The 72,089-nt window shown below is 38.7% G+C and overlaps 1 protein-coding gene across 1 annotated transcript; it reads right to left on the reverse strand.

Annotated features, from left to right (window-relative positions):
- Window positions 1–51,604: 51,604 nt before the first annotated feature.
- LOC120860682 (transmembrane protein 74) lies at window positions 51,605–53,812 on the reverse strand. Its single transcript, XM_040236434.1, has one exon. It carries the CDS (start codon window positions 53,775–53,777, stop codon window positions 52,860–52,862), a length of 918 nt encoding a protein of 305 aa, XP_040092368.1. The 5' UTR covers window positions 53,778–53,812; the 3' UTR covers window positions 51,605–52,859.
- Window positions 53,813–72,089: the final 18,277 nt, after the last annotated feature.

Below are 72,089 nucleotides of genomic sequence, written 5' to 3' on the forward strand. Positions count from 1 at the left end.
AGAAGGGGACGACCGAGGATGAGATGGCTGGATAGTATCACGGACTCAATGGATGTGAGTCTGAGTGAACTCTGGGAGTCGGTGATGGACAGGGAGGCCTGGCGTGGTGCGATTCATGGGGTCGCAAAGAGTTGGACACGACTGAGTGACTGAACTGAACTGAACTGAACTGGAGGCTTTAGGTATCAGAGAAGAGGATATACTACTAATCAGTAGGAAAATATTTAGATATTTTAACACTTAGTATAGCTATACTGGTCGTGAGAGCTAAATATCAATCCTGAGTAAGAGTATTTACATGAATTAGCAGATGAGTTTGCTGTGGGCAATATCTTTCTGTTGTTTCTTTATTTTGACCTATTCACTCCTTTAAAACTGCCTATAAGAGCAATGTTTCCCAGATCTCCCTTTCCTTAAGAGTTACGGTGAGCTTTGTTTTAAATTTTGTTAGCTTTTTAAAAAATTAATTAATTAATTTTAATTGGAGGCTAATTACTTTACAATATTGTATTGGTTTTTGCCATTCATTGACATGAATCAGCCATGGGTGTACATGTGTCCCCCATCCTGAACCCCCCTCCCTCTTCCCTCCCCATCCCACCCCTCAGGGTTGTTAAAAAGGTAAATCACTTGTCCTACATTTCTACTTTGTGGAAACATATCCCAGAAGAATTCACTTTTACTATTCTAGTATTTAATTCTTCTAATGATTGCTTCCATAATTAAACACAGTAGCTTTATATCTATGATTCTTAACAATGTTAAGCAGTATTCAGTTAATTAAAGGGCCTTTAAATATATATATATACAGATTACCAGCATCCTCCTTACTGTGGTCTGATTCAGGAAATCTATCCTGGATTTGGGAATATGAATTTTTTAAAAGTTCTGATGTGACATCTTTGTTCAGCCAGACTCAGAACTAATTTGCTAGAGAATTATTATCATGTATTACTGTAAAGATCTTTGTTGAACCAGCATGGCCATGGTTGGCAGAATTTTGCAACTTGGAAATTTCTCTTCATTTGGAAAACATCTTACCTTGCTTTCTTCTTCCTTTTCTGTTTTCACATTTTTTCATCCTTTCTCTAAATGTATTTGCCTTTTTTTGGTGTATCCTAGCTTATCTGATAATAATAAGCTTATCTGATAATAATATAGGGTTATAGCTTAACCCTCTATTCCTTGTTTTTATACCCAAATTTAGGGAGTTGACAAAATTGCTGTCATACATTATTGTCCAAAGAAAATTGACACAGTGAAAGGTCATTAAAATTGTAGACAGCTGAGCTCTCAAAAAAGATGATCAGAATTTTCTGGGAAAATGTATAATCTCATGATCAATTTAAAGGATACATGTTCTCAATAGTTGGAAACAACATATTGATTTAATGTAGCAACTTATATTTAGCAAAAATTACTTACACACTCAGGAGCATAAAATCTCTATACTCCTTCTGCTTGCCAAAGCATTTAATGCAGCCCTACTTGTTTATATAATAAGGATGGTGCTGAGTTTTCAAATAAAAATTTCTTCTGTAGGACACATTAAATCACTGGGAGTATTAGGTAGTAGAGAGCACAAATGCACTCAAAATAGGACATGGCATCTGTTAGACTTGGCTTGATAATGTTTCTAACCTCATGTTAAATCTCTGAGCATTATTAATATGCTTAACACAGGTAGTCAGCCTTACATTCTGGGTAAATGAAGCAACCAGGTCAGTTTCATCTGTTATATAAAAATTATTCTTAATAGAATCATGTCTGAATATTTTCTCAATATTGGAGTGTTGTTTTGTAGAAGATTTTTAGTTTAATCATATTTCCTACAGAAGGAGTTGCTCCTCTCAATTTTTACAAAGGAATCTATAATTATTTCTGGGAATCTACACCACACAAAAACAGATGAAGGTAAATTTTTTTTTTTAATACCATTTTTTTTCTTCTCAACCAGCTTCTTTATTTCACAGTTTAACAGCAGATTTTTCTGGTTGGACTCAGTATTTGATCCCCTCATCTCAGTTGCTTCCTATTCCCAATTCCAGCACTTCTAAAATCTGATTCTCCCTTTCAAATATTTTAGACAATGAAAAACTGGAAAGTAAAAATTTCAAAATACCATTTATAATAGTGTTAAAACCATAAAATACTTAAGGGATTATTTTTTTCTTAAGGTACATAAAATTGCCTCACTGGAAAACTACAACATGGTGCTGAAAGAAGTGTTAAAAGACTTATGTAAATAGGAAGAACTAATATATTTACTGGTTTGGAAGATGCTACTGTTAAGATGTCCATTCTCCCCACAATTTTATGTGTATGTGTGTATTCAACATAATTACAAATTGTCTAAATTCCCTGTGGGTTTTTAAAAAATCATCTAAATTCCCTGTGATTTTTAAAGTATATTTGGAAATGCAAAGGACCTAGAGTAGCAAAAAAAAAAAAAAAAAAAACAACAGTCCTCTAACAAAGCTAGCAATACCTGACCTCAGGATGTGTTTGTTACAAGGCTACAGTAGGAAAGATAGTAGACAAATATACTAAAATAATAATAGATAAATAAATTAAAATATAGTATCTCAAAAGAGACTCATACATACATATATGGTTAAGTAATTTTCAACAAAGGCATCAAAGTGATTCATTGAGGAGAGCAAAATCTTTTCACAAATAGTGCTAGAAAAACTAGGTATTTAAACAGAAAAAGCACTTCAACTTCTACCTCACTCCATACTCAGAAATTATCTGAAATGGACATAGACCTATAGATAAGTGCTGAAATTATAAAGCTTCTAGAACAATAAATTGGAAAATATCTTCATGAACTTGGAGCAGGCTAATATTTCTTAGGACAAAGAAATCACAAACTAGACTTCATTTCAGTTCAGTTCAGTCACTCAGTTGTGTCCAACTCTTTGCGACCCCATGAATCGCAGCACGCCAGGCCTCCCTGTCCATCACCATCTCCCAGAATTCACTCAGACTCACGTCCATCGAGTCCATGATGCCATCCAGCCATCTCATCCTCTGTCGTCCCCTTCTCCTCCTGCCCCCAATCCCTCCCAGCATCAGAGTCTTTTCCAATGAGTCAACTCTTCGCATGAGGTGGCCAAAGTACTGGAGTTTCAGCTTTAGCATCATTCCTTCCAAAGAAATCCCAGGGCTGATCTCCTTCAGAATGGATTGGTTGGATCTCCTTGCAGTCTTAGTTATAATCAAAAACTTCTGTTCATCGAAAGACAGTGTTAAGAAAACAAATATATAAAATAGCAGACTTTAAGAAAATAATCATAACAAATACATTTGACACAGGGCTTATAATATATAGAGACTATACATAGAATTCCTACAACTCAGTAATAGTGTCATAATTGTATGAAATATGGACAAAATATTTAAGTAAATACTTCACAAAAATCACATATGTATTACTGATGAGCACATTAAAAAGTATTCAACATCACTGATTCTCAAGGAAATGCAAATTAAAACACAAATTGATAAAAGATTGACAATACCAAAAGCTCTAGAGAACGTAGAACATCTGGAAATCTCATACGTGGCTATAAATATATAGAATGGTACAACACCTTTGGAAAGTAGCTGGGCAGTTCCTTTAAAAGTTAAACATACATATGTGCATCCTATGATTCAGGAGTTACACTCCTAGGTGTTTGTCTAAGAACTAGAAATATCTATCCACAAAAGCCTTGTTATATAATGTTTAAAACTACTTTATTTGTAGTAGCCTGAAACTGGGAAAAAAAAACCAGTGTCCATCAATAGGAGAACAATGATTAAATAAATTATTATATATTTATACAATGGAACAACAATAAGTGAAAAACTTCTTAGCACTTATCTCCATCTGGCTTATTATTTGTTTCTTTATTGTCTGCCTTCCCCTGCGAGGATGTACGTTCCATGAGATCAAGGCATTCATCTTCTTATGGTCACTCATGTATTTTAGCACTGAGAATCACTTAGATATAAGAAGGACTCAATAAATTTTGTGGAATTGATGAAAGTAATATTTATACCACTTCCTTCTTCTCTCAGAAGGTTACTATCTTCCTCTACTCTCATATCCACTCAATCTTTTTCACAAGCACCTATCCTTTCTTACCTATCTCAGTGAATAAATGTCCTATTCCTTCAAAGAGGATTCTTCTATGTTCTTCATCTCACCTTTGACTTTTAACCTGGAAATTTTCACAATTTATTCCCCATTTTCCCTATATCCTTAATTTCTCCTCTACACAGAGGTAAACTGCCCCTTTTCCTGGAGCCAATAAGCACACTTGAGTTTGTGCTACCTAAAAACAAAACAAAAAAGTTCTCTAGAATCCACATTCCCCAGTTGTGCTACTTTTTCTATATATCTATATCTATCTATACTTCCATTTGCAGCCAAGTTTCATGAGAAAGAATTCTATTTATATTATTTCCACTTTCTCATTGCTCATGTCATTCCTCAACCTACAGTATCCTGAATTCTTCTCTACCTACTCCACAAAGATTATTTTCATCTTAAAATTTACCATGATATTTGTAATGTCAAAGTCACAGTTGATGGACAGTGTGTTTCCGTATCCTAAGGGCCCTTCTAGGGCAGTGACCTGTTGAACATATCTATCTTCTTGACACTAGCATGATCCTTTTTTCTTGCTATCTTTCTGATTTTTTATGTTCTTTATTCTCTAACACAGACTCAGCTTCCTCAGCTTATTATTTAAATGTTGATGTCTCCCAGAATTTCAGATGCATCCTTTCACTCTATTCAGCTATGCCAGCCTTCTTCCTATTGCAAAAAAAAAAAAGCGTAAGCTTAACTCTTTCCTGCAGACTTATATTTGCTATCATTTCTGCCTGGAACACTTCTTTTTTGTCCTTCTTGTTCTAAGTCACCTTCTGTGTAACTATATCTCTCAGGATCCTCATAGCAAATATGTCATAGCAGAAAGGGAATAATTAAAGAATTTTAATAAAAATAGCATTTATGGGTAGGTATGGGTAGGATGTAGGGAAATTTACAAGGAACAGTAAAACACTCTGTTGCCTCTTGGCAACAGCAAAAAGTTGTGCATCAAAGAAAGACTAGCAGTAATGGTAATAGTTATAGCCACATAAGGGGGCTGCCTGGCAGAAGCTGTGTCCTTCAGATATACAGCCACTGACAAAGCATGGCCAAGCAAAAAGTGAGAAGGAAGACAGAATACTTTGACCTCTGCTTTCTCCCACTCTCTGACTGAGTGACCCTGTGGGAAGCCAGAGGACAAGGGGGCCTTTTTGATGTTGCCTATATGAGTCATTCCTGGAGGTTGAGAAGGACACAAAGTAGAATTGGAGGGGCCAACAGTGAATACCCAGTTTACCTCTTTTCTCTGTCAGCATCCATCAATGTTGTTTGTCAAGATGAACACCTTGTTCCAACACAGGAGAATAGCAAGTCTTATCAGTTAGCATGTCTTTTTGGAGTGATATCAATTCAGTCAGTCTTACCTGAAAGTTAAAATAGTAGCACCAGTGTATTTCATTTAAGGTAGCTATAGCATAAACCCTGACAGCTGGCTTTTCTTTCTATAACACAAGTACCTGACTTAAGCTTTGATTGCTCAGGCACCCACTTCAAAGAGTCGTCTACTTCAAAGATGGCATCCACTTCAAAGATGGCATCCACTTCAAAGATGGCTAAATTAAATATCTTGACTAAGCACATTGCCGGCCACATGACTAGATAAAGAGCCAATTCCACTTCCCTCCACCAAGGCTCCTTTGTTTTAGAAGTCTTGGTTGATTTTGAAAACTGACCATTTGGGCTGCTTGTTTTTTTTCTCTTTCCACGCTTTAAATTACCACTTTTATGTTTTAAATTCATCATTTAAAAGTGAGACTTGGCAACCTAGACCCCTATCCTGGACCTCAATAAAGCAGAGTCCTGGGCCTTCCCCCCCTCCTTCCTCCCCTGTTTCTGTCTCTCTTTCTCCCTCTTTCTCCCTACCTGTGACCTTGCTGTGTGGCTCTAGGTGTGCCCTTGCTTTTCAGGACCTGCGAATAATAAAACATTTCTTTTAAGTTTCCTGATGTTTATTGCCGAGATCATCTTGAAATTGTAATAAAAACAAGAAGTCCTGGTCCATCCACAGCATTGGTTATCAATAGGCTGATCAGCATGAAACAGTAGTGGTCCAAAAAGATGGAGAGAATTAATTAAAATAAAATTAGCCCTACAGTCCCTGATTCTGTTACTAGTCACAGGGACTACATATTCATATATTTCTTTCTCCATCAATCTTTCTGCGTTACCCTGTCTAATGGCATCTTGGCTGTTTTTATTTCCTCCTTTGTGATGACCCTTCTTCACCATAGAGTAAAAGTTCTCATTGATTGGTACGGTTTTCCCTTGATCGGAGCTATTGGGCTAATGATCACGGAGAAAGAATCCAGTAGATCCCTGCATACTAGTCTTCTTTGCCCTCACTGTATAGCTAAGTTTTCCCAGATAATAAGGATCAACTACCAATGTTCTCCTTCTTTGTTAGTTCAGAGTATGAAAAATACAAAATGATCTGATGGCAGTCTCAAATCACAAGTTAGTAGAATAATGACTATTCCTTAGTGGAAGCACTCCTCCATGAGGCACTAAGACCTCCAACTCTAGATCTCAAGGTCACTGAGACGAACCTTTCCTACCTCTGTTCTTTTGCCAGACCCTGAATTCTGGCTTTTGGTAAGATTTTACCATATATTGATCATTGCTGCTGCTGCTGCTAAGTTGCTTCAGTCGTGTCCGACTCTTAGCAACCCTATGGACTACAGCCTACCAGGCTCCTCCGTCCATAGGGTTTTCCAGGCAAGAGTACTGGAATGGGTTGCATTGCCTTCTGAGATATTGATCACTGGTATATAACAAATCTTGTAGAATGTCAGCTCAGCCTTTCAGGATGCTGACTCCAAGCTATCCCCATAAATAAATTTTCCTCAGGTATTCTAACTGACCTGTCAAGTCAGCCTCTTCTAGGTTACAAGGACTGTAAAACTAGTGAATTCTATGGCTGTGAGCTGACTGCAGCATTTCTTTTACTAGCAAATGAGTTCTTTGATCTGAGATGGTATCCTAATCTCAATTAGGATATAGTGATGAATAAGACTTTTTATTAAGATCAACAGGTTCACAGGTGATGGTGTTGACAGAGGCACTACAATCAGAAAAGAATCACCTTCACCCAAATTTTCACCAATTACTAGGAGGGCAATAACTTACCCTTGCTCACCACTTCATGATAGAATGGCTTTCCAAAATAATCCACATGGTACTAGGTGCCTGGACGGTACCTCAGAGGATGGGACAATCAGAACTCTATATTGTCCTTTGGTGTTGTCTGATCCAGTACTCACCTAAAGCTCTGAAAAGCCACCACACTTACCATCATGGCATCTTTGCATATGAGCCAATTGAGTTAGCACTGAGGTGGAGGATAAACAGGCAAGCATGCCATGCAGACCCATTCATAACCAGGTCCACAATTTTTGTTTCTTTGTTATTTGGTCAGAGGGAACTCTCTATGACACCACCTTACCATGACACCATGGGAGCCTCAGTCATCTACTCGTGAAGTTGACTCGCACCTTCCACATACTACTGTGTGTGTTCAACTTTATGTTTCAACAAATTAGATAACATTCTTGATGAACAATGTGGGTCACATAGTCACTTGGTGTCTCATTATTAGGTGTTCAGTCTTCTAGAGCTCAGGAGCAAATCTAGGGTTACTTTTCAAATGAAAAATGGTGCTTAGAGGCAGGTTTGATCTTAACCCCAGGTTGTAGAGATTTGTGTTGTGATTATTCTACTGAGTATTGCTAGAGGTTCCACTCAAGGTTTCTTCTACCATAGATAATTATGATACCATTGGGTCAACTGCTCATAAGATCTAAATGGTAGAGCTATTTATTCTAACACAGCTAGAACCCTCTGGAAAGCCTTTCTTTTCTTTTCTTTTTTTTTTTGGTCCAAGTCTCACCCATAGGGGAAGTTTTGTGTCATCTAATAGATGGTTTTGGAAAGCCCACCCAAATACATTAAATGTGGCCTCCTAAAACCAAAGAGTCCAAGCAATATGCCTCTTTCTTGATGGCAAGATATATGAGAGCAACTTACAACTTGTCACTCACATTATAGGATATATCTGTATGTGCCCATAGGCCACTAGACCTAGATATTTTTCTAATGAGCATTTCCCTGAACTCTTGCACTTATTTCCCATATTCTGATGGGCATATGTTTTAGCAGACATGTAGAGATGCTTTCTAATTTCTGCTCAACAGGTCCAAGTAGTGCCATGTTATATAATGGACCAGCATGATATTCTGGGTGGTATTAAGATGATGAAGGGACATCTAGATGATATATAACATAGAGCAGGAATAATGCCCTAACCCTGATGTCAAGATGATGAAGTCTACTGTAGCTCCTGCCACATGAAGAAATACTGTCATTGTCATAGATCTCTATGTTCAAAACAATCTGATTGCTACTCTAACCCTGAGGTTTATTATTTCACTTTCACCCACTTCATCTGATTATTACGTGATCACCAGTTCAAGATCCCAATATTCCTATTAAACCTGAGGATTCCAATTTCCTTGAGACAGACTCAATACTATCTCTGGCTTACAATTAACACATAGTTTTTCAAAGATAGTAGTATTACAACTTCTTATTGTGTAGATGAGGGAAATATCCTCTGAGTCCATACCATAGGGGATATGGTTAGGGGTGGCTATGCAGTTGGCATAAAAGAAGTTTACTTATATCCTTTTGATCCTTTTAGACTCCCTTTATCTAAAATGTGCCAGGAAAATTGCAGCACTGCCACCATTTTCCCATCACTTGCTGCAGGCCACCACTGAGTCCAGGCTTCAATTAATCAATCTAGTTCAAGAAGGTACCTGAAACTTCCACATGCATGAGTTAACACATTAAATTCTGAATCCTGAATGTACTCCCATATTAATAAATAAAACTGATGTCATCCTGTGAGTTGACTACCTTGGTCTAAACTATTAAGGTTAGTAAAAAACTAATTGCAGTTTTGGACCATGAATTTTAAATCATTATAACTAGCTCAAACACATCTTTATGAATAAAAATAGAAACCATTACAATCAACACATTTTTGCCAACTAGGAAAAATAAACAACTAAGTTTGTTTATTCCTATAGTGTGAAAATCCATGCTTCAGGATTTGATGAACTCTTAAACAGTATTTTCTGCATCTCTCTAGTTGTGGAAGCATTATTCCTGAAAAAAGTTGTTGAGATGCTTGAAGAAGTGGTAGCTGGTTGGCAAGAGGTCAGGTGCATATGGCAGATGAGGCAAAACTTTGTAGCCTAATTTGTTCAACTTTTGAAGCATTGGTTGTGCAACATGTGGTTGGGTGTTATTGTGGAGAAGAATTGGGCCCAATCTATTGACCAATGCTGGCTGCAGGCATTGCAGTTGTTGGTGCATCAATCTGCTGTGCATATTTCTCAGATGTAACGGTTGTGCTGGAATTCAGAAAGCTGTAGTGGATCAGACCGGCAACAGACCACCAGTGACCATGACCTCCTTTTGTGCAAGTTTGGCTTTGGAAAGGACTTTGGAGCTTCTTTTCAGTCTAACCACTGAGCTGGTTGTTGCTAGTTGTATAAATCTGCTTTTCGCCACATATCACAATCCTATCAAGAAATGATTCATTCTTATTGCATAGAATAAGAATCAAAGTGATATATATATATTTTGTGATCTGCAGTCAGCTCATGAAGCATCCATTTATCAGACTTTTTCACCTTTCCAATTCTCTTCACATGCCAAACAACCATAGAATGGTCGACACTGAGTTCTTCGGCAAGTTCTTGTGTAGTTGTACAAGGATTGGCTTTGTTGATCCTCTCAGTTGGTTGTTGTCAACTTCTGATGGCTGGTCATTGCACTCCTCATCTTCAGGGCTCTTATCTCATTTGCAAAATTTCTTGAACCACCACTACACTGTATGTTCGTCAGCATTTTCTGGGCCAAATTTATTGTTGATGTTGTGAGTTGTCTCCACTGCTTTATGACCCATTTTGAACTTGAATAAGAAAATTGCTCAAATTTCCTTTTTGCCTAACACCATTTCCCTAGTCTAAAATAAATGTAAAATAGACAGCTAGTAATGTCATTAGCAAAAAACATAAAGCAAGAATGTGCATTAAAATGATGTATAACATAACCACATTTATTTAAGAATGTATTCCAATGTACTTCAATAATTTGGCCACCTGATGCAAAGAACTGACTCATTAGAAAAGACCCTGATGCTGGGCAAGATGGAAGGCAGAAAAATAAGGGGATGACAGAGGGTAATATGTTTGGATGGCATCACCGATTCAATGGACATTAGTTTGAGCAAGCTCCAGGAGTTGGTGATGGACAGGGAAGCCTGGCATGCTCCAGTATATGGGGTCCTAAAAAGTCAGACACAACTGAGCAACTGAACTGAAATGATTCCAATATCAAACAGCAAAATTCAACAGTGGAACACTACAATTACTTTTGCACCAACGTAGATACTTAGAAGCTAATCCCATACATGCTCTCCAGAATTCTGCTTACATGAATCTGCCACTCCTTTTAGGCTTTGAATTTTTCCAACTGTTCAATGTTGGACTTGGCAGCAGTGAAGGGAAGTAAGTGCATATCTGAAAAAGAATCAGCATGTCCTTGTAAGCCACTTGCAGGGCTGGCCAATTAAACTATGTATGAGCCTCCATGAGTTTGCCTTTAGCCAACTGGATATTGACAGCTAGAGTGGCCTTGGAACCATGTATTCCAGCAGACTGGGTCTCCACAGGACTGCGTGGAAAGAACCCCACGTCACCCTACTCTACCAGCAAGCTGGCACCACCAGCGGACTGTCACATATGAAACTAACATCTATTGTGTTTGAGCTATTTTGTATTTCAGATCTACTGGTTATATCATTTTGCTTACTTTCAGTAAAACAGGGCCTTTTGCTTTCTTTTCTTTTTACTTGAAATGTGGTTTGTAAATTATTTTGAAAATGGGAAATTAATGATTCATAGAATTAATGTCATAGATGTCCTTTTCTCCCTGTACTCCTACATAAATTTGTAGATGTGACAACTCTAATGATAATTAGATATTATTAGTCTGCATGCCACTCTTAGAATGTTATTTATTCTTTCCCATTAGTATCACAGAGGCTACAATTTTCAATGCCAGGGGGATGCAAAACATACATAGAAAACCTTTAAGGAAAATATCATGTTGATGAGCAAAATGACCTGAGTGACTATCAAAAAAGATCTTTATGCAGGACAAATGTTTCATTGTGCCTTTTTTTCCCCAGAGAAAAAGATATCCCTTTATACAAACATTATCAACATGTATTGCACCCAAACAGCTATGTATCATAAGTACTTCTTTTATTCCTTAATTCGGAACAAGATCACAAGGTAAGAAAAAACATTGAAATACCTACAGGTCCCCAATAACCCTATCAAGGTCTCTTTTCAGGCAGATTAAATAACCTTGAAATTTGAGACCTTGGAAAATTTTTACCAGAACTCTCTTTACCACATTTAAGTTTGTTATGCAGGTAGGTAACCCTACTGAGCTATGTGAGTAGAACCTTGAGTTACTTTTTCTAAGTAATGATAGCTTATTCTAAGTTATCTTATTATCTTATTATCTAAGTTATCTTATTCTAAGATAACAATTTCAAAGAAATGACAACTCTACCTTGATATTACACTCACTATAAACAAGGGCACCCTCACTTAGCATCAGCCAATTTCCTTTTATAGAATTCAATGTTTGACTTTGTTATACGTGCCCTTTGGTCAGGTTATTTCAGCGTATTCCTCTAAAACACTTAATTTTTAAAAAGTAAAACAGTTTTATCAGTCATTTATTAAAAACCTCCTTGTCTTTCTTTTTATTTTCTTTAAAGTGTCCATTGTAGAAGGCAGAGGGTCGAGTAGAAAATGATCTGAATATCAGGAAGCTGTGAGTTCTTATCCTGTCCCTGCTCCTTGCTATGGAATCCTGAGTAAGCTACTGACCCCACTAAGTCTTGTTTTCTCAGTCTCAAAATGAAAGCCTCTTAGGGTACTGATGAGGAGCTAGTATGTATAAAGCGCCTGATATACAGTTTCTTCTCATTCCTTTATTCTCTTTGGCTCTAGCCTGATTCTTCTTGATTGAACTAACATGATTTCTCAATGACTTGCATATCAAATCAACTGGGCAGAGTTGTCATGTGCTCCAGGCACAGTTATCACTCAGAACACTTGTCCTTTGGATCTGGTTCATGCACTATTTAAAAAGAAGCATAATTTGTTGATTAAATTAAATGTGTAGACTTTAAATATTAAAATATATTTAAATTCACCATTTAATATTAAAGGCAGTCTGATGTTGAAATCATCTTCTCACATTGGCAGAGAGACATACTCACCTTTTTGGGATCAGTAGAGGCAGGCATCACCTGTCTAGGCCAAGGATATCCTTGGATCTCTGTAGCTACAAATCAATAAAACTTCAATGCAATCCAGCACAAAACAATACAATGCAAATTCAATAAAGGATGAATTTTCTGAATACTTTACTCAAAGCAATATTCTTATTTTCCATTACCCTTTCTTGTCATCCAAGTACTTAAAACCTTTCTTCTTTATAAGAAGATATGGATATGTATAAAGCCAAGCTTGAGTAGAGAAGGCTCCCATAATGTAGTCTACTCTGTATCTCCACTTTCTTATTGTCCTTTCAGTCCTCAGTTCCCTGCAAACTGGTTTTGATGTTGTCTATTTTAGTGAAACTATCCTTGAAAGTAGCACATAGTCTCCAAATTAATAGGAACACTTTTCAGCCCTTAGTGTATTGTACCCACTAGCTGCATTTCAAACTGTACATAAAATGTGAATACTTCCATCGTAACTCTCATAAACTTCTCTCTCTGGTTTTTACTATCACTTTAACCCTCTTGATGTGTTTCAAAGTCTCTCCCCTACTCAGCTTATTTCCATTAATTTTCCCTCATGATTTCATTTTCAGCTCGCTATTCTAAATGTATGTGCTCTTTCTTGACATGACTCTAGTTTGAACTGTGATCTGTGGGACCACCCTGTTGATGTATCCAGTCCTACCCTCCCTACTGACATTTAATAACTGTAAATGTCTTAACTGTACATCTCCACTTAAGACGTGTTGTTGCTGAGGCTGCTGCTAAGTCGTTTCAGTCGTGTCCGACTGTGCAACCCCATAGACGGCAGCCCACCAGTGTTAGGGGCCTATATTAAACACCTGTTGGCATTTCTGTCTAGTTTGGAACATTATTTCTGAGCACTACTCCTGACATACTATTGTAGTAGACTCTGCTTGTGGTCTCCTTAAGTTCTTGTTCTATCTTACTAATAGAACTTTCATTTTATTTGGGTGTCAATGTGCCCAGCTACTAAATTAAACATCAAAACAAGGCCAATGTGACATGGGTGAAGTCTTCTAAAGATTTTAGAAGTCTTTGAATCACCTCTTCCTTCTTGTTGCTTCCTTCTTTTTCTTTCTACCTGGAATGTAATTGAAAGCTGAATGAGGAATTGTTATTTAGCTGCAATGAGGTGGCTATAAGGATGGGAGCAAGAGTGGTAGGTCAGAAAGAGAGAAACAGACTGGAACATTGCAGAACTTTACATCTTCTGCACCAGCCCAGACTGTATTAGAATAATTTCAGTTGCGAGTATAATAAAGTCTCAAAATAGTAGTGGTATAACAGTATATAAGTTCATTTCTCTTCGGTGTGAATGAAGTTGTGGTTTGACAGGGGCTGATATAGTGATTCATTAATCACTGGGCACTGAGACTCCTTACATTTTCTTGCTTATAACTTTGGGAATAAGAAGGGCACTTAGTCAAATAATCTAGTTATTATATCCACATGTAATTCATGAACAAGAAAGAGAACAAAAGAAGGACACATGTCTCCTTTTTAAAATACAGAAGTCACGTAATCTCTTCTATTCAGATCCATCAGCCAGAAATTAATCATGCAGTAACCACAAAGTAGCCATGCATTCAGGCTTCCCTGGTGACTCAGCAGTAAAGACTCCACCCGCAATGCAGGAGTCACAGGAGATGCAGGTTTGATCCCTGGGTCAAGAAGATCCTCTGGAGGATTGCATGGCAATTCACTCCAGTATCCCTGTCTGGAGAATCCCATGGACAGAGGAGTCTGGTGGGCTTCAACCCATAGGGTCACAAAGAGTTGGACACAACTGAAGCAACTTAAAATGCACACGCACACACCCCAAGCCATGTATTCAGCTAAAAGTCATGAATGCTGTGGCAACCCCAGTTGCTCATCTTTGACTTTTTGATATGTCAAAAAAATTCCCCATTTGATTAAACATAAAATTGTGATTCAATTACATGAAGCCAAATGCAGTCCTTAATTAATTCAGAATTTAGATCTTACATGAGACCACGAAGAATAACAGAAGATAAAATATGGAATTGACTAAAGGAAGAAAGTGGTGCTTTGGACAATAAGGACTCATATACTGAATGCCCCAAAACTGGTGGTGATCATTCTGTGGAATTAGGTCAAACTGTTGTCTGTTGCATTTTAGGAGGTAGGCCACATCAATCCCCAGGCTATTAGGAAAAATGGAAGGGCAATTCAGACTACTGCAACACCAAATGGTTCAAAACAGTAATTAATACTGCTATGGTTCTTATGGGATGACTGGGCTCAGCCAGGTGATTTTCCTATAGGGTCTTGCATGCAATTTCACGTCAGATAGTAAATGGGAATGGAGATACCTGATGTACTGACTGATCTGGACATCCAAGAAGGCTTTTCTCCTTATATATCTGATGCTTTAGCTAGGTAGCTGGGGTCTGTGGATCTCTCTCTCCATGCAGCCTCTTCTCACAGCTAAATTGGACTTCCTCACAGCATGACTATTGTGCTCCTTACAGAGTTGTTGGCTATCCCCAGACTGAGTGTATGAGAGACCTAGCTCAAAGTTACTAGACTTCTTATAATCTACCCTTGGAAAGAATATAGCTTTGCTTCTGTCACATTCTACAATCACTGTGAATTATAGGGCCAACCCTGATCCAAAAAGTGGGGACTACATAAGTTTGCGAATCCCAGGAAGCATGCTTCGTAAGAGTTGGGGTTCTTTCTTTGGAAAGAGAATAAAAACCTGCTGAAAGAGTTGCTTTAGGCCTGTGTCTGGAAATCTAAATTTCATGCTGAATTTAGATACTGGAAGATTGTTTTAAAAATTGTCCTTACATTCTAAACAAATTCCATGGCAGTGGCAACCTTGGCAAGAGCAAAGACTGACCCAAGCAACTTTCCTTAAGTGTCCTCTATCAAACACAGGTTTTGGCTTTGAAGCAAAAGATGGGATTAACAAGGTTGTCATCTAGAAAGAGGCTGTTTTAAATGTAAATTGCATAATCACGAAGACTCACCATGTGTGCTGGTAGGGAATGATGTCTAACATAGACTCACAAGTCAGGTAGCTATATCCTGGTTTACAGGGGACAGTCATGGTTCACCCCTGGGGTCCTAGTACAATTACTAATTATATCATTTTCACCCTTAAATTGGCCAATTGAAATGATAAATTATGTTTATCTTATTGTTAAATTACAAAACATAAGATAGAGAATAGTGTTTATGTCAGTATGTATAATACGACCTATTCAAAACCACATAAATTTTAATTTAAAGAAAAGTTATGGCTAACATTTTAGCAAAAAGGAGAACTTGTGGAAACATAATACTTGTGGAATAGGATACTTTACATATGATAACAGTGGATGCCTGTGGAGCAGGATCAGGAAACTTCCAGTCCTGTGGCTAGAAGACAAGGGTCAGAGACTCACTTTTCTTTGTAAACCCATGCGCCCTACTAGACTTCTGCGCCTTATCCATGTATTGCCTGTTTGGAAGAGCAATTTAAAACAACGGAATTCATTTTCAATACAATGTGAGTCATGCCATCGGAGCTATTACCATATTAGTTTCCGTTCATTGGGTTCTTACTCTGCCAGCACAGGTCCAACCACTGTACATACATTAGATTAATTGATTTTCACATCAAACCTGAGGTAAGTAGCACTACTATTAGCTGTGTGATTAAGAAAAGTTGCCTGATTTTTTCTGTAAAACTCATTATTTTATCCTATTTATACTGTTTTTATTCCTGCTGATTCCATGATACCACATGATAATGCTGAATGTTTGCTAAGTTAGTGGCTATAGTAGGAAGGGTTCTTTCTGTATTTGAAGTCCTGAACCCTTTCTCTTGGGCTTCCCAGGTGGCTCAGTGTAAAGAATCCTTCTGCCAATGCAGGAGATACAGGAAACGAGGGTTCTATCCCTGGGTCTGGAAGATCCCCTAGAGGAGGTAATGGCAACCCACTCCAGTATTCTTGCCTGGAAAATTCCATGGACAGAGGAGCCTGACAGGCTGCAGTCCATAGGGGTGCAAAACAGTCGGACATAACTGAGCATGCCCTTTTTCTTGCTCAGCTACTTACTACCTATGCAAATCTCAGCGAACCACTTTCTGAGAAAGGCTGGGTTTTCAAGATAGAATGAAAACAAGGTGCCTTTTTGTTTTACTTCCTGGTAGCTCAGATGGTAAAGCGTCTGCCTGCAGTGCGGGAGACCCGGGTTCAATCCCTAGGTTGGGAAGATCCCCTGGAGAAGGAAATGGCAACCCACTCCAGTACACTTGCCTGGAAAATTCCATGGACTGAGGAGCCTGGTGGGCTGCAGTCCATGGGGTCACAAAGAGTCGGACACGACTGAGCAACTTCACTTTCACTTTCACATTTTACTGGGTTACTGTGAGGATCAAATAAAGGCATTCATATCAAAGTAGGTTAAGAATGTAGCATAGGAATTTGAGTTACTATTATTATTAATGACCTAGTGTGACACTTCTGTCAGAAAGCCATAAATCAATAGAGATGTAACTGAAAACAATTTGAAGACCATTTTCATTTTCAGCACAAGTGGCATTTCCTCATTGCTTGTTGCTTTATATAGTCAATAGTTTTATGCAAAGCAACAGCCTTGGATCAGCAAGTACGTAATGAACATACTTTAACCAGGAAATGTTAAATGATCCATGTCTGTTGTTATGAGCTAAGCCTCGATTAATTCAGGAGGTGGTTTTCTCAGTTGAAAAGAAAGCAAATGACCTCATGTCATTTATTGTACATAAATAAATTCAACTGATGATACAATGGCAAGATAAGTTTGTGGCGTTTTCTCTTAAGAAAGCCTTGGAAATATTGTACAGTATTTATTTAGCTTCACTCCCTTTTCTTTTGCCTAATTTGGGAGCAGACTTTATTCCTCCTTCTCTTCCACCTCCCTCGCCTCCTCCTCCTTCTTGGTCTTCTTTTCAGGAACAAAACAAGTATGTAAAATACTGCAAAATAATGACAAAAAGTCTTACTAGAAATCAAACAGAAAAAAAAATAAAGTAATTTGCTTTAATAAATAACATCTTTGAAGATATATGCAGAGTTTTCTAGAGGGTTTATCAAATTAAAAACCTTTCAAACTGTCATATATAAAAACGGAATTGTTAGAGAAATGAAAAGAAAGGTAAAATATATAACTTAGTTGTTTTTGCAGCTTTGGAAAGTTACCTGGCAGACTCGCCTATGGTTTGGTTTATTTTAGCTTTTCTTGGCTCTTATAATAGTTGAAATCCAGAAAAATCTCATAGAGACCTTTATCTCACTGGCGATTTAAAAATTCATAACACCAGTAGGCCTCAACAGCTTAGTTTATTTTTGCATAGAAGTTTTATTTTTCTTTCAACAGTGTCCTGTCTCCCTCTCCCCTCCACCTCCCTCATGGAACCCCTCATCCCTCTGCAGTGGCCCTCTGGGAAGCAGCTTTCTAAGGGGAGAAGGGATGTTTGAAATGTTGGGGAAGATGTGAACTACAACCCACAGGATAATCTTTATTTAGATAATTTTTATCTGGAGATTTAAAAAATGCCGACCAAGGTACTCAGTCCTATTTTCTTAATGGAAGAATAAAGCAAGAATGTGGAAAATGCTTAGTATACCTGCACCTTGGTTGGAATTCAACATTTCCTCTTATTTAGGGATTTATTTCTTAACTATTATCTTCTATCCAGAACTCACAGAATCAGTAGACAAAAGCTTTCTGGGAGGCAATTTCTGAGTGTGGGTTTTGGAGTCAACCTGACCTCACTTCAGATGTCTTGAGTATTTTTAGGCCAGAGAGTTTAGCCACCTCAGCAGAAGGAACCAGAATTTTTACCCTATCCAAAAGAAACAAAACTAACTAAGACAAAATTTCAAACAAAAATAGTAACAACAACTGAAGTAAAATGGTCAAAATGTATGTTTACTGTAATGAAAAGAGATTGCATGTGAGGTCAAGAATCTGCCTGTAATTGCCTAGAATACGTACTCACAGGAGATGTGATCTTAGACTCCTTGGCCTCTTTCTTCATTTGTTTGGCTGGAGAATTCCATGGACAGAGGAGCCTGGTGGGCTACAGTCCATGGGGTCACAAAGAGTCAGACATGATTGAATGACTAACACACACACACAGTGACTACTTGCCTAACTTCTTGTGCAGATTGAACAATGGTATATCTCGGAGGTCAGCAAGTTTCTTGGTAAAGAACCGGAGGGTAAATATTTTAGATTTGTGGGGCATTATTGTTTATACTGCAACTGCTCAACTGAACTGTTACAGCGTAAAAGTAGCCAGGGATGATACGTTAAGGGATGTGTCTGTGTTCCCCAAAATATATATATGAACACTAAAACTTGTATTTTGTAGAAGTTTGCCCTGATATGCAGACAGATGTAGACCGTGACTGGTCTCCAGATGTTATTAAGGGAAAAAGTGGTCACAATATTGTGGAACTGGTGCTGGATTAGTAATTGTATATTTATACTCTCTACCTTTGAAAGACTGAGTTCTGAAGTGAGAATTAGGCAAAATTTTGAAAACCAGGCAAAGTTTATCTTGCCTTAAAAGGGAAGGCAGGGGGCTTCCCTGGTGGCTCCAGTGATAAAGAATCCATCTGCCAGTGCAGTATACATGGGTTCGATTCCTGGTCCGGGAAGATCCCACATGCCTCGGAGCAACTAAGCCCATGAGCCACAGCTACTGAGCTCTAGAGCCTGTGAGCCCAACTACTGAGCCCACACACCTAGAGCCCATGCTCCAAAACAAGAGAAGCCACTTCAATGGGAAGCCTACACACTGCAACTAGGGATAAGTGTTTAGGGTTGAAACATTTTAGGCTTCACGACAGGCAGTGTAGAGGAGAAGATATTTTTAGGGAGGGGCCCAGGATCAATGTTTCCTAGACCATACCATGTACATGCAAGCTAGTACATATACTCTCAAACACCATTTGCAGCACTGTAAAAATGGCATAGAACTTGCAATCAGGAGATATAGATTTCAATCCTGGCTCTGTCACACATTCTTTCTGTCCTGAAGCAAAACAATGGCATGATTATATATTTAGAAAACACAAAAGTATACTCAAAACTACTAGAAACTAGAGAAGAAGTCAGCAGATCATTGGTTACAAAATTTATATGTAGAAATCAATAGTTTTACTATATACTGAGAGTAACTGGTTAGGAAATTTAGTGGAGAAAAAGTTTTCCTTTATAACAGCAGCAAAAACAATAAATATAATACAAAATGTTCAGAACCAAAATTTAAAAATGAAAAATGAAAATCTTTCTATGAGGTATAGTAAAACAACAACAAAAGCAGCTAAACTGAATGAAATACTTTGCTGGGAAATAAAAACTGTAAATATGTTTGTTTTCCCTAAATTCATGTCTATACATGATATACTGTGACTCAAAGTCCTAACAGGATTTTGGAGAACATACAAAGCGATTCTAAAATTAATTAGGATGAAGAAACATGTGAAAACAGCCAGGAAATTTTTGAAAAGTAAGAGGAAAGAGGAAAAATCTTGCCTTATCAGATGCTATTAGAAAACTTCATGTATTAGCTCCATGGCTGCAGAACAGTGCTTGAGCAGTCAATGGATGAAAGAATGACTAAGCTTCTTTAGATGCAAATGTAGGTAACCCTTCATTTTCCAGTGATGCAGAGGATGGGACAATACAAAACAAAGTATCACTGCTGAAGAAGCACTGATTCTGAAGTTGAAGTTTCTGGGTTTGAATCCTGATTCCATTCCTTGCCAGCTGAAAGGCCTTGCTTAAATTCCTTAACTTCTTGTTGCCTCAGTTTCTTTATCTCTAAACTAAGGATGACAGCGGTACTTACCTCATACAGTTGAGAGTAATTCTATTATCCAACTAAAGCCTGTGAAGGACACCTAGCACAGAATAGTTCTCAGGCAATTGGTAGAATAAAGAAATGAAGGATGAAAATTTTGGGTTTCCCAGGTGGCACTAGTTGTAAAGAACTGGCCTGCCAGTGCAAGAGATGTAAGAGATGTGAGTTTGATCCCTAGGTTGGGAAGATCCTCTGGAGGAGGGCATGGCAACCCACTCCAGTATTCTTGCCTGGATAATCCCATGAACAGAGGAACCTGACAGGCTAGAGTCCATAGGGTCTCAAAGAGTCAGACATGACTGAAGCAACTTAGCACACTCACACAGCCTTTCTCAAAGGTCAGTGATACAGCATCTTAAATCTAAACATCTGCTTTCATGTGAATGACCTAATATACTAGTCTCAAAGTTCTTTTACTGCCTTTTATTCCAACTATGCACCCATAAACCACTTTACCAACCTACTTACATGGTCTCAACCAAACTTATTGTCACTTCAATTTAATTCTTTCTGGAACCTTATGTAACAATCTCTGTCCACTCAGATGTATTAATTTCTGCCTGTAACCTTATAGTCTTTCACCATGTGCACTCTTTTATACCCACTCCAACTGCTCCTTCACTTTTCCTAGCATCTTAAACCTCTCCCTTTCTTTCAGCCCCTCACTACCTCATGGATTTTCTTCTTCCTTATCGGACTTAGATACAACATCTTGTCAGTGTGGGCGTTTGTACTCAGTCGCTCAGTCACGTCCGATTCTTTGGGACCCCATGCATTGCAGCCAACCAGGCTCCCCTGTCCATGGGATTTCCCAGGCAAGAAAACTGGAGTAAGTTGCCATTTCTGCCTCCAAACGATCTTCCTGACCCAGGGATCAAACCCTCATCTCCTGGGTGTCCTGCTTTGGCAGGCAGATTCTTTATCACTGAGCCACCTGGGAAAGTCTCTTGTCAGTAAAACAGTTTTATTTTCCTCTGTATTTCTCTTGCACTTGTCATGAAAATACTATAACTGGACAGCTGAAGGGCAGAATTCCTAATGTCAGCACAGATTTACTGGGTCTCCAACCTCAATTTGCCTTTTGGTAGCACATAGTGATACCTTTAACACATCCTTCTTCAATCCCTGGCATGCTGCAGTTTCTGTTAAGTAGTTTCAGTTTGTGTTAAGTATCCTAAGCTTCTTCGTTTCTCAAATTTTCTTAAACATTTTGATTCATTTCTTAATTTTCTAGAGTTTTTAGTCAAGTATTTTTTTCAAGAAGGACTTAAAGGCATTATATTTTCTGAATTATTTCATACTTGAGAATGTCTGCTTCTACTTGAAAAATATCTTGACTGTATATAATATTCTTAGGTTCTTGCCTTCAGAACTTCATTGTTTCTAGCATTGAATATTTGTTGACAGAAATTGATGCCAGCCTAATTTTTCTCTCTTGGACATTTTTGTTATTGTGTGTGGATGCTTAAAATTACATAACTTCATGATATGCCTTGATGCTGAAAATTTGCCTTCAACTTTTCCTGCTATCCTTAGTGCTAAATGTTTGGAATCAAAATTTCCTAGAACCAATGTGCCCTGTGAATGGCAATTTCAGGTGTTGCTTCATTTGGGGGGATTTTCTTATATTTTTTTCTTTCATTTGTAGTGTTCCATGTTTCAGGGGCACCAGTTACGCTTACTGGAAAGATTGCTTATTACAGCTATCAGCTTTATTCTGACTGTTCTAATCTCTTTGTCTCTTCCATCTACATTTTCAGAAGTGAGGTTACTCCAAAGCTTTATTTATACCAGCACTTCAATTTTCAGACATATCTATTCTGTTTTATATTGCTTTTAATTTATATATGAGCTTTTCATCATGGAATGTGTTCCCTCTGTTCTTTGTTCCTCCCTTTCTCTTTTACTGCATTCAATTATGCTTATCAAGCATATTTTGGTATTCTACCTTATCTCCTCTACTGAGCTATGTTTGTAGCTATACCTCATTGCATTATTTGTGTGTGTGTGTGTATTCTCTAAGTTTAGAATCATGAAATTTGTCTGGAGACCTTATTAAAACACATATTGCTGGTACCAATTTCAGGGTTTTTATTTAAAAAGTAGGAGATAAGAGCTGAGAATTTATATTTCCAACAAGTTCCAGGATAATATATCAAGAACCAGTTTTCTAGAGAGTATATTATGCATCTTTAACTTATCACAATTTACTATCAAATGATTGACCTCATGAGCACTATAAAAAAACTGAAAAGTGCAAAATCCATTTTATCCTTTACTCCTCTTTTGCTGTTGTTGACATGTGTTTTACTTCTATGAATGCTAAAATTCCATTATATAGTGATTATTTTTGTTTTAATCTGTGAGCAGTTTTTAAAATTAATTTTAAAATATATTACAGGTAATAAAAACATTTTTTATATTTACCTATGTGATAGACAGGCCCTGGGGTGCCCACCACCATGATTCCTGTGTTTGGGTCTATATGCCCTTTTATAATCTGCTCTACTTTAGAGTGGGCAGGAAGTCTGACCTGCTTCTAACCAATAGAAGATGGCAAATATAATAGGATGTCACACCCGTGATTACATTGTATGAGATGCTGTCTTGTTAGCAGACTGATTCTAGAGACCCCCTTGGTGGTTATGAAGTTACTGGCCATGTAGCAATTAACTGCAAGCTGCCTCTAAAACTTCTGGTAGCCTCTCAGAACTGTGACCAATAGCCAGCAGGAAACCAGGGTTCTCAGTCTTACAACCTCAAGGAAATGAATTCTGCTAGCAACCTGAGTGATCCTGGAAGCATATTCCTCCCCAGTCAAATTTGTTGTTGTTCAGTTGCAGGGTCATGTCAGACTCTTTGCAACCTCATGGATTGCAGCACTCCAGACTTCCTTGTCCTTCAATATCTCCTGGAATTTGCTCAAACTCATGACCATTGAGTTGATGATGCCATCCAACCATCTCATTCTCTGTTTCCTACTTCTTCTGCTTTTAATCTTTTTTAGCATCAGGATCTTTTCCAACGGTTGACTCTTCCCATCAGGGGGCCAAACTGTTGTAGCTTCAACTTTAGCATTAGTCCTCCCAATGAATATTCAGGGTTGATTTCCCTTAGGATTGACTGGTTTGATCTCCTTGCTTTCCAAGGGACTCTCAAGAGTCTTCTCCAACACCACAGTTCAAAAGCATCAATTCTTCGGTTCTCAGCCTTCTTTATGGTCCAACTCTTACATCTGTACATGACTACTGGAAAAACTATAGCTTTGACTATACGCACCCTTGTCAGCAAAGTGATATCTTTGCTTTTTAATACACTGTCTACATTAGCCATAGCTTTTCTAAGTTACCAAAAGAGAAAGCAGCTTGGCTCACACCTTGATTGCTGCCTTGTGAGACCCTGAGCAGACAATGCAGTTAAACTGTATGTGGATGCCTAACTCACAGAAACTGTGAAATAACAAATGTGCACTGTTTTGAGCTGCAAACATCTGTGATGTTACATAGAATAGAAAATGAATACAACCTATATACTTTTCCTTTATTATGCTTTTCTTTTCTCATGAGGCTTCCTCTGATATCATTTTCCTTCTGCCAGAACTTCCTTCAACATTTCTTGTAGTGCAGGATGGTTGGAGATTAAAACTTCTGTTTTTGTCTGTTTGAAAATGTTTTTATTGAGTTTTATTTCTGGAGCATATTTCCATTGGCTATAGACTTACAGGTTAACAATACATTTTTCCTTCAGCATATTAAAGATATTCATTGCCTTTTGGGAGCCATTGTTTCTAATGAGAAATCAGCTATCAGTCAAAGAGTAGGCATACTGTAAAATATATGCTACTATAGATAAAATAGATAACTAACACAGTCCAACTGTAGTATAGTACAGGGAACTCTATTCAATACTCTGCAATGGCCTATACAGGAAAAGAATCTAAAAAACAGTGGATATATGTGTGTGTGTGTATATATATATATACACATACATACCTGAAACTAACACATCATTGTAAATTGACTGTACTTTGATAAGAATTATTATTAAAAGTAATAATTTAAAAAATATGGCTGAAGAAAATAAGGTTGTAAGTCCCACTTAAAAATATATCTTTCAAAATTAATTCTAAAGAGGACATTTTATACTATAATAAAATAGTTAGCTGGCATCACTAATTTTATTTCTCAAGGGTCCAAGCCTAACTAAGATTTCTGTATTAAACTTCAATTTAAAAAAGAATCTCACTTTTGCATTCTATACCCTTGCTTTTTAACAGAAATTTAAGAATCATTTTGAATTATGTTACTGATTTGCTTCATTAGCAAATAAACAACAAATAAATTTATTTAAGACAGGAGATACACACAAAAAATAGGTACTATATTTTTATAAAACTCACATATGAATTAAGGTCAGAGTGGAAGTTATTGATTGAATATCAATAGCAACATAAATTTATTATCAAATTAAAGTGAACTTAAGGTTTAGAGAAGAGTATGAACAGATAAAAAGAGAAAAAAATACAGGAAAATGTATATTATTAGGAACTGAAGAATATAGGAATGAAAGGGAATAAAAAGTGTTTTGTTTTGTTTGTTTTTTTTTTGGTGTTTGTCATTCAGTCAGTACTTAAAGGGGTCCTATGAGCATATTCTATTCACTTGAAATCAACAACAAAATACTGTGTGATAAGAAAGTAAGGTATAATTAAAAGAGTTTGAATTTGTTTCTGAACTTTTAAAGTTATTTACTTTATCATTTTATTAAATTTTTAAAACACTTGGATTTATCCACCTTCAACAAAATGAAAGACAACATTCCAGAACTTGGGAATGTAAATGTACTGGATGATATAGAAGTTAAATTTTACCATGTTCAGAAATTGGGGAGCTCTTTTAATATATGATAAAAAAAAAAGTGTTTGCATTTACAGAATTCTTGGGTCTTCCTCACCTGTGCTGCTGCTGCTAAGTCGCTTCAGCTGTGTCCGACTCTGTACGACCCCATAGATGGCAGCCCACCAGGCTCCCCCGTCCCTGAGATTCTCCAGGCAAGAACACTGGGGTGGGTTGCCATTTCCTTCTCCAATGACTGAAAGTGAAAATTGAAAGTGAAGTCGCTCAGTCGTGTCCGACTCTTCGAGACCCCCTGGACTGCAGCCTACCAGGCTCCTCCATCCATGGGATTTTCCAGGCAAGAGTACTGGAGTGGGGTGCCATTGCCTTCTCCTCCTCCTCACCTGTATCTTTTAGTAAATAGCACATGGGAAATCACTTCATCTCTTGGTTTCCCTTTCTGACTTAAAAATAGATGGAAGTGACTGAATCTGTTACAGTATATTCTTGAGATATTTAACATCAGTGTTTTTGTTTGAACAAGGACCTGAAACTTATCAAATCAACATGTTCATTCCTTACAATCTAAGATACATATCTGCAAATTTAGAGGAACAGAGTGAGACCACTGCTTGAAATAAAATCATTTTTTCTTCATAAGGCTACACCTAACATCTCCTTGTAATTATGTTCAAAATGACTGGGTTGGGACATGTTACAGGAACTCTGAAAATGATACTAAATTGGGGAAATGTTTCTTTTACCTGGTAAAGCAGAAGTTCCAAGCTTATAGCACCAACACTGCTCATTATTCCCAGCAGACCTCTGCTTTGACCACAGACCTCAGTAATTCCATAAATCATTTTTTTTCCTTAAGAGTTGGTGATTATACCCAAAGGAGCATTCCTAGAAGAGGATAAGATTATAGGCTGTTCTTTCATTTCTTAATTTGGAGTCTACAAACTCAGCATTTAAGAAGCTGGGTAGTTCTTACTGCTGGCAGTAAGAGACAGTGATGCCTGATTAGGATTACTCAGGCTAAATGGTGAGGATCATCCTTGATGTCGATAATTTAAAGATAAGAAATATGTAGCCTTAATTTAGTGAAATCCCTTTAAAAGAAGTATATAATATTCTCTTTGTATTACTATTATAGTGTTCCACAGATTTATACATCAATATTTACCTCAACACACAAAAAATAATATGGTGATTGATTTTCAAATATTATAATATTCTGAAGATATGTTATTTTGCTGTCTTTTTAAGGGTATTCATATGCTTACATATGGGGTGAATTAATTAATTACTTTTATCAGAGAAAAGACCTTAACAAAGTTGATTTAAGTGCTTGCTGCTATAAATTGCTTCTCTTTTATTTTTTTTTAAACCAATAAATTGCTTTTATTGCCTTCAAGAAGCAGCCATGTATGTACTTTTAAATTTTATGTGGTTGTTACAGAGAAAATGAGCCTAACAGTGCCAGAATTAACAATATATTAATGTGGTCAATTTTCCTATGACTTCCTTGGTCAGGTCTTTTATTTTACCCTGTTTATTTTATTTTTTTTTTAATTTTTTTTTTTACTTTATTTTACTTTAGAATACTGTATTGGTTTTGCCATACATTGACATGAATCTGCCACGGGTGTACATGAGTTCCCAATCCTGAACCCCCTTCCCACCTCCCACCTCATATCATCTCTCTGGATCATCGCTATGCACCAGCCCTAAGCATCCTGTATCCTGTATCGAACATAGACTGGCAATTCATTTCTTACATGATAGTATACATGTTTCAGTGCCATTCTCCCAAATCATCCCACCTTCTCTCTCTCCCTCAGAGTCCAAAAGTCCGTTCTATACATCTGTGTCTCTTTTGCTGTCTTGCATACAGTAGTTTACCCTGTTTAAATTAGGAGCAATTTCACCTTAGTAAATGCTTTGAAATTTACTCTGGAGTCTATACCATTACTGGCTTAGTTAGTACTGAATCATTTATGTATTGAACTCTGCGTATTTCACTTGTCTATTGAATTGTGCTTTTTTCTCGTGTTATCAAGAAAGAAAGTGAAGGTGTTAGTCACTCAGTCACATCCAGCTCTTCGTGAACCCATGGACTATAGCCCACCAGGCTCCTCCATCCATGGGATTTCCCAGGCAAGAATACTAGAGTGGGTTGCCATTTCCTTCTCCAGGAGATCTTCCTGACCCAGGGATCTAACCTGAGTCTCCTTCATTGCAGGCAGATTCTTTACTATCTGAGCCACCAGAAATTAAATTCTTTTTTTTCCCCCCCTCTGAGCATTTAAAAATGACAGTTTTATTTTTTAAATTTAAATTTATTTATTTTAATTGCAGGCTAATTACTTTACAATATTGTATTGGTTTTGCCATACATCAACATGAATCTGCCACGGGTATACACGTGTTCCCCATCCTGAATCCCCCTCCCACCTCCCTCCCCATACCATCCCTCTGGGTCATCCCAGTGCACCAGCCCCAAGCATCCTGTATCCTGCATTGAACCTGGACTGGCGATTATATGATATTATATGATATTATACATGTTTCAATGCCATTCTCCCAAATCATCCCACCCTCTCCCTCTCCCACAGACTCCAAAAGATACATCTATGTCTCTTTTTGCTGTCTTGCATACAGGGTTATCATTACCATCTTTCTCAATTCCATATATATGCATTAGTATACTGTATTGGTGTTTTTCTTTCTGGCTTACTTCACTCTGTATAATAGGCTCCCGTTTCATCCACCTCATTAAAACTGATTTAAATGTATTCTTTTTAATGGCTGAGTAATACTTCATTGTGTATATATATGTACCACAGCTTTCTTATCCATTCGTCTGCTGATGGACATCTAGATTGCTTCCATGTCCTGGCTATTATAAACAGTGCTGTGATGAACATTGGGATACACGTGTTTCTTTCAGTTCTGGTTTCCTCCATGTGTATGCCCAACAGTGGGATTGCTGGGTCATAAGGCAGTTCTATTTCCAGTTTTTTAAGGAATCTCCACACTGTTCTCCATAGTGGCTGTATTAGTTTGCTTTCCCACCAAGAGTGTAAGAGGGTTCCCTTTTCTCCACACCCTCTCCAGCATTTATTGCTTGTAGACTTTTGGATCGCAGCCATTCTGACTGGCATGAAATGGTACCTCATTGTGGTTTTGATTTGCATTTCTCTGATAATGAGTGATGTTGAGCATCTTTTCATGTGTTTGTTAGCCATCTGTATGTCTTCTTTGGAGAAATGTCTATTTAGTTCATTGGCCCATTTTTTGATTGGGTCATTTATTTTTCTGAAATTGAGCTGCAGGTGTTGCTTGTATATTTTTGAGATTAGTTGTTTGTCAGTTGCTTCATTTGCTATTATTTTCTCCCATTCCAAAGGCTGTCTTTTCACCTTGCTTATAGTTTCCTTTGTTGTGCAGAAGCTTTTAATTTTAGTTAGGTCCCATTTCTTTATTTTTGTTTTTATTTCCAGTATTCTGGAAGGTGGGTCATAGACGATCCTGCTGTGATTTATGTCGGAGAGTGTTTTGCCTATGTTCTCCTCTAGGGGTTTTATAGTTTCTGGTCTTACGTTTAGATCTTTAATCCATTTTGAGTTTATTTTTGTGAATGGTGTTAGAAAGTGTTCTAGTTTCATTCTTTTACAAGTTGTTGACCAGTTTTCCCAGCACCACTTGTTAAAGAGGTTGTCTTTAATCCGTTGTATATTCTTGCCTCCTTCGTCAAAGATAAGGTGTCCATAGGTGCATTTTGAGCTATATTTCTGTCTTTGTGCCAGTACCATACTGTCTTGATGACTGTGGCTTTGTAGTAGAGCCTGAAGTCAGGCAGGTTGATTCCTCCAGTTCCATTCTTCTTTCTCAAGATTTCTTTGGCTATTCGAGGTTTTTTGTATTTCCATACAAATTGTGAAATTATTTGTTCTAGCTCTGTGAAAAATACCGTTGGTAGCTTGATAGGGATTGCATTGAATCTATAAATTGCTTTGGGTAATATACTCATTTTCACTATATTGATTCTTCCAATCCATGAACATGGTATATTTCTCCATCTATTAGTGTCCTCTTTGATTTCTTTCACCAGTGTTTTATAGTTTTCAATATATAGATCTTTAGTTTCTTTAGGTAGATATATTCCTAAGTATTTTATTCTTTTCGTTGCAACAGAAATCCCTTGCATTCCTATACACTACTAATGAGAAAATAGAAAGATAAATTAAGGAAAATGACATTTTTAAAAGCAGAATATCTTTCAAACAGTTATACAGCTACAATCTTAGAGATATCAGTAGCTATAATATATCATTTGGTGAATTCTATAAGAATTTTCTAATAACTCAAAAGTAAATTTAACAGAAAATTTCCAGTTCCAGGAATAGTTTGGAAATTACCATAATAATCCCTTTATTAAAAGAAAAACCACCACAAAGTAAAAACAGAGCAAGTATACTTTTAAATGCATAGCAGAAACAAAGGTGATACTGAAAACCAGTAAGTGAACAAGCAAACTGAGCTCTCTGCCTACATGCAGGATCCATCGTATTTACATCCTCCATGAAGGCAAGTATTAGGAAAACTCCACCCACCAGGCATAACTCTCTTGACTTGCATTAGGGGAAGGACTGACACATGTAAAGACAGTTCACAAAACAGGAAATGCAAATGGCCAATAAGCTTATGAAAAGATATGTAATCACCTTGGTAATGGAGGAAAACCAAATTAAGAGAGTAAGATATACAAATACCCTTTTCCCATCTTACATTTACTTTGAGCTATGCACTCAGAGGGTGGAATTGTGAACAGAGTCATGGATACTATTCCAAACATATACATATTGGTGCTAGTGGTAAAGAACCCACCTGCCAATGCAGGAGACACAAGAGATGAGGGTTTGATCCTGGGTCGGGAAGATCCCCTGGAGCAGGGCGTGGCAACCCACTCCAGTATTCTTACTTAGAGAATCGCATAGACAGAGGAGCCTGACAGGCTACAGTCCATGGGGTCACAAAGAGTCAGACACGACTGAAGTGACTTAGCACACAAACACATATGGTCAAAAAAATGTGGTATAATAAATACATTAAATTGAACGATTATATATGTTTGACTTATAACAAGAGTGATTTGATATGACTTGATCATCCAATACACCTGATGACTGGATTAGAAGGGCACACTGACATTCAGACCCCATAATAGATCTGTTGATACCAAGTGGTACCCCCAAGAAGCTTAGATAAAGCAGAACAAGGCTCAAGCTAGTGTCTTGGGATTGGCAATGTGGGATGAAAAGCCCAGTGCACCAGAGAAGCAATGCTGGGTCTCATGGGCCTTGCTGGTCACAGATCCTATCTTAGGAGATGAGTTGCCAATAGCAGAGCTAGACGATTATTAGCAAGTCCATTCAGAGTGTGGTTTTGACAGAATGCATTCATTGGCAGGAGTGTGAGAGGCAGCAAGTGCTTGTGGCTTGCTTCTGCTCTGACTGCAACATTAACTTGTCTTAACCTTTACTTGGATGAGTGCCTGAAGCTCTCCTTAGAAGAGATGCAATTATCCTCTTGCCCTTTTTCAGAGTCTCTCCTTGTCACTTTGTAGTCTGGCTGCAGCAATGTCATACCTGATGACTGGTGTCTAACACTATCTCTGGCCAAGGCTGTCATTAACTGGAGAGGGTACAGTGATGTAACTCTATACAATGATCTATAGTGAACTATCCTGTGTTGCTACAACCCCCAAAGCTTTTACTGGTTCAACACTCAAGCCAAGCTGCTGTGCAGAAGGCAAAGTATCTGGTCAGAACTGGCTGGACTATTTCAGCTAAAGGATCATCCTCTGATTGCAGGTCAGATACACCAGGTCCTGAATTCCTGAATTAAGCAAAAAACCAGGGCTCTGTCTCATTGTTTCTCTGTCTGTCTGTCTGACTGTATCTTTTTCTCTCCCTCCCTCTGAATACTATGAGACCCTTCTTTGAGAAGAAATCCAGCTACCCAGAACCTTTCCTAGAAGCTTTTTAACAACTCTTTACTTGTGTAGGGTCCTTCGTGAGTCATTTTGCTCTATGTGTTTCAGTTTTCACCAAAGCCGCAGTCTTTATTAACTTTTATCCTTTGCAAGAGAATCTCACTGAATTCATTTACCAAATTTTTGTTTCTATTCATTCATGAACCCATTCCTCCATTAATCTAATAAACATCTTTAGTGTAACTGATACAATATTAGATTCTGCATGCTATCATGGTTAAAAACATGGTTTCTGGAGTAAGAAACCTGAGCTTCAGTCCAGGATCATCTACTTACCTTATGTTTTTAAATAAGAGCCATAGGAATAGTTCTACAGCTATGCCATGCCTGAAGCAAAGAGGCCTTTTTCATATTATTGGAGGATATTTTAGCAGCATCTAAATTGACTCTCTTCTCCAAGAAAATCACCTTGACCTGAAAACTGATAGTCTCAGATCCAAGAGAGGCCTCTGTTCACAGAGTGAAGTGAAAGTCACTCAGTTGTGTTTAACTCTTTGCGACCCCATGGACTATACATGTCCATGGAATTCTCCAGGCCAGAATACTGGAGTGGGGAGCCTTTCCCTTCTCCAGGGGATCTTCCCAACCCAGGGATCAAACCCAGGTCTCCTGCATTGCAGGCAGATTCTTTACCAACTGAGCTACAGGGAATCCCATTCCCATTCTTCTGTTCACAGAAGACACAGGAAAAAGAAATGTTACTCTTGTCCCATCTCCCCATCTATTCAAATCCAGGCTCCTCTGTCCATGGAATTCTCCAGGAAAGAATACTGGAGTGGGTTGCCATTCCCTTCCCCAGGGGATCTTCCCAACTCAGAGATCAAACCCAGGTCTCCCACATTGCAGGCAGACTTTTTTTTTTTTTTTTTTTTTACAATACTGTATTTGTTTTGCCATACATTGACATGAATCCACCACAGGTGTACATGAGTTCCCAACCCTGAACCCCCCTCCCACCACCCTCCCCATATCATCTCTCTGGGTCATCCCAGTGCACCAGGCCCAAGCATCCTGTATCAAATCTAGACTAGCGATTCGTTTCTTACATGATAGTATACCTGTTTCAATGCCATTCTCCCAAATCATCCCACCCTCTCCCTCTCCCACAGACTCCAAAAGTCTGTTCTTTACATCTGTGTCTCTTTTGCTGTCTCGCATATAGGGTTATCATTACCATCTTTCTAAATTCCATATATATGTGTTAGTATACTGTATTGGTGTTTTTCTTTCTGGCTTACTTCACTCTGTATAATAGGCTCCAGTTTCATCCACCTCATTAGAACTGACTCAAATGTATTCTTTTTAATGGCTGAGTAATACTCCATTGTGTATATGTACCACAGCTTTCTTATCCATTCATCTGCTGATGGACATCTAGGTTGCTTCCATGTCCTGGCTATTATAAACAGTGCTGCAATGAACATTGGGGTACACATTTCTCTTTCAATTTGCAGGCAGACTTTTTAATGTCTAAGCCACCAGGGAAGCTCATTCAAATTATATGCAGTCCAAAAACTCTTCCTGGCCAAGTAACTAAGTTTTTTTTTTTTTTCTACTTAGTCCTTTCAGGTTAATATTCATAACATCAACCAAACTTTGCCAAGGTCAGGCAATTCCTTTATTTAAAATATTTATTTCAAGGGTTCGTTCTAAAAAAATATAAAAATAACTTCCTTCCAAAAAAATTAATTAGCTCCTGTTTGTATCATATCACAACACAGAACAGGCCTAGCCAAAGGGGTTGGTCCCTTTCTGCATAGCTTTTGGGAAGAAAGGCCAATAAAGATTATAAAACAACTTTTTGGAAGGTAAAAAAAAAAAAAAAAAGAATCCTTTTCGACCTAAAGTAATGCTTCCTACTATGCTTCTTAACTAATTACAATTAAATGCAGTAATGTTTGAAAATGATTTAGCAGTGTTTCATTGTTTTTGCTATTAACACTAAAGATGAAAGTTGATAGAATGGGCATAATTTTAAACAGGATTTATTTGCACACAAATAAAGCTGGCATAGACAATAATCTCCATCATCTCTCCAAGCACACATGACTACATTTTCAGAGATTCAAAGAATAAAAGTACATAATACACCCTGACATGAGGGACTTCAGCCTCCATCATGCTGGATTACCTCCAACATGAAGGAAAATATCCTCCATTGTTTTATATATTTTCCTAAGGACAAATAGCTGATTTTCATGAACAGGCTGAAAACCCTTCAAAGCAAACTTAGTAATACACAAGGTCAGGGCTTATTGTAAGCTCCACATTTTCTTTTAATTTCTTAATCTGTTCTTCCTTTCAGACTTTCTCATGAGAACTTAGAAATTTGTCAGTCCAACCATGTGGGTAGACCCTACCTTGATGACACTTTCAGTGACCTGAACGACAGCATTTATCTTCCCACCATCATCAGCTTTCAGGTCTCAGTCCAAGTGTCACTTCACCATATTATAGTTTCATCTCTCCCCATGCTTTTCCCTTTTGTTTTATCATGAATTTAATTATTTTCATATGTGGTTTATTCACACCTGTCTTCTCCACTAGATTAAAATTCCTTGAGGATAGATAGCTTCTGGGTTGGTTTTTCTTCCCTTTATGTTCTATTTGCCTATCAAAACTCCTAGAACACTAGAGTCAATCAGTGAAAACTATTGAATGAATGAAAGAATGAATTTCCTCCAAATTTTTTTCTTTCATTGTGCCTTACTACAGTCTTCCAGATATTTCCTAGTTCATATTTCTCATGGAATGAAACTATCTCATGTAACTGGCTGAATTGTAATTAAACCCTTCCTCTCTTCCCATTGATGAATATAAGAAACCAACCTTTTCCCCATTGTAACACTCCCATATGTTATATCTCAAATCAGCTCAGATAAAGTAGGCGTTATGAGTCAGCCACAATAAACTCAAACCCCAAGCAGTTAAAGGCAAAGAGCTGCATTTTAGATAAATTCTGAAAAATGCTAACTTTGCTTCTAAAGTGCTAAAAATTTTGTCCTGGGATTTAGATAAATAAACACAAATCTAGGCATGACAAAGTTTGCATAGTATTGGAATGTTTTTAAAAAATTAATTCTAATATTTAGAATTTAATTACCAGTAGAGATTTTATAAATAATATAAAAGAAACAATAGATCATTGAGATTTGAATTTGTGGTTTAGATTAGTAGTGATGACTATGAAGGGCACCAGAATGTATTCACTTATAACTTGGGTAAGAATGTCTACCCTTAATGGTAGTTTTTAAAATATAACTTTATTTATTTATTTATTTTTGGCTGCGCTGTCTTGGTTGCTCTGTGGACTTTCTCTAGTTGCAGCTAGAGGGGGCTACTCTCTATTTGTGGTACATGCTTCTCTTTGCAGTGGCTTCTCTTACTGCAGAGCACAGGCTCTGGGGTGCATGGGCTTCAGTAGTCGTGGCTCCCAGGCTCTAGAGCACAAGCTCAATAGTTGTGGGGCATGAGCTTAGTTGCTCTGCAGCATGTAGGATCTCCTCAGATCAAGGATCAATCCTGTGTCTCATGCATTGGCAGGTGGATTCTTTACCACTGAGCCACCAGAGAAGCTTCTTGACGGTGCTTTGAGAAATAAATATATACAAACACCTAGCATTCAAAGCAGGTATTCAAGGTACTTCTCTAGTGAAAGGTCTAATTCTCTGATCAGTATCTTTATTTCAGTTAATGAAATGTGTATCTGATTTCTTGAAACCAGGATGATCTTCAGTTATTCCACAGCCAGGTATAGGTCTACCTACTGTTTGTATAGTCTTAGAATTAAACAGCAATTCTTCCGTCTAGTAACCTTACATGTTTCTGATTATTTAAATAGTCCTTCATGCACACAGTTTAACATGACAGTACTTAGGAAAAAAGGAACAACCATTCCTCTCAACTACTGGTGCCTCCTCTATGTGGGCATCAACAGAGGGGTAATGCCAAGGGGCCTGCCCTTTTCTTCTATGTCCTATCCTTAAATTCCCCCTGGCTCTACTAATATGAGGCTGTTATCTATGGCTGACTTGCATGAAAGGCTTGAAGACATTGAAAGAGAACATATAGAATAATTAGGAACAGGGACCAGCTTAATATTAAATATGTAACATCTCTGATATTCAGACTCTTCACCCATCTTTGCAACTGGGAATTTGAATAAGTAGGCTTTTCCTTCTGAGTCCTCTAACCTCTTTCCTGGGCCCTCTCCCTATGCCCTTTTCTCCCTTTGTCCTCTTTTCTCCCTAGATACCTATACCCAACTCTCAAGTTCTTCATATTTATCATATAGAATAATTTTACTTTTCACTCACTCTCCCTGAGAAAGAAGAGGTTCAGTCTGTGAGTAACAAGCTACGAAGTGAGCCATTCTTTTTTAAAACCAATATGGCTTAGCACAGTAAGAAAATAAGTTAGTAATTTTTCTACTAATCTGAGTTCCAAAGATTGGCAAAGAGAGAAAAGAAAGCCTTCCTCAGTGATCAATGCAAAGAAATAGAGGAAAACAACAGAATGGGAAAGACTAGAGATCTCTTCAAGAAAATTAGAGATACCAAGGGAACATTTCATGCAAAGATGGGCTCAATAAGGGACAGAAATGGTATGGACCTAACAAAAGCAAAAGATATTAAGAAGAGATGGCAAGAATACACAGAAGAACTGTACAAAAAAAGATCTTCATGACCCAGACAATCACAATGGTGTGTCACTCACCTAGAGCCAGACATCCTGGAATGTGAAGTCAAATGGGCTTTCGGAAGCATCACTATGAACAAAGCTAGTGGAGGTGATGGAATTCCAGTTGAGTAATTTCAAATCCTTAAAGATGATGCTGGGAAGTGCTGCACTCAATATGCCAGCAAATTTGGAAAACTCAGCAGTGGCCACAGGACTGGAAAAGCTCAGTTTTCATTCCAATCCCAAAGAAAGGCAATGCCAAAGAATGCTCAAACTACTGCACAATTGTACTCATCTCACATGCTAGTAAAGTAATGCTCAAAATTCTCCAAGCCAGGCTTCAGCAATACGTGAACCATGAACTTTCAGATGTTCAAGCTGGTTTAAAAAAGGCAGGGGAACCAGAGATCAAATTGCCAACATCCCCTGGATCATCAAAAAAGCAAGAGAGTTCCAGAAAGACATCTGTTTCTGCTTTATTGACTATGCCAAAGCCTTTGGCTGTGTGGATCACAATAAACTGTGGGAAATTCTGAGAGAGATTGGAATACCAAACCACCTGACCTGCCTCTTGAGAAATCTGTATGCAGGTCAGGAAGCAACAGTTAGAACTGGACATGGAACAACAGACTGGTTCCAAACAGGAAAAGGAGTCCGTCAAGGCTGTATATTGTCACCCTGCTTATTTAAGTTATATGCAGAGTACATCATGAGAAATGCTGGCTGGATGAAACACAAGCTGGAATCAAGATTCCTGGGAGAAATATCAGTAAGCTCAGATATGAAGATGACACCACCCTTATGGCAGAAAGCAAAGAGGAACTAAAGAACACTTGATGAAAGTGAAAGAGGAGAGTGAAAAAGTTGGTTTAAAACTCAAAATTCAAAATACTAAGATCATAGCTTCTGGTCCCATCATTTCATGGCAAATACATGGGGAAACAGTAGAAGACTTTATTTTGGGGGGCTCCAAAATCACTGCAAATGGTGACTGCAGCCATGAAATTAAAAGATGCTTACTCCTTGAAAGGAAAGTTATGACCAGCCTAGACAGCATATTAAAACACAGACATACTTTGCCAACAAAGGCCCATCTAGTCAAGGCTATGGTTTTTCCAGTAGTAATGTATGGACGTGAGACTTGGACTATAAAGAAAGCTGAGCACCGAAGAATTGATGCTTTTGAACTGTGGTGTTGGAGAAGACTCTTGAGAGTCCCTTGGACTGTAAGGAGATCCAACCAGTCCATCCTGAAGAAGATCAGTCCTGAGTGTTCATTGGAAGGACTGATGTTGAAGCTGAAACTCAATTACTTTGGCCACATGATGCAAAGAGCTGACTCATTTGAAAAGACCCTGATGCTGGGAAAGATTGAAGCCAGGAGGAGAAGGGGACAACAGAGGATGAAATGGTTGGATGGCATCACCAACTCAATGGAGATGAGTTGAGTAAACTCTGGCAGTTGGTGATGGACTGGGAGGCCTGGATTGCTGTGTTCCATGGGATCACGACGAGTCAGACACGACTGAGCGACTGAACTGAATTGAACTGTTTTCCTATTGCAATTGGATAGAAATTAACAACAATAATATCAACTTCCAAAGTAACTACAGGCCTCTTGGCAAATAATATTTTTGATTGTTAAACAGGTATTTCTTTTTCCTTGACGTATATTCTGACGCGAAACCTAAACTTGTAAAAGCCCTAAAAGAAGAGGAAGGAAAACTGATAAAGTACAGCTCAGCCCAAATATAATGCCATCTAGCTACCAAATAAATTATTCATCGTAGCTATTTATACGGTGTAATTCTTATACTTACCTGACAATGTGCTGACGAGTTCTTTCTACTATATTTTCCTCAGTCAACTTACTCAAATTCAAGTCTGAGAAAAAAGTGAGGGAACAGTGGACTCTCTCTTCTTAGAAAGTATTTTGATTATGTTTGTTATTCTAGGTTGTAGATTAAAATATTAAATTATTATAATAACAGGAAGGAGAGTCTCATCTATGTGGCTCCTTTAAAGGATGAGTATAAATGTAATTAGGGGACAAACTGGGTCATGAAAACCTGCTTTATTATTTCATGAATCACTGACTCATAGGCCTGGCAGGGATCTTGAGAGTCACACCACCAATCTCAGAAAGATGACATTACATATAACAGACCATCAATCCCATTTTTATTGTCCCATCTCACTGAGAACTTCCCACATTTTGCCTTTTAACTGTTAGTGTAATAATCCTGAATATCACAATAGTCTTCCCTAATGAATAGCTGAAATTTTCTTGTTGCTTTCTTATCTTCTTATATGAGCCCACAGAAGTCTGGGTAATTAGCTCTTAATTTTCTCCAATTAAAACTTATTTTACTTTCTGGTTTTAAAAACCTTTCACAATGGTAGTATAGTTAAATACATGGGCTCAAATCCTGCTTCCACAACTTACTATCTGTGTGACCTTGGGGAAATTTTTAAACCCTTCTGCTTTCATCATCAATAACACTGAGGTAACAACAGTACCTACCGATTAAGGTTCTTCAGTCAGTTCAGTTCAGTTCAGTAGCTCAGTCGTGTCTGACTCCTTGATTCACCCCATGAATCACAGCACGCCAGGGCTCCCTGTCCATCACCAACTCCCAGAGTTCACTCAAACTCATGTCCATCAAGTCAGTGATGCCATCCAGCCATCTTATCCTCTGTCATGCCCTTCTCCTCCTGCACCCAATCCCTCCCAGCAACAGGGTCTTTTCCAGTGAGTCAACTCTTTGCATCACGTGGCCAAAGTATTGAAGTTTCAGCTTCAACATTAGTCCTTCCAATGAATACCCAGGATTAATCTCCTTTAGGATGGACTGGTTGGACCTCCTTGCAGTCCACGGGACTCCCAAGAGTCCTCTCCAACACCACAGTTCAAAAGCATCAATTCTTTGGTGCTCAGTCCATACATGACCACTGGAAAAACCATAGCCTTGACTAGATGGACTTTTGTTGGCAAAGTAATATCTCTGCTTTTTATATTAGGGTTCTTATGAGGGTGAAATTAAATGAGTTAATATCTATAAATCCTTTGGATAAATATTGTGTGTCCTTCATCATTCAGTCGTGTCCAACTCTTTGCAATTCCATGGATTGTAGCCCCTCTGTCCATAGGATTCTCCAGGCAAGAATACAAGAGTTGGTAGCCATTCCCTTCTCTAGGGGATCTTCCCAACCCAGGAATAGAACACTTGGTCTCCTGCATTGGCAGGCATATTCTTTACCATCTGAGACATCAGGGAAACCCAAATACTGTATTATAAAAATGTTTGGTAAAAAATTTAAAGCACATTTAAAAATAAAATCTATAAAATACAACAACAACAAAAAAGAAATCACCAATAATCCCACTCTAGAGATAACTACATTTTGATGTTTCCTTCTGTCTTATGTATATATGAATAACATCAATAGCACACAATTGGGATGATGCTATATTTGAAAAAATGTTCTAAATAAAGAACTTCTTTACTTAATGTTATTTTATGGGCATTTCTCCATATCCTTAAAAATCTCTGCAAATCATGTTTAGGGGTTTTACAGTGATCCATTTTACGGGCTTACCCTATCTCAGAAATCCTCCTATTATAGAACTATGAGATTGTTTTCAATATTTCATTGTTTTAGTTAATGCAGTGATAAATATCTTTATAAATAATTATATCTATCTCTTTGACTATTTCTACTCAACTTGTCTTGAAATGATATTCTGAAACTCCATTTCTATTGGAAGTAAATGATTCTGAATATCATCTATTAAAAATTAGTGAAGTTTTATTAAGTTATGCCTTAGCCTTTGGCTCTGCAAGTGGAAGTCATTGTTCTTTACAATCACTGTGTCATGGTTTCCAACGTTAATCCACTTTGTAGTGCTCCTCTAGGGTGTTTTTCTGTTGTTGGGTTCTTTTCTTATCCTGGTTTTCAGGATAAGAGGCAACTTTATTATGGGGCGAGATTATGTTTTTGCAAGAATTTATAAATCAGGAGAATTTATCATGTTCCTATTTATGCAAATCATGAATAATCACCAAGTGACTGGTATAGTATTAATGTTAATCTAGAGAATATGGTGGAGAAAGAAATGGCACCCCACTCCAGTACTCTTGCCAGGAAAATCCCATGGACGGAGGAGCCTGGTGGGCTGCAGTCCATAGGGTCGCTGAGAGTAGACAGGACTGAGCAACTTCACTTTCAATTTTCACTTTTATGCATTGGAGAAGGAAATGGCAACCCACTCCAGTGTTCTTGCCTGGAGAATCCCAGGGATGGGGGAGCCTGGTGGGCTGCCATCTATGGGTTTGCACAGAGTTGGGCACAACTGAAGCAACTTAGCAGCAGCAGCAGCAAGGACTATGGAGGTAAGTGAGGTTCATGTCCTCCCAGAGTTTAATGTCTAACTGGAGAGAAATGCCTAATCCATGAAACAGTGATCAATACAAGCCATCCTGGGCCTCCCTGGTGGCTCAGATGGTAAATAATCTGCCTACAATGCAGGAGACGCAGGTTCAATCCCTGGGTCAGGAAGATTCCCTGAAGAAAATAACGGAAACCCACTCCAGTATTCTTGCCATTTCCTACTCCAGGGAATCCCATAAACAGAGGAGCCTGGCAGGCTACAGTCCACTGGGTCACAAAGAGTTGAACACAACTAAGTGACTAATGCTATCACAAGGCAGCCTACATGGGTGAATTGTTGAATAGGGACACAGGTAGTAAGCGCTATGGTCATTTAAACAAAGGAGAAATCAATGGTGATGACAGTAATCATCAATGAGGTTGGCCTTGGCAGTGAGAAGGATGGGCATCAGGTGAAAATAACTACAGAAGTGAATGGCAGCTTAGTATAGATATAAAGAGCATGAATTTTTGTGTCAGACTTGGATGGGAAATCTCAACTCCACCATTTACTTTATTTAGCAAGTGTATTAACCAGTCAAACTCTGGATTTGAATCCCAGCTCTGCCACTTATAAACTATGTGACATAGCTAATAATTTGGGCAAGCTAATAATTTCTTGATAATGCTAAATCTACCTTTGTTCATGGATAACATCAGAATAATCAGAGAACCTACCTCATAGGATCATTGTGGGGATTAAATGAGCAAATATGAAAACTGGGGCATGGAACATTTTAAGTACTCAATAGTGTTAATTTTCATCATTAACCTATTTAAGCATCAATTTAGTCAATCACTTGTTTATATGATGTAATAATGATTGTCAACCATAAAAGATGTGGCTTCCCAGGTGGCACAGTGTTAAAGAATCCGTCTGCCAATTCAGGAGATGCAAGAGATGTAGGTTCGATCCTGGGAGGGGAAGACTCCCTGGAGTAGGAAATGGCAACCCACTTCAGTATTCTTGCTTGGAAAATCCATGGACAGAGGAGCCTGGAGGGCTACTGCTCATGGGATTACAAGAGTCGGACACAAATGAGCAACTGAATATGCACACACCATAATAGATAAATATGGGTGTTTCGAGAATTGGTCAGATTTGTCATTGCAAAGGTGAAAAAGAAACGGGATCTGGAGATTTTCCCCCAAATCATGGTGCACATTTTATATTTTGAAGTAGAATGCTTGCCTCTTCTTTTAAGGTCAGTTTATTGTTAATTATAGCCCATATTCACAGACCTAGCTAGGTCTCTCTCCATTCGGGCTTGAAAGCCTAAATTTTCTCTGCCAGACCCAAAGTCAGCTGACTTTTTAAAGATCAAATTCAGCACTCTTTTTAATACATCCAAATAAAAGATGTAATTAATATTCCTAAAAATGGGAATGTTAATTAAAATAGTAACTAAATAAAGGAGTTAATTAAAGTACCAATTAGCTAAAGAAGTATATTAGCAACACTAAAGCGGATGAAAGGATTTAGAAAAATAAAAACTCTGAGTGTGGAGGTTTTAAAATATAGGTACCTATTTCGACACTCTCTCCTTCATAAGGTGGAGCCTAGTTCCCCTTTCCTTGAATGTGGACTGGACTTACATAGAATGTGGTGGAAGGGACAGTGTTTGACTTCTGAAACTTGGCCATAGGAAACTTTGCAGCATTCTCTTTCTGTTTAGTATCTTTCTCTTCTGGGGACTCCAGCAGTAACCTTAAGAAGCCCTATGGAGAGGCCCGTGTGTTAAGAAACCAAGGTCTCCCACCAACAGCTAGCACATACTTGCCAGCCTCATGAGTGAGCTGTCTTGGAACTGACTCCTCCAGTCCCAGTCAGGCCTTGAAGTGCTATAGCCCCAGCCAATATCTTGATTGCAACTTTAGGGGAGGCCCTGAGCCAAAACCACATAGCTAAGCTGGTCTCAAATAATAAAAGTTTATTTTTAAGTCATTAAGTTTGGGGATAATAATTGAACATAATAATGAGATACTTAACATAATTCACTTGAGGGAAAAACAAGTCAGATACTCATAGTTAATTAGATGAGGGTTTTGGTAAGCAAAAATGAAGAAAATAATTAGAAACAGTAAATATCAATCAGGAAATTGACTGGAACCAGGTCACACATTTTGGCAGGGATTATCTAGCCGTCCATCAAAGCCATTTCTTCTTTTTCCTGGATATACTGCTGGACAACATTTCTCAGACTCTTTTGCAGTTAGATGTGGCAATGAGGTTGAGTGCTAACCAACTGACATGAAAGTCTCCATGCTGTCTTTTTCCGTCTGCTGGCGAAATACTGACAACCAGGGTGATCTGGGAAGTCATACGCTGAAGATGACAGAGTCCTTATCAGCACAGTTTCCTGAATAACTGTGGAGTAGACAGCCCCCACCACCCCCACCCCAAACCTTGCTAATGGAGGGTTTGACATCTTCACTGTAGCTTCAAAGTTCTTCTTGGGCAGTGTATTACTCAGTGTTTTCCACAGAAATAGAACCAATAGAAGATAGAAAAATATATTGATACAGATGTAGATATTCACAAAGATATGAGGGATAAGTTCATGTACTTAATAAGAGGCTAAAAAGTCCCACAATCTTCTGACTGTAAACTGGAGGCCCAAAAAGCTGATAATGTAGTTCAAGTCCATACCCAAAGGCCTGAGAACCAGGGGTGCCAATGCTGGGGGACAGGAGAAAATGAATGTCCCAGCATAAGTAGAGAACAAATACATCCCTCCTCTACCTTTTTTTATACAGGCCCTCAAAGGATTGGCGAAGAAGACAATGGCAACCCACTCCAGTACTCTTGCCTGACAAATCCCATGGATGGAGGAGCCTGGTAGGCTGCAGTCCATGGAGTTGCTAGGAGTTGGACACGACTGAGCGACTTCACTTTCACTTTTCACTTTCATGCACTGGAGAAGGAAATGGTAGCCCACTCCAGTGTTCTTGCCTGGAGAATCCCAGGGATGGGGAGCCTGGTGGGCTGCCGTCTATGGGGTCGCACAGAGTCGGACATGACTGAAGTGACTTAGCAGCAGCAGCAGCAGGAGCAAAGGATTAGATGATGCCCACCCACATTGATGAGGGCAATCTTTACTCAGTTTCCCCATTCAAAAGCTAATCTTTTCTAGGAACATCCTTACAGACACGTACAGAAATAATGCTTTACTTACTATCTGGGCATTTAGTCCAGTCAAGTTGACACAAAAAATTAACCATCAGCTTCAATTCAGCTACCAGATTGGGGAGTGTGCAGGAATAAAAGTGTGCAGGTTCCTTAACTACTTCATCCAGGAAGTGATACACATCACTTGGCTCACATTTCCTTGGTGAAAATTAGTCATTCAGCCTCACCTAAATGAAAAACATGCTGGGAAGTGTAGTCCCCGTTGGTCTACTGCTCTCTGGCAACAACTCTACTCAAAGAAAATGGGGTATGCTCTTTGGTTGGGCTGCTCGGATCTGTCTTTCCTGCTTACACACAGAGCATACACAGCTCCCCAGAGGGATGACTACAAGATCCATCTAGATACCGTTTCCAGCTCCAAGTCCAAGCCCTCCAGGGTGTGCACAGACTTCCTCATAAGGCATGTATGTCTCTTCTTTGAATCAAGAAAAGTATAAACCAGGAAGACAAGTTATCCTTCATATATAATATACAATGATGGTAGCAGGGACATGATAACCACGTGATAATCATATTATGGATCCACAGAAATGCTGAAACTCTGTCAGGCATTATATAGTTCTTTTGTCCTTAGTGAAGTCACTCAGTCGTGTCTGATTCCTTGGGACCCCATGGACTGTAGACCACCAGGCTCCTCTGTCTGGTGGATTTTCCAGGCAAGAATACTGGAGTGGGTTGCCATTTCCTTCTCCAGGAGATTTTCCCAACCCAGGGATTGAACCTGGGTCTCCCTCATTGTAGGCAGATGCTTTACCATCTGAGCCACCAGGGAAGATGGGGATGGTAAATTCTTTTATTAGGCTCTGTTCTGATTTCTGGAAGAAATTCACTTAATCTACCATTCCCAAAAGCCCCTGTTCAAGCCTCCAGGAGTTTGTTTCTTCCTTGCCATCTCTGGCCACATCTAAAATGGATATTCATGCTATGCCTTTCTTAGGGCCTGTACAAATTTTCAGACCTGCTTCCTGCTAGTACAAGTATTGGGGCCCAAGTGTTGTTATAAAGGCTCACATATTTAAGGGCTTCTTTGGCAATAAAATTCCTTCAGCAACTTAGGCTTCTGTGCTACTTGTTTCCATCAGTTTCATGTTCCATTAACTAAACTCAAAATTTTCCTGCTTCCAGCCTGAATCATTTGCTGAGTTCTCAATCCCAGCTTCTCTTTCTCAGCTTAATGATGGCTCTTGAGATTAGCCAAAACAGCTATGCCCTTAATATAATCTCTGACATAAGGCTGTGTTGTTAATGAAACTTTTTCTCTCGAAGTCTCTCTCAGCCTCATCTATTACTGTTTAAAATCTAGCATCCGTCTCTCCCAATCCACTTTTATTCTGCTTGCAATCAAATCCTGGCTTTGCCCTCTTCCTTCTCTGGTGTCCCTGATTTCTCTGATATGGATCACTTAGAAGCAGGGGGCATAGCTGACTATGCCACTTAAATATCAAGAGAAAATAAAGTTTAATTTTTGGCAATTGATGTTAACGTTCTTAATTGCTCTTAATATCATCTGTATTCCAGAGCAGTTAATTTTCCTAATTTGGCAGATTGTGAGTAATTCAAACAAAATTCAAAGATAAATTCAGTATAAGCACACACACACTCAGCTCTGGATGAATGGCACTAAAGAACAGCCTTTTGCCAGAGTGCTCACTGAATAGAATCATTTAAGTTTTAAAACTATGAATGTAAAATATATATATTTTTTCAACCAAATAAAAGGATTTTGTTGGAATTTCCTATGGCAAAACTCTTCTATTCAAAGAGATATCTGAGTTTTCTGCCACATAGCATGTGATGGTTAGAACTATTCACAATTAAGCAAAAGGCAATTTTCCAGACTGATTTTCTGTTTCATGATGGGAAATACAATTTGCTTTCTCAGACATATGTATGATGGTGAAATGTTAAAAGACCTGCAAATGAATGGTTTCCACATAGTTGATGATTATGGTAAAGGAAGAAAGAGGAGAGAAAAATAAGAGGAGGGGGCTAAGAAGAGGAAAAAGAGGAGAAGGGAAAAAGGAAAAGGAGAAGAAAGAAAAGGAGGAGATTATTTATGCTCATGATGATGACCCAATACAGAAGTTTGTCAGCAGCTCATGATCATGATTCCCAAGTACTTCCAAAAACCCAGGTTCTGCTGTTACAAAGCAGCACACATAAGATACTGTGGATCCAATGAGAGAATACCTAACAGGATTCTCTCTCAGACTTTGTCTAATTTATCTTAAGTTTCATTCAGTTCAGTTCCGTTCAGTTCAGTCGCTCAGTAGTGTCTGACTCCTTGCGACCCCATGAATCACAGCACGCCAGGCCTCCCTGTCCATCACCAACTCCCAGAGTTCACCCAAACTCACATCCATCGCGTCAGTGATGCCATCCAGCCATCTCATCCTCTGTCGTCCCCTTCTCCTCCTGTCCTCAATCCCTCCCAGCATCAGGGTCTTTTCCAATGAGTCAACTCTTCGCATGAAGTGGTCAAAGGACTGGAGTTTCAGCATCAGTCCTTCCAATGAACACCCAGGACTGATCTCCTTTAGGATAGACTGGTTGGATCTCCTTGCAGTCCAAGAGACTCTCAAGAGTCTTCTCCAACACCACAGTTCAAAAGCATCAATTCTTTGGTGCTCAGCTTTCTTCCAACTCTCACATCCATACATGACCACTGGAAAAACCATAGCCTTGACTAGACAGAACTTTGTTGGCAAAGTAATATCTCTGCTTCTAAGTTATCGGATATCTCTAAGTTTCATTAGAGTCCTGCAAAGCAAACAGTTTATACCTATTTTACAGATGAAAATGGCTCAGATGTGTGCCATTTCAGAGCACATACTAGAAATGCATTTCCTAGCATAAGTGGGACTATGTAGCTAGTCCTGGCTAACAAGTTGTGAGAAGGTACAATGTCTGTTTGAGACCTTTCTGACTCTCTTTTTTCCCTCTGAGTGCACAATCAGCAACATTTGAAATGTATCAGATTGGGTTCCTGGGAGGCTCCCTGCTGACCTCTGAGGGTCAGGTAGCAAGAGACCATGGAGTTATAGCACCATTGTGCAGCTCATTCTGAATGACCAGAGGTGGTTAACCAAAAAAAGTTCTTCTAGCAAAAAATATGTATGAAAAAGCACTAGATTTTCTTCTTTTATAGTAGATAAGAATCTGGATCCATTTGGTTTCAAACGAGTGGAGCAATAAACGGGGCCTCACTTCAAATTGTCCCTTTAGGATTCTCAACCTTGACAGCACTTACATATAGTAAGGATAAAATTCCACTTCATTACATACATTATTATCTATCTCTCAAATGAAAATGGAGACATCAAAATTACATTAAAAATTATTAAGAGCAGGAGCATGAGCTAATCCAATATTTGTTTCTCACCTCAAAGCTTTCTATATTTCTAGATGAGTGTATTTAAAATATTTATTCCTGTATTTTTTCCACATTGTGCAATTCATACTCTAAGTTCAATACTGAATAATTTGGAGAAACCCAAATAACTATTCATAGACTATTTCACATAAAGTAGAAAAAAATGAGGCATAGTTTACATTGTTCAATGATACGGTACCAAAAAGAATGTTCTACTTGAATCAAGGATAAATATTAATTTTAATTTTTTTACTGATAATTTCAAATGTAATTTGAAAAGACAAAATCAACATTACATATTCAGATTTAAATAAAAGTTAACACACACAATAAAACATCTTAATAGTTTTATTTTAAAATGATAATGACACACATACTATTAACATATACGGCATCAAATGCTCTAATAAAAAATCTAGAACCTGAATAACTTCCCTTTTTATAATATAAAAAACACATAATCAACATCAAATTATTTTTATTGTTTGGCAAGAAAGTAAAATGAAAAGCACGATGAGAACCATAAACTCTCAGTACACTGTATAGTAATAACTTGTCTTTGCTTTCTGGTATGACATTTATTTGGAGTCTGGCAAGGAAGCATGAAGATGGCAGTGGGAAAATAAGGCTGGCTCTTCCTGAAACACAGGAAAACTGCTAAAATGAAGCAAAGGAAAATACTGTCTGCTACCCATATTTCCTTAAAATGAAATAATAATCAGGGTAAAATAATTTCTAAATATGCCATACTTTTCTAAGCCTAAAACTGAGAGGGTAAAAAAAAAGTCAATTAAACATCTGCAGGAAGCTGAATAACCAAAAAAACAAATAAGCAAGAATCCATATAATTATGGCATCTCATTCTGAGGTTGATTCCAACTTCTTCATTCATGACATGTGAAAGATTTCTCTTGTCCTTAAAGTTAACATTAGGCATGCCAAGTTTCCCATAAGAAAATTATTCTAATAATAGCTTTAAATATTACAGTTTTATAGTTATAAATATTCTAATAAATACATAGACTTGAGTGTACATAAACTTGCACACTAAAAACAGAAAAAATGGAGAGGTATGCTCTTAAGGGTAACCCATGGATTTTTGAAATCAATTTTTCATATTTAAAATAGCATCTTACTTTTTACAGTGCTATTGCATGAGCCAGGCAAATTACTTCCCAAGACTTATGCCTGTACAAGTTGGAAGGAAATACTACAGAAAACTAAGGACCATAAAATTGTACAGCTGAAAATCAGCTAAAAGATGAAGTGTTAATTCTCTTTATAAAACATCTTATACTGAGAAAAGCCAGTTAGACTTCCTTATAATTCTTTTTTATTATAGTCATTCTTTATGCCCCATTCTGGAAAAGGTTAAACCCCAATACAGAGAACTGTAAGGCTCTTATCACTTTGTCACAGTGGAATCTAGTTGGTGGTATTAAATCTTGCTAAACAGGTGAACCATTGCTGAAGGTTTTGAGTCTCTTTAGTGAGACATTTTTGTGGTAGCAGTTATTGCAGCAATGCAACACAACCTTCAGACTGAAAAACCTTCTCCTAACAGATATATAGAACATTTTTCTTTAACTTTATACGAATAATCAAGGTTTTGCATGTGCCTATCACTGCACATGTGAAAGATGAAGGATAAAATGTTCAAAGGGTCCTGCCTAGAACTTTGCTACAAAGAAGTAACAAAAAGTAGAACCACTTGGATTCAGACTTTTAATTCCTGATATTCAACTGACATAATTCTGACTCACTCACTTATCCTTATACCCGGCAGCAAACGGAAGGCACAAGTGAACTTGGCAGGGCAGTCTTTGTCTAAACTGGCACATCGAAAGATATGTGCCTGTGCTGGGCCGGCTTGAGTCCCTAAAACAAATAAGTATGGGAGGAGTGGACTCAGGTGTTTTTAGGCAGACAGTAAAGCATGCGATATTGGTATCGATGCAAGTAGCTAGGCAGTAGAGCATCAAGCAGCATGGCAGTTTTGTGGGTAAAAGTACCCACAGCCACCAAGAATTTCATGATTCCAAGTAGTCCTGTAACCCTCTAAACTATGAATCAGCTATGAAATGGGAGCCTGGAGAAAAGACATTCTTCTTATGAAAGGTCCAGTACATCATATGATATGGAGCTCCAGATGGCTGAAAAGGACACACAAGACTGCAAAGAAATCACGTCAGCTCTGCCAAAACAGTTTAAGGTGCTCTGAAAAGGAACAGTTTTTATTAAAGTCATTAAGACAGTTAAACTGGCCACTAGCAGCCTGTAGATCCCAGCAGTCATGGAGAAAAGCAGCTCTCTTTCTGGTACTCACCCCTTCAGGCCTCCATGCTGAACAATGAGTTGCCTTCTTTTAAGATTAGGAAGGTGACTCTGGTTTTCTAAAACCTGGTAAAAAGTCAAAGACCTAAACTATGGACCTCTGAAAAAGTAGTTTTGCTTCTCTAGGTCTAGCAATAAAAGCTCTCAGTGGTAACAACCAGCACCATGTTAAAGAGACAGGCACAGGGTCACAAATCTCCATGAAGAATCCAAGACCCACACCATAGCTATGTTCTGTTCACTATCTGTAACAGTATAACCCGATCTTGCCAAAGTACTTCTAAATAAATATATTTAGAGCCCCAAACCCTCTTTATCAGATTGGAAACAACAATATCTAAAGTTCAGGGTCTTTTGTTAACTGTGTTACCACCACTTAAAATTCAATTAATTTTCGTCTTGAATTCAGGCACTGACAGTATAAACTAGAGCTACATAGCTGAACACCTGGAGAAATCATAACTGATGAAGGTGGTTATCTGAGTCATGTTAATGCAGCCCTAGAGACACCCAGATGATGTTCTGAATTGTTTCCTTTTGGTGTAATGGTCTGTCCTCATAGAAGGAGAAGATAAAAGAGATATGCCCCATATATGAGCAGATTTAAATAGTGGTAAAATAAGTTACCATATATGTGCACGCGTCCGTGCTATCACTTCAATCATGTCTGACTCTGCAACGTTTTGCAACTCTATGGACTGTAATCTACCATATACTTACTATATTTCAATTTTAAAATTTCAAAGGAAGAAATATACTCTGATTTAAGTCTTTTTTCCCTGAATACTTTTTCCTAATTGGGATATAAACATGTAGGGCTTCCCTAGTGACTCAGATGGTAAAGAATCTGCCTGCAACACAGATCTGGGTTCAATCTCTGGGTCAGGAAGATCCCTTGGGGAAGGAAATGGCTACTCACTCCAGTATTCTTGCCTGGAAAATCCCATGGACAGAGGAGCCTAGCAGGCTATAGTCCACAGGGTTGCAAAGAGTCAGACACAACTGAGCAACTAAGCGTGTGTGCGTGTGTGTGTATGTGTGTGTGTGTGTGTGTGTATAGGAATATATATCTTGTAGATCACATTGTAACTATATATAATTTGGTAGCACTACAAGAATCATAAAATACTTCCAAATGAAAAGCTTTGACTTTTCCTTTATCACCAGCTTTATAGAGCTGAAAAAATTTTCTCACATTTGAATCTCAAATTTGTTTTCCTTCACAACCTGAAATTCAGGCTTCTCATTAATTATGTCTGCAATTTGACTAATCTTGATTCATCAATAAATAAAGCTCAGAGGATGCCAATTAGTGTCTATGAATAAACATGTATTTTTTAAAAAATATATATATATATATTTTTTTTACTTTACAATTCTGTATTGGTTTTGCCATACATTGACATGAATCCACCACGGGTGTACATGACAGTATATTTTTTTAAAAAATAACACACAGCTCAGACCTACTAACTCAGCCAAAGAGATCATTCCCTTGTTACCTCAACATCATGCACTGTAGATCCTCAAGCAGACTAGAATCTGACAATTTATATTACATAAACCTTCAGGATAAGAAATTTATACTGCTGGGAAAAGCTGGCCTCAACACATGAGAGTCACAATAAAACAAAGTTTCTTCGAAAAGCACAGAGAACCAGCTATAGAAAGCAGAAATCATGTCTGTATTATCCCAATTATTTCCAAATCAGTAATGGTCTCTTATAAAGGATAAGGTAATCCAGTTACATCTAGCTTCTTCTGAGATCCATATAATTTACCATTTTTAACCTAATAATTCTTTCACACATCTGTCCTCACTATTTTTATTATTCTCTGATCTTATCTTCTGCATTTCACTTTAACCCTTACCAACACAGTGTACCCAATTCATCAAATCAACCTGACACCCACAAGAGCTCATTCACATAAATATCCTGACTCATACACTCTGCCAGCCAGAGTCACCCACATACTCCACAGTCTTCAATAACAACAAAAACTTCAGACATTAGAATCAGGCTTTAGAATCTACAAAGAAATCACTTTCTCACTTCCCCTCCCCTGCTCTCCACCCTGATTCCCAGCTCTAGTCCTCTTTAAGAATGACCCAAACAACCCTGGTAACACAGTAACTGAAACTACTCTTAAAGTGGGAGGTTGAAAATACCTTGAAGAAGAGCTGTAAAATGCAAGATATTTCTGAGGCTGCATTCTCCCTCCATCCCCTTCTTGAACCATAACCCACAGAGACACTGAGTTAGCAGGGATTCTAGGTGTGTCTTTTGCAAAGTGGGTACTGTTTTTCTTATGGTGCTTCTAATAAAATAAGTCTGAATTTATGAGGCAAGATCTCACAGGTATGAGAGCCTGGATATAAGGTGCTCAGAATGATGCCTTAGATGATTGTTAGCAGGAAGTAAGTTTGGGTGAGAAGTACAATTCCCATGGATTCAGTGTGTTCAGTCTCTCTCATCTCATTTTAGTTTTTTATTTTTTGGCTGTGAGCTTAAGGACTGCTGCCATCCTGGGGCAAAGACTTGTTGCTTGACCTAGAACAAGTGATACCAGTTTCTAGGCACAGTCCTCACAAGTCTAGCTGCACTTATAGTGGAGGTTTTCTCCAAACAACAATGACCTGGGAGTGTGCCTGAGCCAATTATGACTCAACCTACCTAGATGTGTAGGTGTCTGGAAATAGGATAAAAACATCTTATGCTTACCTCTCTGGGGTGAGAACCGGGAAAGACTTCAGCATGTGTACCATATATGACGGCTAAATCACAAACAGAAAATGAGGTTTATATCAGCAATTAATTTTACTTATCTAGAAAACAGGCATGTGACCCTGGCTAGTATCTGGCACTACCATTCTGGGTTAAATTCAGATTGGCTGATTCATATAATTTTATTAGAATGTTGATTCTAATGACTTAATTACCACTACTGAGGACAGGAATAATTTTGAATATAACATATGTGTTTTTGCATTTTTTAATAATCAGTATCTTCAAGCTTCAAAATATTCCAATTCAAAACCCCATATTTTAATGTTTAGCCAAGTTACAGAAAGAATAAGTTGAGTAAGAAAGTGGATAAGCACCTTCAAGAATTAAATGTAAGCCTTATGTGATTAGTGCTTACATTCTTTTTCACAAAACAGGTTACTAATTGGTTCTCTACCTTCTAGTGTCTAAAGAAAAATATCCCGTATCATGTAAAAGAAATCATTTGAACACTGAATTGTTAGAAATATTTTGCTATAGAAGTATTAATAGAAGAAGCAGGTGGCCATTACAGATTAGCTAGTCTCAGCTCTTTAGAAGGACCAGTGTAGCTGGCTGTGGTTTCTTAATGCATCTTACATGGCTTTTCTTCTAAATAAAAAATACAAGAGCAAAAACTCTCACTGGCTGTTGGTTTGGGGAACAAACTTTTCTTGCCAGGCAAATACACTGCCCTAGTAATTTTAAGAAATGTGTTTTGCTTTGTTTTGTTCATATAAAATACCAAGGCAGACTCTCAAGAAATTCACAACCAGAATTAACTCTGTACAGCGAGAGCATCTTCCTCCACCAGTGACAGTTCCAGGGTGTTTTCATTAGTGCTTGTTTTCATCCTGAAGTTGAAGGAACCATAGAGTTTCGCAGACTCTTTAGAGGAGGCAAACCTGTCACGACGGTATAGCTCCCCCTTCCACATGGACATCATCAGCAAGCAGGACAGAACGACCCCCCCAAGCGTGAGCAGGCAGAGTCCGGCAATCACACAGCGGTCCAGGTGAGCCCCCAGCCTCGCGCTCTCCTTCTCCAGGCGTTCCATCTCCCGGGCCGCCACAGTGTTGGGGTCCACAGTCACGTCCCGTGGGACAATGTACGAGACGATCACCAGCAAGATGCCAGTGACCAAGAACAAGATGGCGCTTATGAAACCATAGTCTACTGACTTCCCTGAAGAGGTGGCTTCCGAGCTGGTATCATCTTCATCTTCGGAAATCAGGGATATGGCAGACTCATGGGACCACTCATTTGGATTTCCCCAGTCGAGGTCCCCCAGGTGATCACTCCCTTTTGCTGAAGGGGAGCGCCTGTTCCTTTGCTCCAGGTTGACATTCTCGTCCACGTAGGTAAAAGAGGTTTCTAATTCCTGACTGCAGCAGTGGCAGACTTTCTGTTCTGCTGTTATCTGGTTGTTCCCTGAGTTGAGAGGTCCTGGTGGCAACGAGTCTGTGTGGATAGCACTGTCTTGCAGTGAGGGGCAAGGGGATGCTGGGGAAGAGCTAAGTTTAGATGCTTCCATCTCCAATGCTCTTGGCTTCGAGGTACAACGTCTCTGGCAGCAGAGAGCAGCTCTGGTGGCTGTTGCATCTGACTGGTCCCCAGGAGGCCCTCTTGAACTCCAGTCAGCACCATCACACGGCGCTGCCTGGCTGCTCTTCTTAACAAGGTAGTGGAGCTCCATTCGAGCTAGTCAGACATCCCCCAGCAGCTTCCAGAGAGTCTGCCAATAGCAACACAGTTAGATAAGAACCCACCAGGAGCTAAGACCAGACCACCAGGAGTTCTGCCCCTGAGGCCCTCTTCTCCTTTGTAGCTACAGGTTTTGACACTTCAGCCCCAATTCCCCCTAAAATAGGTAAGAGAAAGGAGAAGCTACCTAGTGGCGGGAAAGTGTGAAAAGGGCAAAACTTAGGTCAGGGTAAAAAGGAACATGGAGGAAGTGGCAGTGTCTGGGAAGAAAGCATTGCCGTCACCAAGCCAAATTTATCCAAGGATCACACATTTCGGTGACAGGATCCCTCAAACGAGAAGGCAGGTTTCCTGCACAGAGATACAAATGAGAAAAGCAGGACCTTTTTCAGCGGAGCTGCTGATTTTCTGAAGAACTTGGGGAAGCACAGACTTCTCAATAATTCAGTTAAATTATAAGTGTTTACACTCTCTGTAGTTCAGAACAGATGCTAACACAGATTAGCATCGTTAGAGTATCACCATGGGTGAACCCATCAATATGTCACCAGCAGTTGGGCTCTACTGGAGCTCGGTATTTTGACTGGTTGGCTCTGAAGTGGGTGAAAGATGGCTGGCTTGATTAAGCCACCCTCCTAATGGTACACTTTGTACACCCAGAGACCCTAATCACACAGCCCTGTTCATTGTGATTCTATTCTCAGCTTACTGCTACACGATGGCAGCATGTTCTAGACCCAAAAATACGTAGACACACACCTCATAGGGTGATCTCTGAAAAATACAATGAGCTAGCCCACTCCTACACACACACACAGAGTTGCCTGTTTCAGGTAAAGGTCCACTACCCCTGCACTCCACATCTGAGTGAGTATGAGTTCCTCTCCCTCTGCACGCTTTGCTAACAAATGTGTACCGGACATCAACCATCTAGGAAGTTTTCACAAACCCCAGTCTAGAAATAAACTGACAATAAAATACAAATCATAAACCCACAGAGTCACAGTTCTGTTGAGGCCAATAGAGGAGAAACTATTTCCAGGGTTACCTCTGGAATTTTGCCCTACCTCACCACAGCAAGGCACCTTCATGGGAAAAAATTTTGCGTTGAGCAGAAAACCGTTTGCCTGTCCTTTTCTGCCTCTGCCATCTTTCTGAGGAATAAAAATTTACTTTCTACTATCAGAAAGTACAGAGGTTTCAAGTAAATTCCCCTTTTATTTTGCTTCCAAGTCCAGGATAATAACAGATTTAACTCATGTCTTAGAGGTTTATTATGCTTCAAAATCCACAGCTCCAACGGCTGGTAACCTACACAGAAACACAGGTGAGGTGAAGCAGAAATCCACCTGGCAACTCATTTAAAATATGAGAGGGGAAATCCACATGTTTTATGCTCTACATTAGAGTTTGTTTAAAGCACACACACACACACACACACACACTTGTCCTATTATCGCAGTTTCTTTGCAGCTAAAACAGGAAAACAAACAAAAAATCAGATGCAGGAAAACCACAACTGAACCAGAGCTTTCCTTTAGTAAGTGCATAGACCCCCCACCCCCACCCGACCCTCCACTGCGGGATCCCTCAGTGAAGGAAGCAATGGTAACGGGTTTGATCGATTACTGAAATGAGAAATCTAGCAGTTCCCTCAAACATTAGATGCGCTGATTAACCTTTGGCACAATTAGCCCATCAAATTGGATTACTTTAGATAAAAATCGGCAGAGCTCCTTATGGGACTTCCAATTTATAACAAAGAGAGGGAGAGAGAAATCTCCACTTAATTCCCTTCTTCTGCCTCTATCTCTTAAAAGAGAGACTCCGCTTGTTCCGTCGGCACAAGCTGCACAGTCGATTTCCTTTGCAGCTCGGTAATCCGGGGCTTCCATTCTCAGGGGAGAATGGATAATCCCAGGGGACCAGCCAAAGGCTCTTTCCTTCAGCCTCCTCCCTCTCTCCTCTCTGGTTTAAGAGCGCAGTTAATAAAACTGCACCCGCAGAACGCGGAGACAGCACTTTTCCTCGTCCGTCCGCCAGCAATTAAGAGCATTAATATCTGCATGGGAACTAACTGACACGGGCGAGGCTGGTCTAGCGATCTCGGGATCCGTCCTGAGCGCGCTGTGCTGAAAGGGCGGGCCGCAAGCACCGGGCAGCGATCGATGTTCCCCACCGACTCAATCAACCCATGCCGGGTGAGCTCCGCGTCCGCCGTGGTGCCCTGAGTTGGGATGCGTTCGCCAAATACCCAAAGGCTAGGCAGGCACCTTAGGCAGGGACGAGGGACGCGCTCCCCAGCTCCGCCAGGCTCTCGGGGTCTCTCGCGCGCTCCAGCGCCTCCTCCCCGTTCCACTCGCCGCCACTCACCTCCTGCCTTGGCCACCCAGTGAGCCTAGAGCACCGCGCGCTAGTCCTTGAGCTGCTCCTCGGGAAAGTACCCCGCTCAGCAGCCGCAGCACTTGTAGCCTCTGCGCGCCGCCCGCTTCGTGGGGTGGGCAGCGCCTGCGGTGCCCGCGGGGCGGGGCTGGGCGGGGCTCTCCCTCTTGCTGAGCATCCCGGGAGATGTAGTCTGGGTCGGCCGCCCTGCCTCCCTCCTCTCTTTCTCCTCTCTCTCGATCTCTCTCTATCTCTCTTCTCGCTGAAATCACCGGCTCCTAAACTCAAATCAATGGCTACTAAACTCAGAGTAAGGTCTTCTATTCTCCGTGTTATGAGGGAATATTTGAGTATTCTGGGTGTATATTTAGTTACAACTGTGTGCCGGGCAGTACGCATATTTAGTTTTATTTAAGTGAAAGTGAAGTCGCTCAGTCGTGTCCGACTCTTTGCCACCCCGTGGACTGTAGCCTACCAGGTTCCTCCGTCCATGGGATTCTCCAGGCAAGAATACTGGAGTAGGTTGCCATTTCCTTCTCCAGGAGATCTTACCGACCCAGGAATCGAACCCGGGTCTCCCGCATTGGAGGCACACGCTTTAACCTCTGAGCCACCGTCATAACAAATCCTCCACGGTTTTGTTAATTCTCATTTTACAAATGAAGAAAGAGGCTCAGAGAAATTAATACCTCATCCAGGGTAAAAAAGACAATAAACGATCTCTAATATTGTGCTCAAAAATCTGTTTCCAAAGTCATTGCCTTGCCCACAAAATCTGGAGAAATGTGAACATTGAAGGCAAGCGATTGTCCTGTTGATTTCTGTTTCCCCTGTGCCTAGCAGAGTGTCTGAATAATCAGTTCTGTTCAATCGCTCAGGCATGGACTGCGACCCCACGGACTGCAGCACACCAGGCATCCCTGTCCATCACCAACTCCCGGAGTTTACTCAAACTCATGTCCATTCAGTTGGTGATGCCATCCAACCATCTCATCCTCTGTCATCCCCTTCTCCTCCCGCCTTTATTCTTTCCCAGCATCAGGGTCTTTTCTAGTGAGTCAGTTCTTCTCATCAGGTAGCCCAAGTATTGTAGTTTCAGCTTCAGCAGCAGTCCTTCCAATGAATATTCAGGACTGATTTCCTTTAGAATAGATTGGTTGGATCTCCTTGCTGTCCAAAGGACTCTCAAGAGTCTTCTCCAACGCCACAGTTCAAAAGCATCAATTCTTCGGCATTCAGCTTTCTTTTATATATATATATATATATATATATATTTATTTATTTATTTTAATTGGAGACTAATTACTTTATAGCCCAACTCTCACATTCATACATGACTACTGGAAAAACCAGAGCTTTGACTAGATGGACTTTTGTTGGCAAAGTAATGTCTCTGCCTTTTAATATTCTGTCTAGGTTGGTCATAGCTTTCCTTCCAAGGAGCAAGCGTCTTTTAATTTCATGGCTGTAGTCACCATCTGCAGTGATTGTGAAGCCCAAAAAAATAAAGTCTGTCATTGTTTCCACTGTTTCCCCATCCATTTGCCATGAAGTGATTGGACCAGATGCCATGATCTTAGTTTTCTGAATGTTGAGTTTTAAGCCAACTTTTTCACTCTCCTCTTTCACTCTCATCAAGAGGCTCTTTAGTTTTTCTTCACTTTCTACCATAAGTGAGGTGTCATCTGCATATCTGAGGTTAATGATATTTCTCCCGGCAATCTTGATTCCAGCTTGTGCTTCATCCAGCCGAGAATTTCTCATGTACTCTGCATATAAGTTAAATAAGCAAAATGACAATATGCAGCCTTGGCGTACTCCTTTCATAATTTGGAACCAGTGCATTGTTCCATGTCCCGTTCTAACTGTTGCTTCTTTGACCTGCATACAGATTTCTCAGGAGGCAGGTCAGATGGTCTGGTATTCCCACCTCTTTAAAAATTTTCCAGTTTGTTGTGATCCACACAGTCAAAGGTTTTGGCGTAGCCAATAAAGCAAAAGTAGATGTTTTTCTGGAACTCTCTTGCTTTTTTGATGATCCAATGGATGTTGGCAATTTGATCTCTGGTTCCTCTGCCTTTTCTAAAACTAGCTTGTACTTCTGGAAGTTCACAATTCACATACTGTTGAAGCCTGGCTTGGAGAATTTTGAGCATTACTTTGCTAGCGTGTGGGATGAGTGCAATGGTGCAGTAGTTTGAACATTCTTTTGCATTGCCTTTCTTTGGGATTGGAATGAAAACTGAATTTTTCCAGTCAATAATAATGACCCAAAATAACAATAATTAACATACAAAGCACTTACTATTGTCAGGCTATCTTCTAAACACTGCTGATATAACTCAGTTAATGGTCACAGTTAATCTTTACAACATTCAGAAAACGAAGATCATGGCATCCGGTCCCATCACTCCATGGGAAATAGATGGGGAAACAGTGGAAACAGTGTCAGACTTTATTTTGGGGGGCTCCAAAATCACTGCAGATGGTGACTGCAGCCATGAAATTTAAAAGACGCTTATTCCTTGGAAGAAAAGTAATGAGCAACCTAGATAGTATATTCAAAAGCAAGACATTACTTGGCCTACTAAGGTCCGTCTAGTCAAGGCTATGGTTTTTCCAGTAGTCACGTATGGATGTAATAGTTGAACTGTGAAGAAGGCTGAGCGCCGAAGAATTGATGCTTTTGAACTGTGGTGTTGGAGAAGACTCTTGAGAGTCCTTTGGACTGCAAGGCGATCCAACCAGTCCATTCTGAAGGAGATCAGCCCTGGGATTTCTTTGGAAGGAATGATGCTGAAGCTGAAACTCCAGTACTTTGGCCACCTCATGCGAAGAGTTGACTCATTGGAGAAGACTCTGATGCTGGGAGGGATTGGGGGCAGGAAGAGAAGGGGACGACAGAGGATGAGATGGCTGGATGGCATCCCTGACTCGATGGACGTGAGTCTGAGTGAACTCCGGGAGTTGGTGATGGACAGGGAGGCCTGGCATGCTGCGATTCATGGGGCCACAAAGAGTCGGACATGACTGAGTGACTGAACTGAATCTTTTTTTTTTTTTTTTGCTCTTTATTTTTTATTTTTTTACTTTACAATACTGTATTGGTTTTGGCATACATTGACATGAATCCACCATAGTCGTACATGAGTTCCCAATCCTGAACCCCCTTCCCACCACCCTCCCCATATCATCTCTCTGGGTCATCCCAGTGCACCAGCCCCAAGCATCCTGTATCCTGTATTGAACCTAGACTGGCGATTTGTTTCTTATATGATAGTATACATATTTCAATGCCATTCTCCCAAATCATCCCACCCTCTCCCTCTCCCACAAAGTCCAAAAGTCTGTTCTATATATCTGTGTCTCTTTTGTTGTCTTGCATACAGGGTTATCATTACTATCTTTCTAAATTCCATATATATGTGTTGGTATACTGTATTGGTGTTTTTCTTTCTGGCTTACTGAATCTTTAAAATTCTGTAAAATTCCTCTTTTGCAAGAGTGGATTTTTAGAAAAGACAAAACTGAAATACAAAGAAGCTGAAACTGCCCAAAGTGAAAGTGAAAGTGAAGTCACTCAGTCGTGTCCAACTCTTTGCAATCCCATGGTCTGTAACCTATTAGGCTCCTCTGTCCATGGGATTTTCCAGGCAATAGCACGGGAGTGGACTGCCATTTCCTTCTTCCTGACCCAGGGATCGAACCCAGGTCTCCCACACTGTAGACAGACGCTTTACTGTCTGAGCCACCAGGGAAGTCAGGGGATTATTGATTGTTTAATCTAAGGGGAACAAGAGAAGGGTTATATTATAATATGACATTTTGCTGCTTGTGAGTAGCTCACGTGAATTTTGGGGTTGCTTTCGAGTAATAGAGCAGTCTCCTATCATGATGACTTAGTTGGTTTTCCTTTAGTGTAGTGTAGCCTGTGTGTTCAGTCATGTCCAGCCCCATGAACTGTGGCCCATCAGGCTGCTCTGTCCATGAAATTTTCCAGGCAAGATTACTGGAGTGCGTTACGATTTCCTGCCCTACGGGATCTTCCTAATCCAAGGATCAAACCCACATCTTTTGTGTCTCCTGTATTGGCAGGTAGATTCTTTACCACTCCGCCACCTAAGAATGGCTTTGGTTTTCCTTTATATTGATAGAATTCATAGTTTCCTAGTTCCAGGGTTGTCATAACAGAGCTTTTAAATCTTTTCTCAGCATGACTCTCTTTTAGCTAGTTAAGCCCATTTACTGTTAAACATGATGTATCTATTATGGCTTCTTCTCCTTTGCTCACTAATTACACTGTTCTCCAGTGAGAATATCCTTTTTTCATTCCCTTATTTCCTCCACCTTTCAAAGATTAGCTCATCAAGCCACATTTGCTGGGGTACATTCTTAGTATTAATACTGTATATTTGAAAGGGAGCCCAAAGACACCATATGTTGTCCAGAAGCAAGCAACTGAGAAGTTGAAGAACCTTGAACTCATGTTGGATGAGACACTGAAGGAACTTGGGATATTTAGCCAGAGGAGGAGACTTAGAGGAAACAAAAACCAACTAAACAATTAGATGTTTGTGAATAAGAATTCTATATCATGGTTAAAAGGGGGGAAAGCAGAACCAATGACAATAAAAGCATTTATTAGTCCTAATGGGTTATCTTTAATTCTTACATCAGCGCCTTAAGGGAGTTATTATTATCATACCCATTTACATGTAGAAATTGAGGATTGAAAATGTTTCTTTTCAAAGGTATTAGAAGTAATAAATAACTGGTAGAGCCAAGATTCTAACTTGAGTCTATGTGATTCCAGAACTTGGATCTCTTCACCACTATGCTATACTGAGCAGTACTTCACACTCATTGTCACTGCGACAATGTTTATTGCCCTGGGATAAACACAGGAAGTTTCTCATGGCCATCATTCTGGTGTTGTGGCTACTTGAGCCCCTGCAAGACAGCTAGGGCTGCCAAGAGAAGAGATAACCCAGCACCTCTATAGTCCACTGGGGCACCTGAGAATGATGGACACAGGGTCTAGGGGGCTCTGGGTAGCACTATCAGACTTAACAAGGAGGTTAATTTGGGGCTGAGCATAAAGAAGAACATTCTCTTTAAGTTCTTGAAACAGGGTGTCTCATGAAAGTGAATTTTATTATTACTAGAGAGGATAAAAAAAGAAGAACCATTTATTAGTGATGTGGTAGAAGGGATTCATCTAGTTGGATTAGAGGAACTCTACGGTTTCCCTGCTGAAATGATTCTAGTTACATCTCGCTCATGAAGCCATTTTTCTCCAAGCCAGCGCCCAAAGATTCTACCTCCTATGAACTATACTAGGACTTGTCAGCACTAATAATTTTTATACTTTTCAGCCACTACCCTGTGACATTTCTAGTATGTCTAGGTAACTACTGTGTATCGTTTAACTTGTCACTTAGGTGCCCAAACCTCTAATATCAATTTTAAGTTCCTTAAGGTCAGTATCCATATATTAAATGTCTTATTATCTCCTACAGAAAGTAAAATATTTCTGTTGAATAGAGTGATGGAAAAATGCCAAGACTGAACTGAGACTGGAGATGATTATCTCTTCACATTATTCTCTCTCATTTCCTATTTCTGAATATAGTACACTCGACTGTCTACATATTCTTGAGCTTTAAAATAAAATCAACTCTATGCCAACATGCTACAAAATCTCCTACAAAATTCTTCAGAAAAAGAGTAAATGTGGATTTAGCTCCTGGAAATAAAAGCTCTGCAGAAAATACCACTTGCAGGAATAACTTCAACACTCTTTCTTATCAGTCCATGTCTACACTTTTATCAAAATCTCACCCCAGACCCTTTTTCAAGAGCCTTTCTTGTTCATAACCCCCCAATTCTTATTGCTGTTCTAATTGGCATTCTGGTATAATATACACAGTGGTATAATATACTTCCTTTTATCCTGTCATCTTACATGTAGGGAAGTATTTCATGTATATTTTACACAGCTTTCTATGTGTCTCTCTTCCCAGATAAAATTTAAGCCCTTTGAGAACCAATATTTTCTTCCTATAAATTTGAAGCTATACATGGACATGAAACAACAAAAATACATGGTCAACAATGGTTCTTCACTAGATGTTAAATGTGCACACAATGATTCACACTGATAAAAAGACGATAATAAAGTCTAAGTACAATTTTGATCCTACATAATTTTTAAGGTAGTTCTTATTTTCCTGTTTACTTATACTCCATGAGGTATAGGAGGTGTAATCATGATTACATCGAGTAGAAAAATAATTTCTGAGAAGTAAATTTACCATGTGAGTCAAGGGTAACGCAGGGAATTTTAACAAAAGCGTCTCTTGTAATGATAACTGAGGATACTTTCCAGTTTTTAGTCTTCAGCAATAATAATAAGGACTGATTGTAAACAAATATTCTTAGTGGATTTAGAGTTATCAGGAGAAGCTAGGCTGTTGGGAGGTAAGAAAGACATTGGCAGGATAGAGGCTCAGTCATTTAATGGGACTAGTACAAGGAATATTATTTACTTCATATCTACTTCTAAATGATGAAGAAAAGAATGAAAATGGTCAAATTTTAAAGTAGTGAAAATCTCATTTACTAAAAAATTCTAGGAACAACATAAAAGTAGTATTAAATTTTAAATTTTTAAATTTAAATTTTTATTTAAATAAAAAATAAAAATGCTCTAGTGGCCAAGATACCTTGTTATTTAAATGAGTAAAGTGGATGGGTACAGACACTAGGGGTGAGGGAAGACTGTAGCCAAATTGAGAGCAAGTGCTTTTCCTAAGGGTACAGCATCCCCTGTTTATCTTTACCTGATGTTTATCTTGAGTGAATTCAGACATCAATATAAATCAGATATCCCACTTTTTATTTAAAAATTCAGTCTTTAAAATTTAAATTGAAACATTTTAAAATCTGTATAGGTCAAAGAAAACATAACTATAGGAAACATTTTTTTCTGATAATAGCAGATAAGGTGATTGAGACCCCACTCACTGCTGGGGATAATTAGAGAATGGGGACAAAATGTACAAAAAATCACTTGCTTGAAGACAAGTAAATTTAACAAGAGAGAGAAAAATTACTGTGTTAGAGTCCATAAAATAAGAGAGGCTCATGAAGGCAAGTCAGGCACTTGAAGCTTTGTTTTACTTGAGGGTGATAAGTGATTCCAGGAGACAAAGTTGAGAGGCTAAGAAGCTGAGAGTGGAGACTGGGTTCCTGAGCCTACCAAGGGAAGGATCATAGTGAATCCACTCTGCTCCTTAAACTTTGGGTTAAAATGCGACAAAGGTCTGTCCTAGCAGTGTGAAGCCATTAGATAGTCCTTCACAAGGAGTGCCTCTCACGTTGTTAAGATTTCAGTCTTTAAACTTTAACTAAGGTAGTTTCAGAGTGCTAGAATACCAGGTACTTGGCATCAGAAGCAATCTTTGGAAAGGCGGCGGGGCAGGGGGGTGCGGGGGGAATATAGCATCACCTCAAACCAGTTTTATAATTTTGCAAATGTATTGACTCACAATAAAAAATTAATGAAAAAAGCCAGTTTCTAAAGATCACATCCTGTATTATTCTCTCCACAACTCCGCCTCCCCCAGTATATAAAAAGATGGAAAACAGATTGGTGGTTTCCATGGGTAGGGATTACACAGGTTATAGGGGTGCATGGAACCATAACTTTAAGGGAGAGCATGGGCGAGATCTTTGTGGGGATGGAATAGTTCTGTATCTTGATAGGGATAGTGGCTACATGAATCTATGGTTTACCAGTTTACCAACCTGGGTTGATATTACATACAGTTACACAAAATGTAACCAGTGGGGGGAACTGAGTGAGAGGTACACACGATTTTTCTGTAATATCTTTGTAGTGTTTCAAGAATCGATAATTATTTTAGAATATAAAATATAAAGTCTTTTAATATTTTTTTATATTTCATATACTTTAAAATATAAAAATAATGCAAACAAAAAGCCCAAATACATCAAAAGATTAGATCACAAGTATGAAAACAAATAGAAACATAAAACAATAGAAAAAGACCAATGGGAGACTTCAGATATTAGAAATTTTTAAATAACTCTATTTACTCTGGGCTTCCCTAGTGGTTCAGTGGTAAAGAATCCGCCTGCAATGCAGGAGATGCAGGTTCAACCCCTGGATGGGAAAGATCCCACGGAGAAGGAAATGGCAACCCTTGCCAGGATTCTTGCCTGGGAAATCCCATGGACAGAGGAGCCTGGTGGGCTACAGTCCATGGGGTCACAAAAGAGATGACTTAGCAACTAAACAACGTATTTACTGTGCTCAACAAAATGAGACAAAATTTAGAATTTTATCAGGTAACTGGGAACAAAAATGAAAATTATCATGATCAAAATTAAGAACTCAGGGAAAGATTAAGAAGGGAATTAGTAAACTGGAGATAGATCAGAATAAAACATCTTAAGAATAAGGCACAAAGAAACAAAGGATGAAAAAGACAAAAATGAGTGTAAAAAGACATAGAGAATAAACGATCAAGTTTCAGTCAGAGATCCATGTGCCCAAAGAGTGAAGTTTTTCTTTTTCCTTTTTGGGAAGGGAGGAAAAGGAAGCCTTTTCTAGCTCCTATGTATAAGCAGACAAGTTTTTCCCCTCTCTGCTTCTCATCTCTGAGACAGACTTCGAAGTTTGTATGCAAAAATTCGACTTGGCTTTCATTGTATTGCCCAGGGGTAAAAAGTGGAGTGTTGGGAACCAAATGATCATTATTTTTGAATCATAGTAATATGCCTCTGAATCAAATACCGTGCACACATTCTGGATAAGTGAATATTTTAAAAACCCAAAAGTTAGAATGAAGAAAAGAAGCTAGCCACTAAAAAATGCTAATATGTAAGTTCATTTCTATTGTTAGCTAAAGAGGCAAAATTATACCAGAGTATTTTGCGATACTGGTGAAATAATGTGAAAAGCAAGGATGTGATTACCATAAATTTTAAGATAGAGGCTACATATTCAAAGGAGAGAGGAAATAGTGATTTGGAGAAAGCAAAAGGACAGGCTTTGGGGCACCACACTTTTCTACTTCTTGACTTAGATATGCTTATATGAGCATTCTTCTTGAGTTAAATATTGAAGGTGACACTATCTCATGCACAGTTCTGTATGTAGTAGCTCATAACAAAAGATCAGTTTACTTTTGGAGAGAATTCAACTTTCGAGTACCTGATTTGAATCTCTAAGAGCTTATGTTATAATCTAAGAACTTTATTCTCTCATCTTAAGAAGAACTAGAAAAGGATTTTCTCTGGCTTGGAATCACCAAGCATCTTGCTGTGCATGGAGGGTGGGAGAGCATACAGTCGTATGGTCCCTCAAACACCAAGTCACCACGCTCTCCTTTGTCATTTTTTCAAGAAATGTTCAACTGACTTCAACTTTCTCCCTGTCCTTTCACTTCTCTTTTTCAAGATATGAACCAGCTAATGGGTCTATTACTGCACCAAAGTTTCTTGCTGAAGTCATTAATAATATTCAAAAATTCAGCCACTCACTCAACAAGTATTAATTAAATATCAAAGGATTCTATGGTAAGTGCCAGATGTACAACCGTGAACTGAATGGATACATCCTAACTTTGAGGGAATTTACAATCTGATGGGGGATGTGCCAATTTAATAGGCAAGTATAATGCCAATTTATCAGTGCTGTGATAAAGGAACAGACAGTATGGTGGGACCATAAAGGAAGAGGACTTAATTCAGAATTTACAGGTCTAAGTAGACTTTTCGATGATAGAATATCCAAGTGAAATAAATATAGAAAGAAGTTAGTCCTTTGAAGAATGAGGTAGCATGATGAACAGTGAGAGGCAATTCAGAAGTTAAATTACTGGAGTTGAAAAAAGTTCAATATGTCTATAGAATGAAATGTGAGGGAAAGTATGTAAGTAACAATATTGGAAGTGTCCTAGAGGACAGATCATCTTTGGACTTATAATTAAGGATAAGGTGTGTGGACTTAATTTTAAAAACAAAATGTCAGTGATGGTTTTTAAGCAGGATAATAAAAGCATACTTGAATTTTTTAAAGACCATGCTGGGGAATAGACTGAAAAGGAACTAGTTTAGTGTAATCAAATAGCATATAAAAACCATCTTCAAGCTAGAGATAATGACAGTGAAATTTAGATATAATGATACAGATAAATTACAGGAAAAAAATATGTATCTTGCAGACATTAATCAGAAGAAAGCTGAAGTGGCCATATTAAAGTGGGCTTCAGGATGACAAATATTACCAGCGATGAAAGGAAATAAAAATGATAAAAAGGTCATTCGTCAGGAAGATACACCAATCAAAGCTATGAATGTGCTCCTCAACATCTCTGTGGGGCCACATTTCTGGCTCTGGTAAATAGAATGTGTATGGAAATGATATGTGTTAACTTCCAGTGTAAGACAGTTAAGGGTCTGATGTTTCTGTTTCATGCCATGTGCTATCTGGATGATGCTAAAATGACCTTGAAGCCATAATATGAAGGCAGTCTGGGATGCTGAACCACAACTTAGAAGAGTCTGATCCGTATCAGACTCAGATGTGAGCATAAAACAAGCTTCTATTGTGGTGGTGAGGTTTTGAACTTGTTTAGCACAGCAGTTAGCTTTCTTTCCTTAATTGCAGCCCCTCCTGAGCCAAAAAGGAGCTCAGATGGGGGACAGAAAGAATCTGGTTATCTAACAATGGAGAGTGGTTTAAGCAATTATTGTATTTTGCTTTCCTTTAACATTAAAGAGAGTAAAGACTTTAGATTTATTATTACAGCTAATCTTTTGAGTAATATTATTAATACTTACACTGTTATGTTCTATTTGAATTTTCCTCATTTATCCTCACAGCCTCCTTTTCTATAAAATATTTGAAAGGCGTAATAACACTTTACAGCTATATCTCACACTTTGAATATAAAGCATATGAATAATAAAAGTTGGATTCCTATGAATGCATTAATATATGCCGCTAAAATTGTATGCATGCATGAGAGCTAAGTTGCTTCAGTTGTGTCTGACTCTTTGAGACCCTATGGACTGTAGCCCACCAGGCTTCTCTGTCCGTGGGATTTTCCAGGCAAGAATACTGGAGTGGGTTGCCATGTCCTCCTCCAGGGGATTTTCCTGACCCAGGGATTGAACCTGCATCTCCTGTGGCTCCTGCATTGTGGGCAGATTCTATTTCCATATATATGTATATAAATATGTATATATATGGAGAAGGCAATGGCAACCCACTTCAGTACTCTTGCCTGGGAAATCCCGTGGACAGAGGAGCCTTGTAGGCTGCAGTCCACGGGGTCGCTAGGAGTCAGACACAACTGAGCGACTTCACTTTGACTTTTCACTTTCATGCATTGGAGAAGGAAATGGCAACCCACTCCAGTATTCTTGCCTGGAGAATCCCAGGGACAGAGGAGCCTGGTGGGCTGCCGTCTATGGGGTCGCACAGAGTCGGACACGACTGAAACAACTTAGCAGCATATATATATGTATATATATATATACATATATATATATGCATATATATATATAATTAGTGCCATGGGATGTAACTAAATATTTCTGAAGAACATTCCATTCTAAAACTTCAGCATATTTCATTATTATAATACTTCTGAGACTCTTTAATTTGCTAAGGTATAATTTGAGGCTCTAAGGGTAAACCCTGTTTTTAAAGTTTTCCCAACCTTGTAAGATTATGAATCTTTAACTTTCCACAAATCATCTTATAGAACTAGTGTTATGTAATAAACTTTGGGATATACTGCTATAAAGAAATTACTATTTTGTTTTCAACACTTGTATTGGATAAGAATATTTCATATTTTGATTTGTATTTTTCATGACACTTTGTGATTCAGTTCTTCTATGCTACTGTTGGAGACCCTAGATTAACAAATGTTTTAGGTGGTGGCTGTACTTCGTTAACTTTTTTTAATGTCCTTAAACTTTTATGGTATGTGATGTGACCTTTTGGTATCTCACCATTATTATTAGCATCAGTTTTCTGACTCTGTGCTTGGTTGTTCTTCCTTACCCCTCCTTCTTCAGTGTAGACTCATTGTCTCTTGTCTAGACTACTGCAATTATTTGATAAGTAGTACCTTGCCTATAATCTTGAACCTGTAACTCATGCTTAATGCTGCCTGTGAATTGATCTTTATGAAAGAAAAAAGTCTGATTATGGCAATCCTCTTCTTAAATCCTAAACTTTGTCTCCGTTGTCCAAATTGTCTTGTTTAGCACTTAATCACTTCTCTTAAATGAAGAATCTTACCTTTTTTTAATTCTAAGAAATTTTAACTCTCATACATTTAGATATTGCTTTCTTTTCGTCGGGGTTCCCTGATAGCTCACACTAAGCTCTTAGAGGCTGTAGCTTCTAGATCTGTTCTCCTTGTTCTTAACCTTTATTTCTTTATACCCATCTTTTTATCTTCTTGTATTGCATTCTAAAGTGATTCTTAGATTCAGTCTTCTGTATGCTATACAGTGGTTAGTATGTGTTCTCTGGGGTTGATGTGGTTTTTAGTGAGTTTTATAAGTACTGCAGTTTAACTTTTTATTTAAAATAAAGATCATAATAGTATTGCTTATTTGACTGTTGTGAGGAAGAAGTAAATAAAATGTATACACAGCACTTAGAAGTGCTTGACATTTAAGTGATCCAGTAAGTGTCAGTATGTTATTTTTTTTTAACTTTTAATTAGCTTTTCAGCTGCTTCCATTATGCTGTGCAGTTCATCTATTAATTGTTTAATTTCAACAATTATATTTTTCACTTCCTGGCCATTTTGTTTCTTTCTTATTTGTAATTGTCTATGCTATTTCTTATTTTCTAAATGTAATATCCTCCCTTAAATTTCCATGAATCTTAATTATAGAATATATTCAAATTTATAACTATATCAATTTTGATTATTCTTTGAACTATTTATTGGGTATAAGGTCTTCGATTTTGTCTCTCTTTCTCGGAATATCTTTCCTCAGATCTTTGGTCATTTTTTTTTTTATTATGCCCTTCTTCATGGTGGAGATTTCGTGCTGAATTTATTCCTCCATCTATTTTGATAGCTTCTGTTTAGTGGTCTTATATTTCTTCCATCACACCCTATCTGCTTTTCATATTTTTGAAGTTTCTTGACTTCTGTTCCACTGACAGTCTTATACATATTTGAAATCTTATTTCAGAGAAAGTTTTCTTATGACTTGGCCTTTGCCTAACTCCTCTTCCTCATCTCCCATCATATGCTCCAGCTTCATAAACTATATGTAATTCACTGATATTCCCAGTTGAACCCACAGTGTTCCTTTTCAAAAGCTGCCTCCCCTACTTAGATCAGCTGGTTCTGAATTTCATTCCCCACATGTCACTATAGGTCAGCTCTTCCAGAACATGGTTTCTCTATAAACTTCTTTAACAACGCTTCACTACCCTGGACTGAATTGATCACTACTTTCTTTGTATCTCAGCCTAACTGATCTTTTACACTCCTGTTGGAGCATCAGTAATATATCATTATCTATATTTGGTTATAAGTGTGAAAGGGTAGAACATTAGTCATTATTTTTAGCTCTTGATCTCCAATCTCCACTTCCCTTCAAAAGAAAGCAAATGTCAAGGAATATCTTTCGACTCGCTGAGCTGTGTGATACACGGAGGTGCAAACTGGGGAGCTGAGAAAGATAGTAGTACTATTTAAGGAAAAAGGTGGTGGAGGAAAATCCCAGAGTGGGAGGGAGGCTGAAGTCAGACACTGAGAGGCTGCAAGAGAGGGATTTTGAAGGAGGAGGGAGAAGGGAAATTTAAAAAAAAAAACAACTGTGTAAGAAGATTAGGGAAGATTCTTCATGAGTAGGATGGCAAGCGGGAAAAAAATGGGGGTGACGTTCTGTGCAAAATAATTTTTGGGTCCCCAAATTCTTGAGTCTGATATTTTCAAAAGTCAAGTGATCTGTTTGTTTTGGTTCTGGTTCAATCTGAGATTTTCTTTATATAATTTAAAAAAGCTAAAACTTTGCACATATATATGTATACAATTTTATATGTATATGTATACAAGTATATATATGTATGTAAGTATATATATATATAAAATATATATTTTGGCTGTATTGGGTCTTCACTGCTGCACACGGGCTTTCTCCAGCTGCAGCAAGCAAGCGCTGCTTATTCTTCTTAGTGGTGCCCAGGCTTCTCATTGAGGTGGCTTCTCTTGTTGCAGAGCATGTGCTCTAGGCATGTGGGCTTCAGTAGTTGCAGCTCGTGGGCTCTAGAACTCAGACTCAGTCGTTGTGGCACACGGTCTTCGTTGCTCCACGGCATGCGGAATCTTCCCAGACCAGGAATCAAACCCATGTCGCCCGCACTGGCAGGTGGATTGCTATCTACCATATCACTAGGGAAGTTCATTTATAATATATTTTGTAAAATCCCCAGTAGGACCTGCAGCAGCAGCCTGTCATCAAGCACATTAATATATTTTTCAGTAAAGTAGATATTCACACTAGTTTGGATAAAGAAAGAGTGTAAGTAGCCTTTCAATAAATTTAGATTTGTTTTTGCTGCCAAATGGATTTACTGAAAATTAATAAAAATGCTTTTGTTTTTAAGAGTTTATTGGATTGCAGAATCACGACTAAACAACCTTGGCTCTACATAAATCCTTGCTGTGCCCTCCCTATCAGATCCTTCTGGTCCAGACTAGGCTCACTCATGTGTCTGTGGTCAATGCTAGGACACTGATTGGTCTGGGATGGCCTGAGCTGGAATGACCGATTGTCTCTGTGTGGACTTCCAGCCTTCGGCCAACCAGATTGGGCTAGTTCACAGGGTGGCAGCAGCAGGGTTCCAAGAGTGAGTGGAAGTACATTAAGCCTTTTGGGAAGCAAGCATAGAACAGGATCATTTCCATGGCATTATTGTGTTAAATGAAATCACCAGCTTAGCACCGATTTATGAAATAGAAGAATATACTTTCTCTTGCTGCAAGAACCTACAAAGTCATATTACTTGGCACGTAGAATTATTTGAACAATTTTGTAATCAGGATACCATAATAATAAAATGCTGAGTCTGAACATGAAGTGGGAGTGGGTGGAAAACTGATGCCGTCCAGATCGTCACTGGCTGCCTTACCAATGCCAATTTCCCATTTTACCATTCTCTTTTGTTACACTACTTGAACCTTCCTCTAAGTAACTGTTTTTCTCTTTTGCTTGGTAGCTTTGTGGTTTGGGGGACACCACCTCTACCCTCTGCTCAAGGGCACAAATCAATAAGACTTATCACGTTCTCTCAGGGAATAGCAATTAGTTAAGGAAAAGGAAGCCAGAAACAGGGACTCCTCTAGCCACACTTGACTCAGAAGTATTCCAATCAAGCTAAAGTGTATAATTTTCATGATGGTTGAAAATGGAGGAAGCACAGAGTCCCTGCTTCTATTTAGAACCACCAGATAAGTTAGCCTGAGGATAAATCAATATATGGGAGAAGGCAAGAGGCTAAAGCAGCACAAAGAAACAGAATAAAAGTCAAGGTTAGATTGTGCTGACTTTTCTCCTACCTTTGAGCTCCTTGATAGCAAGTCAACAAAATGCCAGCTTGAGTTGGGTTTTCTAATACCTATGAAAGCATTTGAATATGACGTATTTTCATACATTTTTCTATCTCCTTAGACTCCTTGAAGTAGGTACCAGGTTTAATTAATTCCCAACTCCCCAGGTGGAGCATAGTGTCTATTTCATCATAAGTCTGAAATAAGTGTTTGGTCAAGGACCCTAAATAATCTGCAGTGTGCTATAATATAGTTCTCAGTTTTGGATAGAATAGAAACAGTATCTATAAATAAGA

Source organism: Oryx dammah, unplaced genomic scaffold (assembly GCF_014754425.2).
Source record: "Oryx dammah isolate SB20612 unplaced genomic scaffold, SCBI_Odam_1.1 HiC_scaffold_11163, whole genome shotgun sequence".
NCBI classification, from domain to species: Eukaryota; Metazoa; Chordata; class Mammalia; order Artiodactyla; family Bovidae; genus Oryx; species Oryx dammah.

Bases quoted from the DNA above. Each gene is read 5' to 3' on its own strand.
- LOC120860682 (XM_040236434.1), bottom strand. From the start codon at position 53,777: ATGGAGCTCCACTACCTTGTTAAGAAGAGCAGCCAGGCAGCGCCGTGT.